The sequence below is a fragment of the Triticum aestivum genome, chromosome 5A (genome assembly GCF_018294505.1).
Source record: "Triticum aestivum cultivar Chinese Spring chromosome 5A, IWGSC CS RefSeq v2.1, whole genome shotgun sequence".
In the NCBI taxonomy this organism is placed as follows: domain Eukaryota; kingdom Viridiplantae; phylum Streptophyta; class Magnoliopsida; order Poales; family Poaceae; genus Triticum; species Triticum aestivum.
In genome coordinates, this window is record NC_057806.1 from 594,439,174 (window position 1) to 594,511,262 (window position 72,089).

The following is a 72,089-nucleotide window of genomic DNA, read 5'->3' on the forward strand; positions in this document are numbered from 1 at the left end:
TTTACTTCTGCGATCATATCATAGAAACTTTTATTTTTGTTACGATGATTCTCCACTTACCTCTGAAATTCTTTGAACTTCTCAAATGTTTCAGACTTGTGTTTCATCAAGTAGATATACTCATATCTGCTCAAATCATCTGTGAAGATCAGAAAATAATTATACCTGCCGCGAGCCTCAATATTCATCGGACCACATACATCAGTATGTATGATTTCCAACAAATATGTTGCTCGCTCCATTGTTCCGGAGAACGGAGTCTTAGTCATCTTGCCCATGAGGTATGGTTCGCAAGCATCAACTGATTCATAATCAAGTGATTCCAAAAGTCCATCGGCATGGATTTTCTTCATGCGCTTTGCACCAATATGACCTAACCGGCAGTGCCACAAATAAGTTGCACTATCATTATTAACTTTGAATCTTTTGGCTTCAATATTATAAAAATGTGTATCACCACGATCGAGATCCAACAAACCATTTTCATTGGGTGTATGACCATAGAAGGTTTTATTCATGTAAACAGAACAACAATTATTCTCTAACTTACATGAATAACAGTATTGCAATAAACATGACCCAGTCATATTCATGCTCAACGCAAACATTAAATAACATTTATTTTAGGTTTAACACTAATCCCGAAAGTATAGGGAGTGTGCGATGATGATCATATCAATCTTGGAACCATTTCCAATACACCTCGTCACTTCACCCTTAACTAATCTCTGTTCATTCTGCAACTCCCATTTCGAGTTACTATTCTTAGTAACTGAACTAGTATCAAATACTAAGGGGTTGCTATAAACATTAGTAAAGTACACATCAATAACATGTATATAAAATATACCTATGTTTACTTTGCCATCCTTCTTATTCGCCAATTACTTGGGGTAGTTCCGCTTCCAATGACCAGTCCCTTTGTAGTAGAAGCACTCAGTTTCAGGCTTAGGTCCAGACTTGGGTTTTTTTCACTTGAGCAGCAACTTGTTTGACGTTCTTCTTGAAGTTCCCCTTTCTTCCCTTTGTCCCTTTACTTGAAACTAGTGGTTTTACCATCAACACTTGATGTTTTTCTTGATTTCTACCTTCGTCGATTTCAGCATCACGAAGAGCTTGGGAATCGTTTCCGTTATCCCTTGCATATTATAGTTCATCACGAAGTTCTACTAACTTGGTGATGGTGACTAGAGAATTCTGTCAATCACTATTTTATCTGGAAGATTAACTCCCACTTAATTCAAGCGATTGTAGTACCCAAACAATCTGAGCACATGCTCACTGCTTGAGCTATTCTCCTCCATCTTTTAGCTATAGAACTTGTTGGAGACTTCATATCTCTCAACTCGGGTATTTACTTGAAATATTAACTTCAACTCCTGGAACATCTCATATGGTCCATGACGTTCAAAACGTCTTTGAAGTCCCGATTCTAAGCCGTTTAAGCATGGTGCACTAAACTATCAAGTAGTCATCATATTGAGCTAGCCAAACGTTCATAACATCTGCATCTGCTCCTGCAATAGGTTTGTCACCTAGCGGTGCATCAAGGACATAATTCTTCTCTGCAGCAATGAGGATAAACCTCAGATCACGGATCCAATCGCATAATTACTACTAACATCTTTCAACTGAGTTTTCTCTAGGAACATATCAAAAAATAGGGGATCTAAACGCGAGCTATTGATCTACAACATAGATATGCTAATACTACCAGGACTAAGTTCATGATAAATTTAAGTTCAATTAATCATATTACTTAAGAACTCCCACTTAGAAAGACATCCCTCTAATCTTCTAAGTGATCACGTGATCCAAATCAACTAAACCATAACCGATCATCACGTGAAATGGAGTAGTTTTCAATGGTGAACATCACTATGTTGATCATACCTACTATATGATTCACGCTCGACCTTTCGGTCTCAGTGTTCGAGGCCATATCTGCATATGCTAGGCTCGTCAAGTTTAACCTGAGTATTCTGCGTGTGCAAAACTGGCTTGCACCCGTTGTAGATGGACGTAGAGCTTATCACACCCGATCATCACGTGGTGTCTGGGCACGACGAACTTTGGCAACGGTGCATACTCAGGGAGAACACTTTTATCTTGAAATTTAGTGAGAGATCATCTTATAATGCTACCGTCATAACTAAGCAAAGTAAGATGTATAAAAGATAAACATCACATGCAATCATAATATGTGACATGATATGGCCATCATCATCTTGTGCCTTTGATCTCCATCTCCAAAGCATCGTCATGATCTCCATCGCCACCGGCATGACACCATGATCTCCATCATCTTGATCTATATCAATGTGTCGTCACATGGTCGTCTCACCAACTATTGCTCTTGCAACTATTGCTATCGCATAGCAATAAAGAAAGCAATTATTTGGTGCTTGCATCTTATGCAATAGAGAAAGACAACCATAAGGCTTTTGCCAGTTGCCGATATCTTTAAGAAAACATGATCATCTCATACAACAACTTATATCTCATCACGTCTTGACCATATCACATCACAACATGCTCTGCAAAAACAAGTTAGACATCCTCTACTTTGTTGTTGCAAGTTTTACGCGGCTGCTACGGGCTTAGCAAGAACCGTTCTTACCTACGCATCAAAACCACAACGATAGTTTGTCAAGTTGGTGTTGTTTTAACCTTCTCAAGGACCGGGCGTAGCCACACTCGGTTCAACTAAAGTTGGAGAAACTGACACCCGCTAGTCACCTGTGTGCATAGCACAGCGGTAAAACCAGTCTCGCGTAAGCGTACGCGTAAGCGTACGCGTAATGTCGGTCCGGGCCACTTCATCCAACAATACCACCGAACCAAAGTGTGACATGCTGGTAAGCAGTATGACTTATATCGCCCACAACTCACTTGTGTTCTACTCGTGCATATTACATCAACGCATAAAACCTGGCTTGGATGCCACTGTTGGGGAACGTAGTAATTTCAAAAAAAATCCTATGCACACGCAAGATCATGGTGATGCATAGCAACGAGAGGGGAGAGTGTTGTCCACGTACCCTCGAAGACCGAAAGCGGAAGCGTTAGCACAACGCGGTTGATGTAGTCGTACGTCTTCACGATCCGACCGATCCAAGTACTGAACGCACGGCACCTCCGAGTTCAGCACACGTTCAGCTCGATGACGTCCCGCAAACTCCAATCCAGTAGAGCTTCACGGGAGAGTTCCGTCAGCACGACGACGTGGTGATGATGATGATGTTCTATTGTCGCAGGGCTTCGCCTAAGCATCGCTACGATATGATCGAGGTGGATTATGGTGGAAGGGGGCACCGCACACGGCTAAGAGATCAAGAGATCAATTGTTGTGTCTATGGGGTGCCCCCTGGCCACGTATATAAAGGAGTGGAGGAGGAGGGGGCCGGCCAAGAGGAGGAAGTGCGCCAAAGGGGGGCAATCCTACTCCAAGTAGGTTTTGCCCCCCCCCCCCACCCCTTCCTATTCCAACTAGGAGAAGGGGGAAGGAGGAGGTGGAGAGAAGGAAGGAGAAGGGGGCCGCGCCCCCTTCCCTTTCCCAATTTGGATTGGGGCAAGGGGGGCTGCGCGCCACCTCCTGCTGCCTCTCCTCTTCCACTACTTTGGGCCCATGAGGCCCAATAACCCCCGGGGGGTTCGGGTAACCCCCCGGTACTCCGGTATATATCCGATAACCCCCGAAACCATTCTGGTGTCCGAATATAGTCGTCCAATATATCAATCTTCATGTCTCGACCATTTCGAGACTCCTCGTCATGTTTGTGATCACATCCGGGACTCCGAACAACCTTCGTTACATCAAAACTCATAAACTCATAATATAACCGGCATCGAAACGTTAAGCGTGCGGACCCTACGGGTTCGAGAACTATGTAGACATGACCGAGACATGTCTCCGGTCAATAACCAATAGAGGAACCTGGATGCTCATATTGGCTCCCACATATTCTACGAAGATCTTTATCGGTCAGACCGCATAACAACATACGTTGTTCCCTTTGTCATCGGTATGTTACTTGCCCGAGATGCGATCGTCGGTATCTCAATACCTAGTTCAATCTCGTTATCGGCAAGTCTCTTTACTCGTTCTGTAATACATCATTCCACAACTAACTCATTTAGTTGCAATGCTTGCAAGGCTTAAGTGATGTGCATTACCGAGAGGGCCCAGAGATACCTCTCCGACAATCTGAGTGACAAATCCTAATCTCGAAATACGCCAACCCAACAAGTACCTTTGGAAACACCTGTAGAGCACATTTATAATCACCCAGTTATGTTGTGACGTTTGGTAGCACATAAAGTGTTCCTCCGGTAAACGGGAGTTGCATAATCTCATAGTCATAGGAACATGTATAAGTTATGAAGAAAGCAATAGCAACAAACTAAACGATCAAGTGCTATGCTTACGGAATGGGTCAAGTCAATCACATCATTCTCTAATGATGTAACCCCGTTAATCAAATGACAACTCATGTCTATGGCTAGGAAACTTAACCATCTTTGATTCAACGAGCTAGTCAAGTAGAGGCATACTAGTGACATACTGTTTGTCTATGTATTCACACATGTATTATGTTTTCGGTTAATACAATTCTAGCATGAATAATAAACATTTATCATGATATAAGGAAATAAATAATAACTTTATTATTGCCTCTAGGGTATATTTCCTTCAATAACATCTACGCATAGACCTGGCTCGGATGCCATTGTTGGGGAACGTAGTAATTTCAAAAAATTCCTACACACACGCAAGATGTATCATGGTGATGCATAACAACGAGAGGGAAGAGTGTCGTCCACGTACCCTCCTAGATCGTAAGCGGAAGCGTTATGACAACGCGGTTGATGTAGTCGTACGTCTTCACGATCCGACCGATCCTAGTACCGAAAGTATGGCACCTCCGTGATCTGCACACGTTCGGCTCGGTGACGTCCCACAAACTCTCGATCCAGCTGAGTGTCGAGGGAGAGCTTCGTCAGCACGACGGCATGACGATGGTGATGATGAAGTTACCGTCGCAGGGCTTCGCCTAAGCACTACGATGATATGACTGTGGAGGGGGGCACCGCACACGGCTAAGGGATCAATGATCAACTTGGGTGTCCTAGGATGCCCCCCTGCCCCGTATATAAAGGAGCAAGGGGGAGGCCGGCCGGCCCTTGGGGCGCGCCAGGAGAGGAGGAATCCTCCTCCTAATAGGAGTAGGACTCCCCTTTCCTAGTCCTACTAGGAGGAGGAAGGGGGAGGAAGGAGAGGAGAAGGGAGAAGGAAAGGGGGCACCCCCCCCTTCCCTAGTCCAATTCGGACTAGAGGGGGAGGGGCGCGCGGCCCTGCCTTGGCCGGCCCTCTCTCTCTCTCCACTAAGGCCCATGTTGGCCCATTAGATCCCCCGGGGGTTCCGATAACCCTCCGGCACTCCGATAATTATCCGGTAACCCCCGGAACTCATCCGGTGTCCGAATATGGTCATCCAATATATCAATCTTTATGTCTCGACCATTTCGAGACTCCTCGTCATGTCCTTGATCATATCCGGGACTCTGAACAATCTTCGATACATCAAAACACATAAACTCATAATACCGATCGTCACCGAACGTTAAGCGTGCGGATCCTACGGGTTCGAGAACTATGTATACATGACCGAGATACGTCTCCGTCCAATAACCAATAGCGAAACCTGGATGCTCATATTGGCTCCTACATATTCTACGAAGATCTTTATCGGTCAAACCGCATAACAATATACGTTGTTCCCTTTGTCATCGGTGTGTTACTTGCCCGAGATTCGATCGTCGGTATCTCAATACTTAGTTCAATCTCGTTACCGGCAAGTCTCTTTACTCGTTCCGTAATGCAACATCCCGTAACTAACTCATTAGTCACATTGCTTGCAAGGCTTATAGTGATGTGCATTACCGAGAGGGCCCAGAGATACGTCTCCGGTACACGGAGTGACAAACCCTAATCTCGATCTATACCAACTCAACAAACACCATCGGAGACACCTGTAGAGCATCTTTATAGTCACCCAGTTACGTTGTGACGTTTGATAGCACACTAAGTGTTTCTCCAGTATTCGGGAGTTACATAATCTCATAGTCATAGGAACATGTATAAGTTATGAAAAAAGCAATAGCAATAAATTAAACGATCATCGTGCTAAGCTAACGGATGGGTCAAGTCAATCACATCATTCTCTAATGACGTGATCCCGTTAATCAAATGACAACTCTTTGTCCATGGCTAGGAAACTTAACCATCTTTGATTAACGAGCTAGTCAAGTAGAGGCATACTAGTGACACTCAGTTTGTCTATGTATTCACACATGTACTAATTTTTCGGTTAATACAATTCTAGCATGAATAATAAACATTTATCATGATATAAGGAAATATAAGTAACAATTTTATTATTGCCTCTAGGGCATATTTCCTTCACTTCAGCGCTCGCCGGTGCTTGCTAGGCTTGCCGAAGGCAACAGCCCTCCAGTGAACTTTACTGTCAACGGCCACAACTACGACAAAGGATACTACTTGGGTGACGGTATCTATCCTCAGTGGACCACTATTGTGAAGACAATACCCAACCCTGTTGGAGAGAATAGGAAAACATTTTCCCAAGAGCAAGAGAGTGCTAGGAAGGATGTCGAGCGTGCCCTTTGGTGTTTTGCAATTCGATGGGGCATCGTTCGGTATCCTGCTAAAACCTGGAGCACGCAGAAACTGTGGGAGGTGATGACTGCTTGTGTGATCATGCATAATATGATCGTAGAAGACGAGTGCCCGGAACGTCTGTACAATCAAGGGTTTCAGTTTCAGGGTGAGCATGGAGTAGCGGCAACATTTGAACAGTTCACCCAATTTCATGAAGACATGCGTGATTGGGAAACTCATGTGCAGTTGTAAAATGACTTGGTTGAGCATATGTGGGCTCATGTTGGCAACCAATAGATGTATCTTCTTTTATTCGTTTGCAAAACTATGTGAAACATTTTTATTTGTATCCGGCTTGTAAAACTATACTATTTTATTCGATAAACTATGTTATTTGACAATATGTTTGAATGCAAATTAATATAATATTGAGCGGCTAGCCGGCCACGCCGGCACATATGGGTCGGCGCGTTGGGCGCGCTGCCGATCCAAATCTAAAAGAGGGCGGACGGCCGACCCAAACGGATAAAATGCGGACGAAATTGGCGTCCGTTTGGGTCGGCCCGTTGGAGTTGCTCTTAGGTGCGTTAGGGCGTAGTGCGGCGGTGTACTTGGTTTCTCCTGTATTATTGTCCGGTAGTATTCGTGCTCCGGTTATCTTGGGGTCGGCATTAATTGTAGAGGAGCCGCCTCGCCATCTTCTATCGCCCGGCCGTGTACTTTGTTGAATGGTGCTTTATATATAAAACAGGACGGAAGCCTGTTTCGACGAGGAGTATGTAGAGAGAACCCCTCAAAAACAAAAACAAAACTTATCTAGAGAGGGAAAAAAATGCTGCACGCGGTTGTAGTCCATTGACTTTTCACTTCGAAGTTATGCATGCATGCATCCGTAGTTCTTCCATCGGCTTAGCTGGTTTACCTTTATGCTTACGTGCTTTGCTGATAAGAAAATCCAATTGTCCTACATCGTTGACCCTGCTGGCCGTGCTCTCCGGCGCGCCATCAGCTTGCCCAGCATGCTAGCCGCCTAGCCTACAAAAGGGCACCACCCACCGCCGGCGTAACATCAACTGAAACCAGCAACACCCAGACCCCTGCTTAACCAATTAGCTTCGAGATAAGCTCGCAGCCATGGCGCGGTGGCCAGCCGCCGTGGCGGCGTGTGCGCTCGGGGCGGCCCTCCTGGGCATGCTGATGGTCACCGCGGACGGGAGAGGCAGCAACACCAACAGCAAGTTCACGTGCACGGACACGGAGAAGAAGCGGCCGGGGTGCACGGGCACCTGCCCCGACAGGTGCCCCCAGAGCTGCATCTCGCTCTGCCCCTCGTGCCAGACATATTGCCGTACATACTCAGCCGCCATTACTTTCATGATGAACTGCTACTGTTCTTGGCCTAGCTTTTAAGGTGCCTCCTGTGCATGTAGCTGACCAGGTGCAGCCAGTGCGGCCAGCATTGTTTGTGTTCGGGGACGGGTTTACGGACGTCGGCAACAACAACTACCTAGAGAACAACGAAGTAGGGAACCCTGTCAGAGCCAATCACTCTTACTATGGCATAGATTTCCCCAATTCCGTGGCCACCGGAAGGTTTAGCAATGGATTCAACTTGGCTGACTTCATCGGTATGCTAAGTTGCTAACTTTGATCCCATCACGCTATGCCTATTTTTCATAATTTGCTTACCGTTCAAGACAACTGACATGGCCACTTGTGCACTGCACAATTATCTACTTGTTCTAACATTATTACTCAACCAACAACCATTGTTTGCCAACAGGTTTCCATTTAATATACTCTTATTTTCTCATGTAGTATAGCCTTAATTTGTTTTACTTTCCCGCAAAAGAAATTGTTTTACTTTACCGACATGGTGGCTAGCAGTTGAAAATCAGTACTCAAAGATATGGGTGTGGCTAGGTGCCTAGGTCTCAGTGAGTGAGATTAACCAAGTCTCAGTCAAGTGACATAATATCAAGAGAGAAAAAGAAAATATTGCACGAATCTTAATGTAAGATCTCACGGATATAGCATCGACTGAGACTTAACGAAGTCTCAGTCAACTGAGACTTAGCAAGACTGGAAAGATATATAGCAGAGTATATAACACCGAATTCTATGTGCTATCAGCTGCCAAGATGTAACTAAAATATGAAATTTAACCAAACAATTACATGGGCATAAAAATTCCATTCCGGTTTGACTACTACTGAATACCATCTTTATTTCAATTTATAAGGCATATAACTTTTCTTGTCTTATTTCATATGATAGGATGTGTGCATGTGAATTTATCGATGTTTCTCCTTGTTCACTAGAATCCTAGCAATCGCATATTCTGCGCTGTTCTATGTATATAAGCATGGCTAGTTTCTATTTTCTTTGTTTTGGTTTCATTAGCATTTTTAAGTTTTATGCCGGCTCAAAACATGCATTACAGTCTGAACTGGATGGAACAGTATATAATTCATGAAAAATCAGGAAGAATATCAATCCTTTTAGAACGAATGGATATATTATCTAAGCTGTTCTGTTTTTGAAAGAATATTGATCAACCGGTGGTGGGTATACCTTTGATTAATATGCAGCAAAGGCTATGGGGTTCGAGATGAGCCCTCCGGCTTATCTGTCTCTTGATAGTCCCATAAAAATGGAGGCTGGTTTTGCTGGAGTCAACTATGCTTCGGCGACCTCTGGGATTTGGAGAGACATCGTAAGTGGACACCTTCATGCATGGACGAGTATTTGAATTTGCATGCATATTATTTCAGGAATGCATGTGCGTTCATCGTCAACATACCTTCAGCTATCATACATCCATAGATATATCAGTACTATGTCCAGGAATATGTAAAAACAAAATAATTGGTATGGATATATTTAGTTCTTAGACATGAACTACAATTAGTCGCATTGATGCTAATACCATTTTGCAGGACACCGGACTGGACATCCCACTGATGGACCAAGTGAAGAACTTGGCGGACACGATAGGGCAGATGGGCGCCAACCGTAGCCAGCAAGACCTGAGCAAGATGTTGTCCAATTCCCTCTTCCTCATCAGCACCGGCACCACTGACCTCTACTCAATCTACAACATCAACAACAATGGGGGCTCAGACAGCAAAACCGATGTCCCACACCTCATCTCCTCCTACGGGGACAGCCTCACGGCCCTGTACAACTTGGGCGCGAGGAAGTTCGGGATCATCAACGTCCCGACCTTGTGCACGGCGATGGTGCGCCATGGCTGCGAGGGCCTCATTACCAGCCTCCGCGAGGAGTTCAACGACGGCATCAAGCCACTCATGGCCGGCCTCGCCTCCAACCTCAGTGGCCTCCGCTACTCCATCGCCGACTTCCACGCCTTCTCGGATGCAGTCAACACGAATCCGTCGGCCTAGGGTAAAATCTATCAATGTTTTCAGATATTCTTACATGGTCATGAACCTGTCGGTTATATTTATGTGGTTGTTCTGGTTGTTGTGGTTTGTTGATGGATGCACAGGGTTTGTGAACACCGGGGGCGCATGCTGCCAAGGCTCCTGCGCACCTGGTTCTGGGCTGCCGTGTGCCAACCGATCGCAGTACTGGTATTGGGACGAGGAGTACCCGACAGAGCAGGCCGCTAAGCTGGCCGCATCTGCGTTTTTCGACGGCACAACCCAATTCACAACACCGATGAGCTTCAAGACGTTGATCAGCCAAAAAGTGACATTTCTTTATGTTTTCGACTTGCCGTATCCAGAAATAAAGCAAGTCATCTGTGTGAGACTTACATTGCCATTTGCCTTTGAGTTCTTTTTTTTTCTAATGTGCCGCTTTGTGTTGCTCGTAGCATTCACTGGCACAGTGGCACGTTGTGTTTTATCACCGTCTATTGATATTTTCTTTTTTGACGAAAAAATAGCGGGAGGGTGGCTGAACGTTGGCGTAGATGGGATTGGGTTTGTGGAAACGGTTCAAGCATTCGCGTAAAGTGTGGGTGCATGTGTTTATTTATTTTCCGACAAAGGGGGTGCATGCGTTTATAAAGATGAGTCTATGTGAGCGTCTATAATATGTTTCTAGAGAAAAGGGGCGACAATTATAGCAGCTCTCTTTACATACGCCCAAGCTGAATTTTGTAGTATCATACTCCATCAGGGCAGATACATAGGGCACGCACATGTTCTTAGGTCATCAATTTGACTAACAAAATAGTATATGTTATATGCCACCAAAATTATATGTTTAGAAATGTTATTCGAATATGAATCCAATGATATACTTTTGGTTTTGTGGGAAGAAAATGATAAGCTGTCTGCTGGAGGGGGTACATGGACTACGCAAAAGTACGAGAAACAGCTCAAGTGTGTGCCGGAGCTAGTATAAAGGCACTCTTGGTGCCTGTGTCTATTTGTACCGTTAAGGCCTCACCTCCATACCTCTTTTTTTTGCGGGGGGGCCCACCTCCATACTGTACTGTCTAATGAATCTAACAATGCCATGTATCCACATTTTGTACTGTCTAATAATTCAAAAGATCACATGTAGTGAGATCATTCTAGCTGGTGGTGGTCTGGAGCCCCGGCAGCCATCAGGTTGATCTTGGCAATGGTGCCAGGATGGTGGAAACGCCAAACTGAAGGGAAGAAGAAGAAAAGGCAGGCAGAGGGGTGCGTGCTGGCTCGAGGAACTAACAGGAAACTCGCCGCGCGCATTGATCAGAGCAAAGAGAAAACTAACCAGAGTTGAAGAAGAAGGCCCGACTAGCGACTGCACTCCCAAGCCTCCGTCCACCCTCAGATGTAGCTAATGCGTCGCATACACTGCGGTGTGCCTTCCACCCAACTACCAGAGCATCCTCCGGTCTCATTTGAGGCCGGCACAGCTTCATGTCCATCGTGTCTCTGAATGATCGGCCTCAATGAAACATGGCTGAGGCGAGCGCAAATTGGACAATCTCTGCCTGTCTGAATATATTGTGTGCTCAGTTTTAGTGGATTTGCCAGTCACGAATGGGGCAGTGAACTCTGCATTCCAAGCCCTCACACCAGCCACAGGTGTGCCACGCTTAGATTCCACACCACACCACTTGCTATTCATACACAAACCGAGTCTGCAAGCATACGAGCTTAAAGCTGTTAAGATGTTCCAGATTGATACTGCCAGGGGTAAACTAACATTGTCCGCAGAGAGCTAAAGAACCCTAGAAGTCGAGCCAACTCGGGCCAACAAGACAAACCTACGCACCCTCAAGACCACCAGAAAGTAGAAACCATCTACACTAACTCGAGTGCTCCATGGAAGAGGCTTCACGGAGTCTTGACAAAGTGCAGGCTCAGAAGCTTGGCAATCTCCAGGAACCCAACACGCTCTCTGCCCGCAAACAGGGCTTTCAGCTTCTCGTCGCACACGATGACCTTCTTGTCCGCAGGGTCCTGGAAAATAGCAGGACAGAATGAGAAGTGCAACTGGAAAATAGCATGTTCCTATGTACATACTTAGTTAAGTCCTTGTATGTTGTTGCAAATCCTACATTTACTGCAAGATTTCACATTTGTGACATCACTTCACACCAAAGAATGAAAAGCTCATACACTTCACACTCAAATAGTTGTATGACGAGTAACTTAATGTGTCTGAAGTTTGAACATAAATACTTCATCAAATCAACCATGCACTCTTCATTCACTAGTCACTACATATATATTCTGCAAGCATACCGCCATTCAGTAATTGCACAATGCAAGCAATCCGGCCACATTGAATCTAGAAATTAACTCTGTTCAGCAAGGATTTCAACGTGTTTACAAATGCCACATGAGAAAAACCTCTGTTTCAGACTTATCATCAGTCAGTTTATCACATTGGAAGCATCACAGCTCCTTCTCATGGGACCATCTTTCGTAGACTCTGCTAAGTGCTAACCGATGTGCAACACATAACAGCAAAATGTGGCATCAAATCATATGTTCTTAACACAAGCAGATAGAAAAAACAAATCAATTTACACTGGGATCAGACAAGAGTGAGAACATTCCACATGCATCAGCAGAAGTACCCAACGCTGCATATCAGCAAGACAGAAACACGACGGGACGTTCTAAGAAGTAGAGTTACTAAAAATGCAAGCGACGTCCTCATTATACACCGGGCTTCTACATCTGGCGGGCATGGACAGTGAGGCGCCTCCAGAGCAAAACGCCAACAACAGTTTACACCTGTCCTGAACGCAAAATCTCAGATTTGCTCCTGCTCGACACTAGCAAAACGCCAAGCGATTCCATCTCATCTTACGCATCCATCCCGACTTCATCTTTCACATCCAAATCAACTAGTACTAGGCCAAACGAACAACCTGGCAACGGGACGCCTAGGGTTTGGGGGGGCTCGCGTGGGGCGTACCTGGAGGTTGTTCTGCTTGATGTAGGCCCAGATGCGCTTCATGGCCTCGGTGCGGGGGACCTCGGCGGCGCCCATGAACGCCTGCAGCGCCGGGGAGACGGGCCGGGGCATCGTGATGCCGGTCGGCGCCGCCCTCTTCTTCTTGGGGGCCGCCGCGGCCGCGGCCGTGGACTTGGCCGCGGCGCGCACGACGACGGCGGCGGCGGGAGCCGCGCGGCGCAGGCGCGCGAAGGAGGCCGTCGGGCGGAGGAGGGCGAGAGGGGAGAAGACGGTGGTGAGCATGGATGCGGCCAACATTTGGGGTTTCCTCTCTTCGGTCGCTTCGGCGTCGGGGTCTCTTTGGATAATGGCTGTGGGGAACAAGGGTTTGGGCTTTTGAGGGTTTAGGGCATCTCCACTTTTATTTTATATTTTAGAGGGGGGTTTAGGGCATCTCCAACGAGCGCCTCTATATCTCGCCAGCTTCCGACTCGCTGAAGGGGCGAGCGAGATGGACCGACCCATGCGTGCGGCAGGTCACAGCCTATTTTGTTTTTTTTCCTGTTTACTCTTTTCGTCTCATATTTATTTTGAACCTTTTTATATTTTAAAAATATTATATATACATATATATAATATTTTTTAAATGTTAATCAAGCATTTAATAAATATTGAAAAAGTGTTTGACAAGTGTTATTTGAGCGCTTGAAAAAATTTAAATGTTTATAAAAAGTTTTTTGACAATGTATTGGAAAATTCTTAATTATTTTATTCAAAAATTCTTAATTGTTTTATTTGAAAAATGTCGACCAAGCATTTATTAAAATGTATAAAAAATATTGGTAATGCATTAAAATGTTAATTTTGTATAATGTTAATCCAGAATTTGAAAAATATTTAAAATGTGTATATGAAAAAGGTTGACCATGCATTACAAAAAATGTTTGATTTGTATTGAAAAAATGTTAGATGTGCACTCGGGAAATGTTGTTGACATATACAAAAATATGTAGAATAATAACCAAAATAACAAAGAAAACCAAAAAAATAAACAAAAGAAAAATGAAGAAAAAATGAGAAAAAAGACCGAAAAGGCAGGGATAAAAAAGAGACGAAAGAAAAAAAACTGCTCGACAAAGAGCAGCCACGCCGACCGCCAGGAGGAACGAAGAACTCACCTGATGTGGAGATCCACGAGAACAAACAAACGCAACCTCCCCAAAAAAGATCTAAGACCCGGGGTTCCCCCACCCTCCCATCGCCGGAGCGACCGGCGGAGGGGGAGAGAACCCACGGGCACGCCGACGGCCGCAGTAGGGGAGAAGAGGATCGCCCGGATGCGGCAAAATTGTTTCGCCTCGCACTAGGCTACCCATTTTGGACGCTTGGGCTTGCGTGGAGCGGCAACCTGGCTTGTTAATGACATGGTTTGAAAAGCGAGGTGTCAGGGAAGAAATTAAATTGCTACTCCTTCTGAAAAGTAATATAAGATCTTTAGATCACTACTTTAATAATCTTTTAGAGGGAGTGTGTCAGATGTAAGTGAGGCTTCTTAGCACTAGTCAGCCCAGGCTGTGAACCAAACAAGGCTTTTCCTATGGTAGCTTGACCATGCAATTTCTTCAGGTTAAATTTCCGGGCGTCGTGTCTAGGACACCAACCAAACTGGCCCTAAGAGCATCTCCAGCCGTTGAGCCCCCCAGGAGGCATTTTTTCGCCTCTTGGGGGGCTGCCGGCGAAAATTTAGGCTTGGGGGTGATAAACTTTCCAGCCGTGTCCACCCCCAAGCCGTGCTCAGGCCTGTTGGGGAACGCAGTAATTTCAGAAAATTTCCTACGCACACGCAAGATCATGGTGATGCATAGCAACGAGAGGGGAGAGTGTTGTCTATGTACCCACGCAGACCGACTGCGGAAGCGTTGACGCAACGTAGAGGAAGTAGTCGTACATCTTCCCGATCCGACCGATCCAAGCACCGTTACTCCGGCACCTCCGAGTTCTTAGCACACGTACAGCTCGATGACGATCCCCGGGCTCCGATCCAGCAAAGCGTCGGGGAGGAGTTCCGTCAGCACGACGCGCGTGGTGACGATCTTGATGTTCTACTGTCGCAGGGCTTCGCCTAAGCACCGCTACAATATGATCGAGGTGGAATATGGTGGCAGGGGGCACCGCACACGGCTAAGGAACGATCTCAAGGATCAACTTCTGTGTCTAGGGGTGTCCCCTGCCTCCGTATATAAAGGATCCAAGGGGAGGGGCTGGCCGGCCAAGGGGGGCGCGCCAGGAGAGTCCTACTCCCTCTGGGAGTAGGATTCCCCCCCCCCCAATCCTAGTTGGAATAGGACTCCTTGAGGGGGGAAAGAGAGAGAGGGGGGCCGGCCACCTCTCCTAGTCCTAATAGGACTAGGGAAGGGGGGAGGCGCGCGGCCACCTTGGGCTGCCCCTTTATCCTTTCCATTAAAGCCCACTAAGGCCCATATAGCTCCCGGGGGGTTCCGGTAACCTCCCGGTACTCCGGTAAAATACCGATTTCATCCGAAACACTTCCGTTATCCAAACATAGGCTTCCAATATATCAATCTTTATGTCTCGATCATTTCGAGACTCCTCGTCATGTCCGTGATCATATCCGGGACTTCGAACTAACTTTGGTACATCAAAATGCATAAACTCATAATAACTATCATCGTAACGTTAAGCGTGCGGACCCTACGGTTCGAGAATAATGCAGACATGACTGAGACACATCTCCGGTCAATAACCAATAGCGGGACCTGGATGCCCATATTGGCTCCTACATATTCTACGAAGATCTTTATCGGTCAGACCGCATAACAACATACGTTGTTCCCTTTGTCATCGGTATGTTACTTGCCCGAGATTCGATCGTCGGTATCCAATACCTAGTTCAATCTCGTTACCGGCAAGTCTCTTTACTCGTTCTGTAATACATCATCTCACAACTAACATATTAGTTGTAATGCTTGCAAGGCTTATGTGATGTGCATTACCGAGAGGGCCCAGAGATACCTCTCCGACAATCGGAGTGACAAATCCTAATCTCGAAATACGCCAACCCAACATCCACCTTTGGAGACACCTGTAGAGCTCCTTTATAATCACCCAGTTACGTTGTGACGTTTGGTAGCACACAAAGCGTTCCTCCGGTAAACGGGAGTTGCATAATCTCATAGTCATAGGAACATGTATAAGTCATGAAGAAAGCAATAGCAACATACTAAACGATCGGGTGCTAAGCTAATGAAATGGGTCATGTCAATCAGATCATTCAACTAATGATGTGACCTCGTTAATCAAATAACAACACCTTGTTCATGATTAGGAACACATAACCATCTTTGATTAACGAGCTAGTCAAGTAGAGGCATACTAGTGACACTAAGTTTGTCTATGTATTCACATATGTATTATGTTTCCGGTTAATACAATTCTAGCATGAATAATAAACATTTATCATGATATAAGGAAATAAATAATAACTTTATTATTGCCTCTAGGGCATATTTCCTTCAGTCTCCCACTTGCACTAGAGTCAATAATCTAGATTACACAGTAATGATTCTAACACCCATGGAGCCTTGGTGCTGATCATGTTTTGCTCGTGGAAGAGGCTTAGTCAACGGGTCTGCAACATTCAGATCCGTATGTATCTTGCAAATCTCTATGTCTCCCACCTGGACTAGATCCCGGATAGAATTGAAGCGTCTCTTGATGTGCTTGGTCCTCTTGTGAAATCTGGATTCCTTTGCCAAGGCAATTGCACCAGTATTGTCACAAAAGATTTTCATTGGACCCGATGCACTAGGTATGACACCTAGATCGGATATGAACTCCTTCATCCAGACTCCTTCGTTCGCTGCTTCCGAAGCAGCTATGTACTCCGCTTCACATGTAGATCCCGCTACGACGCTTTGTTTAGAACTGCACCAACTGACAGCTCCACCGTTTAATGTAAACACGTATCTGGTTTGCGATTTAGAATCGTCTGGATCAGTGTCAAAGCTTGCATCAACGTAACCTTTTATGGTGAGCTCTTTGTCACCTCCATATACGAGAAACATATCCTTAGTCCTTTTCAGGTATTTCAGGATATTCTTGACCGCTGTCCAGTGATCCACTCCTGGATTACTTTGGTACCTCCCTGCTAAACTTATAGCAAGGCACACATCAGGTCTGGTACACAGCATTGCATACATGATAGAGCCTATGGCTGAAGCATAGGGAACATCTTTCATTTTCTCTCTATCTTCTGCAGTGGTCGGGCATTGAGTCTTACTCAACTTCACACCTTGTAACACAGGCAAGAACCCTTTCTTTGCTTGATCCATTTTGAACTTCTTCAAAACTTTGTCAAGGTATGTGCTTTGTGAAAGTCCAATTAAGCGTCTTGATTTATCTCTATAGATCTTAATGCCTAATATGTAAGCAGCTTCACCGAGGTCTTTCATTGAAAAACTTTTATTCAAGTATCCCTTTATGCTATCCAGAAATTCTATATCATTTCCAATTAGTAATATGTCATCCACATATAATATCAGAAATGCTACAGAGCTCCCACTCACTTTCTTGTAAATACATGCTTCTCCAAAAATCTGTATAAAACCAAATGCTTTGATCACACTATCAAAGCGTTTATTCCAACTCCGAGAGGCTTGCACCAGTCCATAAATGGATCGCTGGAGCTTGCACACTTTGTTAGCTCCCTTTGGATCGACAAAACCTTCTGGTTGCATCATATACAACTCTTCTTCCAGAAATCCATTCAGGAATGCAGTTTTGACATCCATCTGCCAAATTTCATAATCATAAAATGCGGCAATTGCTAACATGATTCGGACAGACTTAAGCATCGCTACGGATGAGAAGGTCTCATCGTAGTCAATCCCTTGAACTTGTCGAAAACCTTTTGTGACAAGTCGAGCTTTGTAGACAGTAACATTACCATCAGCGTCAGTCTTCTTCTTGAAGATCCGTTTATTCTCAATTGCTTGCCGATCATCGGGCAAGTTAACCAAAGTCCATACTTTGTTCTCATGCATGGATCCCATCTCAGATTTCATGGCTTCAAGCCACTTTGCGGAATCTGGGCTCACCATCGCTTCTTCATAGTTCATAGGTTCATCATGATCTAGTAGCATGATTTCCAGAACAGGATTACCGTACCACTCTGGTGCGGATCTCGCTCTGGTTGATCTACGAGGTTCAGTAGTATCTTGTCCTGAAGGTTCATGATCATCATCATTAGCTTCCTCACTAATTGGTATAGGTGTCGCAGAAACAGTTTTCTGTGATGTACTACTTTCCAATAAGGGAGCAGGTACAGTTACCTCGTCAAGTTCTACTTTCCTCCCATTCACTTCTTTCGAGAGAAACTCCTTCTCTAGAAATGATCCATTCTTAGCAACGAATGTCTTGCCTTCGGATCTGTGATAGAAGGTGTACCCAACAGTCTCCTTTGGGTATCCTATGAAGACACATTTCTCCGATTTGGGTTCGAGCTTATCAGGTTGAAGCTTTTTCACATAAGCATCGCAGCCCCAAACTTTAAGAAACGACAACTTTGGTTTCTTGCCAAACCACAGTTCATAAGGCATCGTCTCAACGGATTTTGATGGTGCCCTATTTAACGTGAATGCGGTCGTCTCTAAAGCATAACCCCAAAACGATAGCGGTAAATCAGTAAGAGACATCATAGATCGCACCATATCTAGTAAAGTACGATTACGACGTTCAGAAACACCATTACGCTGTGGTGTTCTGGGTGGCGTGAGTTGCGAAACTATTCCACAATTTTTCAAATGTACACCAAACTCGTAACTCAAATATTCTCCTCCACGATCAGATCGTAGAAACTTTATTTTCTTGTTACGACGATTTCCAACTTCACTCTGAAATTCTTTGAACTTTTCAAATGTTTCAGACTTATGTTTCATTAAGTAGATATACCCGTATCTGCTTAAATCATCTGTGAAGGTGAGAAAATAACGATATCCGCCATGAGCTTCAATATTCATCGGACCACATACATCTATATGTATGATTTCCAACAAATCTGTTGCTCTCTCCATAGTACCGGAGAACGGTGTTTTAGTCATCTTGCCCATGAGGCACAGTTCGCAAGTACCAAGTGATTCATAATCAAGTGGTTCCAAAAGCCCATCAGTATGGAGTTTCTTCATGCGCTTTACACCGATATGACCTAAACGGCAGTGCCACAAATAAGTTGCACTATCATTATCAACTCTGCATCTTTTGACTTCAACATTATGAATATGTGTATTACTACTATCGAGATTCAATAAGAATAGACCACTCTTCAAGGGTGCATGACCATAAAAGATATTACTCATATAAATAGAACAACCATTATTCTCTAATTTAAATGAATAACCGTCTTGCATCAAACAAGATCCAGATATAATGTTCATGCTCAACGCTGGCACCAAATAATAATTATTTAGGTCTAATACTAATCCCGAAGGTAGATGTAGAGGTAGCGTGCCGACCGCGATCACATCGACTTTGGAACCGTTTCCCACGCGCATCGTCACCTCATCCTTCGCCAGTGTTCGCTTAATCCGTAGTCCCTGTTTCGAGTTACAAATATTAGCAACAGAACCAGTATTAAATACCCAGGTGCTACTGTGAGCTCTAGTAAGGTACACATCAATAACATGTATATCACATATACCTTTGTTCACCTTGCCATCCTTCTTATCCGCCAAATACTTGGGGCAGTTCCGCTTCCAGTGACCAGTCTGCTTGCAGTAGAAGCACTCAGTTTCAGGCTTAGGTCCAGACTTGGGTTTCTTCTCCTGAGCAGCAACTAGCTTGTTGTTCTTTTTGAAGTTCCCCTTCTTCTTCCCTTTGCCCTTTTTCTTGAAACTAGTGGTCTTGTTAACCATCAACACTTGATGCTCCTTCTTGATTTCTACCTCCGCAGCTTTCAGCATTGCGAAGAGCTCGGGAATAGTCTTGTTCATCCCTTGCATATTATAGTTCATCACGAAGCTCTTGTAGCTTGATGGCAGTGATTGGAGAATTCTGTCAATGACGCAATCATCTGGAAGATTAACTCCCATCTGAATCAAGTGATTATTATACCCAGACATTTTGAGTATATGCTCACTGACAGAACTGTTCTCCTCCATCTTGCAGCTATAGAACTTATTGGAGACTTCATATCTATCAATCCGGGCATTTGCTTGAAATATTAACTTCAACTCCTGGAACATCTCATATGCTCCATGACGTTCAAAACGTCGTTGAAGTCCCGATTCTAAGCCGTAAAGCATGGCACACTGAACTATTGAGTAGTCATCAGCTTTGCTCTGCCAGACGTTCATAACATCTGGTGTTGCTCCAGCAGCAGGCCTGGCACCCAACGGTGCTTTCAGGACGTAATTCTTCTGAGCAGCAATGAGGATAATCCTCAAGTTACGGACCCAGTCCGTGTAATTGCTACCATCATCTTTCAACTTTGCTTTCTCAAGGAACGCATTAAAATTCAACGGAACAACAGCACGAGCCATCTATCTACAATGAACATAAACAAGCAAGATACTATCAGGTACTAAGTTCATGATAAGTTTAAGTTCAATTAATCAAATTACTTAAGAACTCCCACTTAGATAGACATCCCTCTAATCCTCTAAGTGATCACGTGATCCAAATCAACTAAACCATAACCGATCATCACGTGAGATGGAGTAGTTTTCAATGGTGAACATCGTTATGTTGATCATATCTACTATATGATTCACGCTCGACCTTTCGGTCTCTGTGTTCCTAGGCCATATCTGCATATGCTAGGCTCGTCAAGTTTAACCTGAGTATTCTGCGTGTGCAAAACTGGCTTGCACCCGTTGTAGATGGACGTAGAGCTTATCACACCCGATCATCACGTGGTGTCTGGGCACGGCGAACTTTGGCAACGGTGCATACTCAGGGAGAGCGCTTCTTGATAATTTAGTGAGAGATCATCTTATAATGCTACCGTCAATCAAAGCAAGATAAGATGCATAAAAAGATAAACATCACATGCAATCAATATAAGTGATATGATATGGCCATCATCATCTTGTGCTTGTGATCTCCATTTCCTGAGCACCGTCATGATCACCATCGTCACCGGCGCGACACCTTGATCTCCATCGTAGCATCGTTGTCGTCTCGCCAATCTTATGCTTCCACGACTATCGCTACCGTTTAGTGATAAAGTAAAGCATTACATCGCGATTGCATTGCATACATTAAAGCGACAACCATATGGCTCCTGCCAGTTGCCGATAACTCGGTTACAAAACATGATCATCTCATACAATAAAATTCAGTATCATGCCTTGACCATATCACATCACAACATGCCCTTCAAAAACAAGTTAGACGTCCTCTACTTTGTTGTTGCAAGTTTTACGTGGCTGCTACGGGCTTAAGCAAGAACCAATCTCACCTACGCATCAAAACCACAACGATAGTTTGTCAAATAGACTCCGTTTTAACCTTCGCAAGGACCGGGCATAGCCATACTCGGTTCAACTAAAGTTGGACAGACAGTCGCCCGCAAGCCACCTATGTGCAAAGCACGTCGGGAGAACCGGTCTCGCATAAGCATACGCATAATGTCTGTCCGGGTCGTCTCGTCCAACAATACCGCCGAACCAAAGTATGACATGCTGGTAGGCAGTATGACTTATATCACCCACAACTCACTTGTGTTCTACTCGTGCATATAACATCATAACCATAAAACCTAGGCTCGGATGCCACTGTTGGGGAACACAGTAATTTCAAAAAAATTCCTACGCACACTCAAGATCATGGTGATGCATAGCAACGAGAGGGGAGAGTGTTGTCTACGTACCCACGCAGACCGACTGCGGAAGCGTTGACGCAACGTAGAGGAAGTAGTCGTACGTCTTCCCGATCCGACCGATCCAAGCACCGTTACTCCGGCACCTCTGAGTTCTTAGCACACGTACAGCTCGATGACGATCCCCGGGCTCCGATCCAGCAAAGCGTCGGGGAGGAGTTCCGTCAGCACGACGGCGTGGTGACGATCTTGATGTTATACTGTCGCAGGGCTTCGCCTAAGCACCGCTACAATATGATCGAGGTGGAATATGGTGGCAGGGGGCACCGCACACGGCTAAGGAACGATCTCAAGGATCAACTTCTGTGTCTAGGGGTGTCCCCTGCCTCCGTATATAAAGGATCCAAGGGAAGGGGCTGGCCGGCCAGGGGGGGGGGGGCGCCAGGAGAGTCCTACTCCCTCTGGGAGTAGGATTCCCCCCAATCCTAGTTGGAATAGGACTCCTTGAGGGGGGAAAGAGAGAGAGGGGGGCCGGCCACCTCTCCTAGTCCTAATAGGACTAGGGAAGGGGGAGGCGCGCGGCCACCTTGGGCTGCCCCTTTCTCCTTTCCACTAAAGCCCATTAAGGCCCATATAGCTCCCGGGGGGTTTCGGTAACCTCCCGGTACTCCGGTAAAATACCGATTTCACCCGGAACACTTCCGTTATCCAAACATAGGCTTCCAATATATCAATCTTTATGTCTCGACCATTTCGACACTCCTCGTCATGTCCGTGATCACATCCGGGACTCCGAACTAACTTTGGTACATCAAAATGCATAAACTCATAATAACTGTCATCGTAACGTTAAGCGTGCGGACCCTACGGTTCGAGAATAATGCAGACATGACTGAGACACATCTCCGGTCAATAACCAATAGCGGGACCTAGATGCCCATATTGGCTCCTACATATTCTACGAAGATCTTTATCGGTCAGACCGCATAACAACATACGTTGTTCCCTTTGTCATCGGTATGTTACTTGCCCGAGATTCGATCGTCGGTATCCAATACCTAGTTCAATCTCGTTACCGGCAAGTCTCTTTACTCGTTCTATAATACATCATCTCACAACTAACATATTAGTTGTAATGCTTGCAAGGCTTATGTGATGTGCATTACCGAGAGGGCCCAGAGATACCTCTCCGACAATCGGAATGACAAATCCTAATCTCGAAATACGCCAACCCAACATCCACCTTTGGAGACACCTGTAGAGCTCCTTTATAATCACCCAGTTACGTTGTGACGTTTGGTAGCACACAAAGCGTTCCTCCGGTAAACGGGGGTTGCATAATCTCATAGTCATAGGAACATGTATAAGTCATGAAGAAAGCAATAGCAACATACTAAACGATCGGGTGCTAAGCTAATGAAATGGGTCATGTCAATCAGATCATTCAACTAATGATGTGACCTCGTTAATCAAATAACAACACCTTGTTCATGATTAGGAAACATAACCATCTTTGATTAACGAGCTAGTCAAGTAGAGGCATACTAGTGACACTAAGTTTGTCTATGTATTCACACATGTATTATGTTTCCGGTTAATATAATTCTAGCATGAATAATAAACATTTATCATGATATAAGGAAATAAATAATAACTTTATTATTGCCTCTAGGGCATATTTCCTTCAAGGCCGCGCCCGGCCCAGGCCACGGCCGGCCCGGCCTCGCCGCCGAGCTCGAGCAGAGCAGCATGAGCCCCGAGCTCCACCGGCGCCGTCCTCGACCGGTGCTTCCGCCGCCTGCTGGTGCAGCGCGCCGCTGCCACCTCCGGCTATGACCCATCCCTGCTCCACGGAGGAAGTAGGCCTTCATGAGGCTCCCGTACACGATGCCATCGAGGACCGCCTCGCCACCAAGCTTGTCCTGCAGTTCTTGGTGCAGCTCCACTGTTTTCGCCCCATCCCCGGCTTCCACAAACCTGGCCATGAGGAGGCTGTAGACATGGGGATCCGGCCCGACGAACCCGGAGGCTAGCATCTCATCCTTGAGCGCGACGGCGTCGGCGAGGCGGCCGTGATCCGCGATGAGGCACCTGACGACGACCCGGTAGGCGGTCGGGGGGGGGGGCACGGGGGATCCGGGGCGGGCCATGAGGCGGAGGTGGAGGAGCGTGGCGTCGGGGAGGCGGCGGGCGGCGAGGGAGGAGAGGTAGAGCGCATGGGTGGCGGCAGTGGGCGGGACGACGGCCTGGAGGGCGAAGCAGTGGAGCGCGAAGAAGTCGTCGAGGGGGCGCGCGCGGAGGAGCGCGGCGAGGACGGCGACGCAGGTGAAGGAGGAGGGGCGACAGTTGGAGTGGAGCACGTGGCTGGTGAGCAGCGCGGACTCGTCGAGGTCGGGGCCCTGGGTGGTAGGGGAGAGGAGGGCGAGCGAAGGGAGCGGCTCCGTGAGGCGCACGGAGCTCGGGGAGGGCGGCGGGGCCGGGGGCGTCGCGACGAAGGCGCCCCGGCGGCGGGCGCGGCGGGAGGCCGCGGCCGAGGCGGCGTCGGCGTGGGCGAGCGGGAAGAGAGGAGAGAGGTTGTGTGAGGCCGACGGTGGGCCAAGCACAAGAAAAAGGCATCGCCGGCACGCCCAGCTGTTCCCCGGGGGGCTGGGTTTGGGGTGGAACCGGCGGCGTCAATTTTCTCTAAATCAAGCGAAAACTGAAGCTTTGGGGCGCGAGTGGGAGCATATTTTATTGCCGGCGCCGAAAAAGTGGCCGTAGGGGGCGTCTTGGGGGGAGGGGGGGCGGCTGGAGATGCTCTAACTGTCGAGAGGGTCTCCATTTCTTAGGCTAGAACAACAGCTCTCAAAGGTGCTGCCAATGGCGGGCAACACCCCCGGGATACCAATCGAAGCAAGGACATAACTCCATAGAACGCACGAAACTGAACAGCTCACAAGAGTCAAGATGATGATATACATCCTCCGGCGAAGAACCGCAAAGCACGCAGTTCTCGTTAAGTGAAAGGCTTCGTCTGGCGAGGCGATCAGCGGTCCAGGTCCTTTTCCGGATCACCAACCAGATGGCCATTTTGCAACGAATCATTCGGATATTGCGTATTTGCGTTCGCCCAGGTACAAATGGGGAATCCCTTGAAACGAGGCCTTGCACGCCGATTTGGATGGGAATCGACTAGGAGTAGAAGATTCCGAATTCCACTTACAACCATCCTCCTGGGCTGGAACGAATTGGACATCACTGATCCTCACAAAGTCTGTCGCATGGGACGCACCACTAGTCACCTCCTCGTTACAAAGACATTTGGTAGCTTTTGGAACGTGTTCTCGTTACAAAGACATTTGGTAGCTGATGGTGGCACTGTCACGGTGTCACTAGTGTGCACGGATAACTCATAACTTGGTGCTGGAATTAGGTCATGGTAAGCACTCAGACTTCTCAATAAAGAAACAACTTACTTTACCAGTGAGTGGATCACCACGAGAGAAAGCGAGACGACACTAGTTCAGAATTTCCCCTTTTCCCCCCGAGAGCTCCGACAAGAGGGTCGACAACCGGATAAAGAGCCACACCACGACCGATGATGCAAGTGCAACTAGCAGGCCGTTTGCCTTTCATCTACTAAAGCCAAGTGATTCCTGATAAGCAAGTGGAACCACGATTCAGCGAACACGAGAACGATCGGTCGAAAGTAGAAAGATAACCCGATTTCGGATTTCCCACCAGCACGGATGAATTCACATGCTGAAATTCGGGGTGCCTTTTCTAAATTTCAGTATCATATATATACTGCCACCGTTCTAGTTCACGGGTTAACTGCTGGCTAAGCAGAGATAAACGAAAAAAGAGAGTCAAATTCTGCAATTACATACGAAAAAATCATCTCTTCAGACAAAAGTTCCACGCGCCCGCACTACTTATGTACATTCCGCGCATCTCTTTCGGACGCTGCCACTGCAGCTTGCGGGTTGCAGTCTGCGTTGCTGATCTGCAACCCTACCACCGTTTACCACCATGATCATATAGTCTGAGCTTCTGCTGCCCGTCTTATCTGGTCTACTAACCGGAGTCCCGTCTTATCTGGTCTATTAACCGGAGTCACGGTAAGCCTGACGTGGCTGCACCGACTGGATGGAGCTGGAGGAGGAGTAGATGTCGACGGGGGCGCTGGTGCAGTTGCTGCTGGAGTCCACCACCCTGGTCTGACGGCGACCGCGGTGCCGGTCGAGGTACACCACGACGACGCTGATGTCGTCGTGGAAATGGCGCCGCACGCCCCGCTCTATCGTCCTCAGGTCATGCACACTGATCTCTCTCTTCTTCGTGGCCTCCTTCAAGGCGGACCGCACTAATCGGTTTGCTATACCCTGCAAAAGTGATTTCACACAAGTCATTTCATTTGTTCTAGCAGATCATTCATACGTGGAGGAAAACCTCCCCACATGAGATCATCAACTGGTATTGATATATCAGAACCTACCGTTCTTGGGTTCTTGAAGACAATTTGCACAGCATCATCATCGCTGAGATGCTCCCAAAGACCGTCCGAGGCAAATATTATAAACTGATCGTTTGGTTTGAGCTTGCGAACATGGATTTGTGGTTCAGCGCTAAGAGCAGGCCTCTTCAATGCAATAACAGGGCCGATCTGCCGAAATAATGGGTCCAAGCTATACTCCGGTTTCTTCAAGTATACATCACCAATGGATCTTGACACCTGATAGTACAACAATCAATTGTTAGCTCATGTTATCTATCTATCTTTTGCTCTGCTTTGCATTGAACTTCATATCATAGGTTCTCCTAACTCCTAAGAGGAAAAACTAACTGATGAGTGATGACAAAAAGGCAAGCGTAGGCTAATCACCAAACAATAACAAGTTTATTAGCTTCCCAACGATAAATGGAGCATCTTATCACCAAAAGAGAGAAACTGTATATGGACTATGATCCCAGGAATCCAGGATACGTTATGATCCCAGCAATCCTGGATAGTTTATGAACCCGGGAACCCAGGATACTTTGTGATCCCAGCAATCCTGGATGGATAGGTTATGAACCCAGGAATCCAGGACTGAGGATACTATGCAAAGTTGCAACCACCAGGATTGCTGCAATAGAGTGCAATTTCAGTGTTCGCTTTAAAGTGGAAAGAGGAAAATTCCTCAGTATGGTCAGCAAGTTTCCAAAAACACAGTGAATATCATCTTAAATTGGGATAGTTACCATTTCTGACATATGGCCTACTTCATCTAACCCCTTACACAAAGCTAACTAAGCTGAAGATTGAACAAAAGGGGTCAATTTCTTTCGAATTGTTACCTGGAAACCCACTCAAGGTCAATGACATTAGTTAAGCATATGGGATCTAATGGCTCTGCACTAGTACTACAAATTAGGGAGCTCTGAATCTGTGATGCAATTTCGTTGCAGTTTATCCCATATTTCAGTGTGCAAGCAAGCTACCAAAAAATCTAAATCAGGCAAACTGGCAGAGGAACCAAAAGCCGCAGATGTTATCTACAATCAGCTATATTTTGCCTCTAATCTCTGATGATTGGGAGGCATGAAATTAGTAAGATAAATTGGCATCCTCATCATCGGTCTCTCACCTGAATTATCCCCTTGATCCTCCAGGCCCCCCTGGTGTGCACCACGATCTGCGCGTCGTCCGGGTTGTGCGAGGAGACCTCCATCCGGACCTCCTCGGAGGCGACGTTGTGGTCGGTGGAGAGGCGCTCGGCGACGGCCACCCCGCCGCCGACGACGCGGCGGCCGAGGACGGCGCGGGAGTCGCCGAGGTTGGCGACGTAGAGCGTGTCCCCCGCGATGGCCCCGAGCAGGCAGCAGGAGCCGACGGCGGCCATCCGCGGGCGCTTGGGCCAGGCCTGGCGGACCTCGTGCAGGAAGTCCTCCTCCGCCGCGCCGAACGCCCTCCGGATCGCCTCCGCGGTCACGCCCCCCTGCTCCCTGGCGAAGCCTGCCGAGACAAGACAAGACGCGCAGGAAAATCAGCACCGCGCGCACGAGCATACAGAGAAACCGGGAGAAACTCAAATCGACGGAAGGGGAAGGGGAAGGAAGAGAGAAGAGCGTACGTACGTTGGACGTGGGGGAAGAGGGCGGAGCGGAGGAAGCGGGAGGCGTCGGGGCCGCCGTGGCCGTCGTAGACGCCGACGAGCGTGGCGGAGGGGGAGGCGAGCACCTGCGCCTGGTCCTCCATGACGAGGTTGGCCTGCGCGGCGGCCATGGAGAACTCCCCCGCCGCGTGCGGCCGCAGCTCCGTCTGCCAGAGCATGCCGTCCGCCGCCGCCGCGCCCGGCGGCCAGTGCCCGCAGCACCTCGCCACAGCCCTCAGCATCCTCCTTCACCACCAACTAGACAAAAATCTCCGGAATAGAGATCCGAACTCTGCCCCTCGCTCCCCGTAGTCGTCGTCTCGTCTCTCTGGTAACGAATGAATGAATGGGGACGGGACGAAATGGAAATGGAAGTGGAATGGGAATGGGAATGGGAATGGGGGGCTTGGGTGGGCGAGGGGTGGGTTAAGTAATAACGCCGGGCGGGCGAGGGGGACGGGGAAAGCGCGTGGGTGTGTGGGGCGAGGGGGTCTACGGTGGTTATCCCGTGCGCTGTCGCGTCGTAGGATTGGATGGATGGATGGATGGATGGATGGTTTGACTTGTCTCCTCCCGCCTTTCCTTTCCCCGGTGCGTCTTCTGGAATCTGTTGGTTTCCGACAGGTGGGCTCCCGCGTGCATCACTAATCGACTGACTATCGGCGGTGATAGGTCGTCGCCGCTATCTATCACATCTCAGCCTAATTATAACGGGGTGTCATAAACAATCCCTGCTGCAAGCAGCGGCGCGTCACGGCTTGCCCGTTGATGCTCTCCGAGTTTGCAGAGGTGGGCCCGGAGACCTGGCACGGCACGCAACGGGGGCGTGAGCGTGAGCGTGACCGTGGGTGACGAGGTGGCGACCACGACGACAAGAATGACTGGATCGAGGTAGATAAGTACGTACCGGTATAACAGGAATACGGGGAGATCCGGTCAAAAAAATAACAGGAAAACGGGAGGCGGTGCGGCATTGAGGAGGGAGCGGCCGGCCAGCTGCCTACGTACGCACGTAAAGAGATGATGGAAAGCAACCAACTCCGTTGAAAAGAAGTGAGCGGCGGCGAGTGTGCAGCAGGCGCCGCACGGGAATCATAACTTTGTTTGTTTCTAGTGGCCGTTTCTGGAACAAGAAAGGGCACGCTACTCTACTTGGAAAAAACCTTGTCGCGTGGAGGTGCACCCTACTTTTTTACCTCGGCTAAAGAGAGCACAAGTTGGCCTTGGCGAAGCCGGTCCGTGCACGCTCGGTGTCAGTGGTTCGGTCTTCCTCTCACCGAACGCAGGAGGTGCGTGGGAACGGAGCGGGTCCAACAGTGTGTGTGCGTGTGTCGTGCGCCCGCGGGATCGGAGGAACGACGTGCGCCCGGTCCGTCGCTACGTTCGCCGTCCCGGGCAAAGTTTCAGAATATCAGGGAATGAAAACGACGCTTCCGGAAAGTCCTCGAGGTCGACCATGCTTTTGCTATTGCTTCGCTTTGCTGCCGGCGCCCGTGCCACGCCCGTTCGACCGGGAGGGCGCTGTCCGGTCCGGTGGCCGTGCCCCCGCCGACCGCCGCGCCGCTTCACACGGGAGAGGCTCGCGCACGAGTCTGAACGTGGCTCAGTGGACACCGGTGACAAAAGCGGCGCTTTGGAGTACTCCTTTGTTATCTCCAGCTAGCCGGGCAAAGCAGGTGCTAAAAATAGTCAGGTTTATCGATCTGGGTTCAAACCGTAACGTACTCTCCTGTACAGGAAATCATCTGAGTACATCACACTCGGATGCGTCTGGATGCCCTCAAGGTTTTCATTTTTCTAGTGGTACTGACTTGGAGTTGAGGCAGCGCACGCGACAGGGACGCCGCGAGGTGGAGACGGACGAACGGTGCCACGTGGTTATCCTATCTCTACTATTAAAGAACAATCTGCCGTCGTCGTGATGGTTCGACCAACATCCCTCTCCCTGCTATCGTCAGAAAAAATAGCCACGATCAAAACCACCCACGATGGAAAAAACAGAGCACGCACAAAAAGATCGCAGAAGCAGTCCACGTTCCCTCGAAGCAAGCCTTGCTTCGCACAATTGAAAAAAAAAAGAAACAACCACGACCCACTACCGTCCCACGTCCCACATATCCTCTCCCAGTTTCCCCTACCTCTCGCTCCTGATCCATCCTCTCTCTCGATCTCGTGAGAAAAATCGCCGCCGCCGTCCCCCACACTCGTGTGCAAGTGCAACTGCCCATCTGCATCGCCGTCCGACGCCCTTGTACGACCTGCTTGCCTCTGCCACCGCAACAGCCGTCGGTTCCATGGACTACGCCGCCGACAACTTAGGAGGTTGACCCCTGTGGGGAAGCTGGCGGGAGGCCAACGCCGTCGAGGCGCTCGCCGCCGTGTCCGCCGCCACGAGGCGCGGGAATTCGGCAGCTTGCTGGCAGGGCCAGGGCTATCGGGTAGGAGAGCGACGCTTTCCAGAGCCTCACCGGTGAGCCCGTGTATTGCACCAGCGCCGCTGTATTGGGCGCGTTGGGAAGATCTTGGCGGCCCTTACCGTGTTCTTCCCGGTCGACGAGGAGGCCCGGCGCTACACTGCCTCCCCGACATCTCTCAAGACCCTCGTCTCGGTGCTCTCCCACGGTGACCTTGCCGCATGGGCCAGCGCCGCCATCGTCCTCCACAAGCTCGCCTCGTCCCCCGACTGGCACACCGTCGACGTCATCTCGAGGACGCCCGGCGTGTGCAGCGCACTCGTCGGCCTCGTCAGGAAACCCATGTCCCCGCAGGCCAACAAGGCCGCGCTCGTCACGGCCTACTACCTCGTCTTCGGCAGCAACCGCGCGGCCGCCCGCTTCGCCGAGCTAGGGCAGTGCTCGTCGTTGTGGAGCTCGTCCTGGACGTTGACAAGAGGACGAGCGAGAAGGCACTGGCCGTGCTGGACGGCGTCCTGTGCTGACACCGGCCTTGAGTCCGTGCGTGCGCACGCGCTGGTCGTGCCGTGCTGGTCAAGAAGATGTTGCGTCTCTGCGCTCTGGCGCCTCTGCCGTGCCGCGGACACTGGCGCCGGCGCGTGCTGCGATGAGGCGCTGCGTGTGGGCACCTTCAAGAAGCTGCTCCAGGTGGGCTGCGGCGGCGTGACCAAAGATCGGGCCAACGAGCTGCTCAATGGTTTCAGGGGCAGCGTAGAGTGCATCAAGACGGTGGACTTCAGGGGGCTCAAGAGGCCATTTTGATCGGTGTGAGTGATGAAGTTTTAGCTTCTGCTTTCACCCTTGTTTCGATTGTATTGGGAGCTAGATTGGATGTGTGGATAAAACATACACCAGGATGACTAGATTTTTTTTACCCCATAACTGAATACTCGTACACAGAATGATCAGCACAAAAGAGAACTGAACATTGTCATGTTTATTTATCTTCATAGTTTGAAAGTTATTTCGGGTTATTTACGATTTTGAAGTGATCCACACATTACAGAATTCCATCAAGAGTTGAGAAACATAAGTCTATTTTTGTGGTCATCATGATGTTGATAAACTCCTATATTCCTCTTTCTCTGAGTAGTATGCTCCAATTTTGGGGTCATCATGCGTATTGCAGCTTGAATCATGTTCAGTTCCTCTCTCTACACGTTTGGAAGTCAATCATGCATAGCAAGATAGAAAATCTATTTTTAATTAAGATGTCCATAAAAAACATTTACTTGTGAATATTTGAATAACGGAGCAAGATATGTAACCTTGCCTTCTCCCTGAAGAAATGATTCCCGTTGTGAATTAGGTCAATCTCGAACACCATATTTACTATTTAGTAGACCAACAACATGCTCTTATCATATTTGTGTATCCTTACTATTTTTCTTATTAAAGAAAGGATACAAGTATGATGGTGGAGAGCTTAGAATCTATTATGTGTGCACGTATTCCTCCAGTGTTGCGCTCACTCTTTTTCCATAGAGGCTCAACCAGGAGAAGCACCTGGGCCTATCACTCATGGACATACTTGTTCATGCATCTCAGAGGTAACACTCACCCTGCTTCAACAAAGTGATCATACTAGGGCGTTGGAGCATTCATAATCATGAAAATGTCTTCATATTTGATGGAGACATATTAGTTCAATGTTCGAAGTTACATTGGTTATACACGTGGCTACCCCATTCGAGATATACAAGGGGAGTTGATGATTGTATGTCCCTTTGTTGGTATGTCGTCGTCGCAACTCACTATTTCTCTAGACACATGTGCACCATTTCATATATCTTCTAATGTTTTGAAGAAGTGACCAAGCGATAGTTAGGGCAAAATGACTAACATTTGAATTGACGACAATGATAAAGCAAAGATGGATGAATTCTATGGATGTGGAGAGGAGGAACGACCGGGAGAAAGCCGCTTTTTCTAGATGCAAGGAAGGTCGTGGAAGAGATGATGGCATAGGAAGCTAAGGACACACTTCTAATTTGTAAAATATACATCAGGGGTCTCTCTTACTCACGTTAAAAAGAGACGTGATAGAGAAAGCAACGGGAGAAAGAATTGCTAGTCGCTATTATATCGATCAATATCCGTCATGTTTGACATGCACTTCTGAATTAGAACAATGATCGATGTATACATTTTTTTAAGTCTCGTGGCAACGCACGGGCATTCAACTAGTACTACGTACTGCGAGGATGATGGGACATGGCTCGATACGGCGTACGTACAGCGACGAGATACGTACTCACTACTAGAAGGCGGATCGGGCATTGAATGCGCCAGCTGAAAAGAGCGGCGGGCGAGAAGAACAGGCCGCTTGCCCTCTTGTTTGACGGACGCGACACGTACGGGAAGAAGGCGGGAATAATTTCTAACCGTTTGTTTTGCTCAGCTGCTTGCACGGTCGAGGCAGCGCAGCAAAGGCTGGCCGTATACCCTGCTCTGCCTTCGTGGTCTGCCTGGCACCGATCTTCAGAGTCGTGGTAAGAAAATTCTCTGCTCACTCAAGATTCTTGGTTGTAAGTACTTCTCGCAAAAAAAAAAGATTATTGGTTGTACTATATGCTACTCCCTCCCCGCAAAAAAAAGTACTAGAACTATACTAGTAGTACTCCAGGTAATCAACGGTGTAAAAAATGTTATTGCTCCAGATAATTAAGGAGTAGTGGTGGCTTTCACTGCGGTACAGCTGTGATGATAAGTGGACTTTGAGGCCGCCGGGGCATGATAGGCAGGTAGTGGCGGCAGATATTTACGTGGCGGAGCCCGAGGCGAGACGTGTCGACCGCTCCAGAAAAAGCGAGCGGGGACGGCAACGTGAGGGCGGTGGCCATGACCGGTCGGTCGGCGGGTCCAGCCCAGCTCCTCCTCGGCGGTGGATTGGACGATTCACACCGGTTCTTTCCTCCCTCGACGCACGGGCAGCAACGAGAGCGCAACTTGGCCTCCTCCCGGCGAAATGCCGGAGAAAAGCGCCGGCCCCGCAGTTCTTCTTCGCTCGGCGAAACACACGAGTGTCTCTGTGATGTGCCGCTACGTGCAACGAACGAACGAGCCCTTTCAAACCAAACCACTTGGAAAACGACGCGGCCAGAAAGTGGCCGAGGTCGACGGCTCGCTTGCTAAATGCTACTCCCTCCGTTCCGAATTATTTGTCTTAGATTTGTTTAGATACAGAGGTATCTAGCACTAAAATATGTCTAGATACACCGGTATTTAGACAAATCCAAGACAAATAATTCAGAACGAAGGGAGTAGTATACTACTATAGTCAGCTGCTGGTGTCACGGGAGGTGCACCACGCCGCCCACAGGAAAAGACCAAGGAGCAGAGCAGAGGAACCGCGTCCGCCGCTCCTGGCGAGTCCGAGGAATGTAGGTGGATCCGTAGATGGTGGCAACCAGTGTAGCGCTACTGCTACTTGAGGGACTGACTAGTGCTCGGCTCGCCGGGCAAGCAGGTGCAGGTCGTCACTTTCTCTACGCGGGAAACTCGCGTCCAGAACGTACTAGTATTTGGATTGGAGAAAGCCCAACGGCGTCCCAAGCTTTGGATCACGGAAAAACGGCCGGCCACGCGTGATTCGTCTCCGTGTTCCAACTTCCAAGTACTCCCTCTGGTCCTTTTTACTCCGCAGATTAGCTTTGACTCAAGTCAAAGTTTGCTAAGTTTGACCAAATTTATATTAGAAAATATTAACATCTATAACATCTAATAAATATAATATGAAAATATATTCCGAGATGGATCTATTAATAAATGTGTTGTTAATAATTTTTTGTATAAACTTGGTCAAAGTTGGATGAGGTTGACTTCAGACAAACCTAATGTGCAGAGTAAAAAGGACCGGAGGGAGTAATTTCAGTGTAGCGTGCCCGCTGGGCTGACCCGACGACACGCACGCTCCGTATAATAATTACTGTTTGCAAGCGTCACCGCAGGACAGAACTACACAATGCCCTCAGATTCAAGCCTGGTCGTACCAACCAATCTTATCTGATGCCTCCAGTACTGGATCTGTGGATGTACCTGAAAAACGACGAGAAAAATCCCAGCCACTTGAGAGCATCAAATGCATAGCAAAGCGTGGGTGGATGATAAAACAAGAGTGCAACAAGTTTTGTGTTACCCCTTGAGAGCATCAAGGCACGCCGTGTGAGCCTGCATCGACATGCAACATATGGTATACATGCGGCCCTCTTCGTTTCTATTCCCGTTTGAAAGTGCAACTATCCTTTGGTGTTTTTGATGATTCTTAATAATATGTAGCTCATTGAACTAATGCTCTTTCAAGATGCTCATTTCAGAAAGTTCAATGATTGGCATGGCATGGATTAGGAATGTGGACCCCTCAAAATGCTAAGGACACACATTGCCTCAAACTCAAGACTCTACATTTTCATTTTAGTGATCCAAGATCACATTGAGTTCATAGGAAAAGCCAATACTATCAAAAGGGGATGAGGTGTTGCTTAATGGCTTGCTTGCTCAAAATTCTTAGTGATATGCTCCAAAACCCCTCAACCACTTTCTCATATCCACATATGTCCCAAACCAAAAGTCAATCTCGGCCCCACCGATTTGATCTATCATGCGCCACCGAGTTCACTTGACATAGCCATAGCCAAAAACCCTAATCAGTTCGACCTCACCGATAGGGATCTCGGTCTCACCGAGATGGGATTGCAAACTCTCTGTTTTCCTTTGTAACGTTTCGGCCTAACCGAGATGAGCGATCGGTCCCACCAAGTTCGCAATGCAAACTCTCTGTTTTCCTTTCATAACGTTTCGGTCTCACCGAAATGAGCGATTCGGTCCCATCGAGTTTGCCTGACCAACTCTTTGTTTGCCTATTACAGAAATCGGTCTCACCGAGTTTATGTGATCGGTTTCACCAAGATTATGTTATGCCCTAACCCTAATGAAATCGGCCCCACCGAGTTGACATGTCGGTCCCACCGAAAAGACTAACATTCACATTTTGAATTGAATCGGTCAGATCGAGTTTCATGATTCGGTCCCATCGAGTTTGGTAAATTATGTGTAATGATTAGATTTTGTGTGAAGGCTATATATACCCCTCCACTCACTCTTCATTCTTGGAGAGAGCCATCAGAACGTGCCTACACTTCCAACATACATTTTCTGAGAGAGCCACCTACTCATGTGTTGAGACCAACATATTCCATTCCAACCACAAGAATCTTGATTTCTAGCCTTCCCCAAGTTGCTTTCCACTCAAATCATCTTTTCACCAAATCCAAATCTGTGAGAGAGAGTTGAGTGTTGGGGAGACTATCATTTGAAGCACAAGAGCAAGGAGTTTATCATCAACACACCATCTATTACCTTTTGGAGAGTGGTGTATCCTAAATTGGTTAGGTGTCACTTGGGAGCCCCCGACAAGATTGTGGAGTTGAACCAAGGAGTTTGTACAGGCAAGGAGATCGCCTGCTTTGTGAAGATCTACCCTAGTGAGGCAAGTCCTTCGTGGGTGATGGCCATGGTGGGATAGAAAAGGTTGCTTCTTCGTGGATCCTTCATGGGTGGAGCCTTCCGTGGACTTGCGCGGCTGTTACCATTCGTGGGTTGAATTCTCCATCAACGTGGATGTACGATAGCACAACCTATCGGAACCACGCCAAAAATCTCCGTGTCTACATTGCATTTGTTCCCTCCAAACTCCTCCCTTTAGTGCAATATTTTTATATTCCGCTGCTATACTCTTAGACTTGCATGTGTAGATTGATTGCTTGACTTGTGCTAAGTTGCTAAAATCTGCGAAGACATAAAATTAGGAAAATGCTAGATTTTTATTTGGTCGAGTAGTCTAATCACCCCCCATCTAGACATACTTTCGATCCTACACCATTATGCTTGCACGTCCATTTGCATATCCATTTGCCCATATGCTTGCATCCTATTCATTTGTAGGCATTCCAAACTTTGGAGGCATTCAAGGTGAAGGAAATATGCCCTAGAGGCAATAATAAAGTTATTATTTATTTCCTTATATCATGATAAATGTTTATTATTCATGCTAGAATTGTATTAACCGGAAACATAATACATGTGTGAATACATAGACAAACAATATGTCACTAGTATGCCTCTACTTGACTAGCTCGTTGAATCAAAGATGGTTAAGTTTCCTAGCCATAGACATGAGTTGTTATTTGATTAACGGGATCACATCATTAGGAGAATGATGTGATTGACTTGACCCATTCCATTAGCTTAGCACTTGATCGTTTAGTTTGTTGCTATTGCTTTCTTCATAACTTATATATGTTCCTATGACTATGAGATTATGCAACTCCCGTTTACCGGAGGAACACTTTGTGTGCTACCAAACATCACAACGTAACCGGGTGATTATAAAGGTGCTCTACAGGTGTCTCCGAAGGTATTTGTTGGGTTGGCGTATTTCGAGATTAGCATTTGTCACTCCGATTGTCGGAGAGGTATCTTTGGGCCCTCTCGATAATGCACATCACTCAAGCCTTGCAAGCATTGCAACTAATAAGTTAGTTGCGGGATGATGTATTACGGAACGAGTAAAGAGACTTGCCGGTAATGATATTGAACTAGGTATTGAGATACCGACGATCAAATCTCGGGCAAGTAACATACCGATGACAAAGGGAACAATGTATATTGTTATGCGGTCTGACCGATAAAGATCTTCGTAGAATATGTAGGAGCCAATATGAGCATCCAGATTCCGCTATTGATTATTGACCGGAGACGTGTCTCGGTCATGTCTACATAGTTCTCGAACCCGTAGGGTCCGCACGCTTAAAGTTCGGTGACGATCGTAATTAGGGTTTTTGTGTTTTGATGTACCGAAGGTTGTTTGGTGTCCCGGATGTGATCACGGACATGACGAGGAGTCTCGAAATGGTCGAGACATAAATATTGATATATTGGAAGCCTATATTTGGATATCGGAAATGTTCCGGGTGAAATCGAGATTTTACCGGAGTACCGGAGGGTTACCGGAACCCCTCGGGGGTTATTGGGCCTACATGGGCCCTAAGGGAGAAGAGGAGGACCGGCCAGGGCAGGCCGCGCGCCCCCTCCCCCCTAGTCCGAATAGGACAAGGAAGGGGGGCGGCGCCCCCCTTTCCTCTTTCTCCCTTCCCCCTTCCTTTTCCAACAAGGCAAGAGGGGGGAGTCCTACTCCCGGTGGGATTAGGACTCCTCCAGGCGCACCCCTTGGGCCGGCCGCACCTCCCCCTCTCCCTCCTTTATATACGAGGGCAAGGGGGCACCCCATGACACACAAGTTGATCCTCGTGATCGTTCCTTAGCCGTGTGCGGTGCCCCCTTCCACCATATTCCACCTCGGTCATATCGTAGCGGTGCTTAGGCGAAGCCCTGCATCGGTAGAACATCATCACCATCATCACGCCATCGTGTTGACGAAACTCTCACTCAACACTTTGCTGGATCGGAGCTCGAGGGACATCACCGAGTTGAACATGTGCAGAACTCGGAGGTGTCGTACGTTCGGTACTTGGATCGGTCGGATCGGGAAGACGTACGACTACTTCCTCTACGTTGTGTCAACGCTTCTGTTGCTGGTCTACGAGGGTACGTAGACAACACTCTCCCCTCTCGTTGCTATGCATCACCATGATCTTGCGTGTGCGTAGGAATTTTTTTGAAATTACTACGTTAACCAACAGTGGCATCCGAGCCTAGGTTTTATGCGTTGATGATGTGCACGAGTAGAACACAAGTGAGTTGTGGGCGATATAAGTCATACTTCTTACTAGCATGTTATACTTTGGTTCGGCGGTATTGTTGGATGAAGCGGCCCGGACCGACATTACGCGTACGCTTACGCGAGACTGGTTCTACCGACGTGCTTTGCACACAGGTGGCTGGCGGGTGTCAGTTTCTCCAATTTTAGTTGAACCGAGTGTGGCTACGCCCGGTCCTTGCGAACGTTAAAGTAGCACCAACTTGACAAACTATCGTTGTGATTTTGTTGCGTAGGTAAGAACGATTCTTGCTCAGCCCATAGCAGCCACGTAAAACTTGCAACAACAAAGTAGAGGACGTCTAACTTGTTTTTGCAGGGCATGTTGTGATGTGATATGGTCAAGACGTGATGAGATATAAGTTGTTGTATGAGATGATCATGTTTTGTTGAAGTTATCGGCAACTGGCAAAATCCTTATGGTTATCTCTCTATTGCATTATGAGAACCCGGAATTAACTTCCAGACCCTCTTGTGTATATTTGTCAACCCCAGGATTATTGTTGACAACATAGCGAAATGATATCATTGCAGAATACGTAAAATAATTACAAGTAGTATATTTGTCACAAGACATACCTAGTGAGATGTCTCATGACATTTACAATCAGAAAACAGCGGAAAGTAAAATGCGTAGTGACTCCATCTCAGCCACAGGCAGTCGATGTAGTCCACGTGACCTCACTCCTATAGATCGCCATAGTAGTCGTAGTCATCACCTTCGTCTTCATGGAACTCTGTTGTCAACAAAATTATTGCCATGAGTACATTACGTACTCAACATGCCTCCCTCGGGGAAAGACCTAATAGCTACAAGTGACTTCAAAGGAAGGCTATATGGCTCATTTGCATAAAGCTAATTTTATTTGACAAATAAAGCAGTTGGATAAAAGCAGTTTTTGATGAGAATGTGTTTTATCTCCAGAATAGCTTTCATCAAAGTGAGGATCCTCGATCAACTCACACTCTTCATAGGTTCCAAGAATAGGGGTAAAGAGGGAATAAGCAAGACAGGTCCTGTATGTCGAGAAAGATTCATGTGCTGTCCTTGACCGTGGACACGGCTATTCGAATAGTTTTACACTCTGCAGAGGTTGTACACTTTACCCACATGACACAATCCCGACTTGTTGCCACTAGCCGTCGCTAGCGTAGTACACCATCTGGTATACCGGCAGGGAGATTGTGACGAGGCCTTTGGACTAGATCCCCTAAAGATGTGACATGCCCACCGGGTCTGGCGCACGGAACTGACAGTACGTCCTCAAACCGGTCCCCCCATCTATGCCGAGGATACTCCTCGCAAGGCAGATATCCCATCTGCGGTACGGTGACATCGACACCTAAGGCTGACTAGCTTACTTAACCAAGCCAGTGCCCATATAGCATGTGGTTGTACTGTTATCACAATCTTCAAATCCAAGACTTATTAGGCCTCATGCGGCACGGACGACTGATTGCCCCTTTCAACTCGTGAAGGGAGGCCAATCGCTCCTTCAATCCTTGATTTAGCTGTCGCCCGCGCTAGTATTCAGATGGTAAGTTTCACCCAGAGTAGAAGAGGATAGAGAAGGTTAACAAGGGCCAACGGGCCTAGCTCGGCATTAAGTTTCAACTGTCAATGACTCAGAGATCATTCAACAAGGCACCTATAGGGTGATAAGCATGGCTAAGCATTTCTACTCTACGGGAACCTTATACTTCTACTCAAGTGTCAAGTAAATAGGCGACAAGCGGATCAAGGTAATGTGTCAATCGACACGCTAGCTACGAGAATTAAAATAGCATGCACAATAGTAATAATAAAACTCAATGCAATTTTGTAAACCATAGGATAAGTATGATCAAAGAAGGAGGCATGCCTTCGTGTTGAGTCCTTCTTCGGTAACCTGTTTCTGTCCATGTCCAACATCGTCGTCACTCCCTACTCGTCGTAACGATAGCAAAGACAAACCATAAATACCAAAGCAAAAGTAAATCCAAATAACATCCAAAACAATTAAGACTGGATGGATAGCAAGATATTGATCAGATGGAGATTCCAAAAGAGATAACATGATTGGAAGGTAAGTAGAGGACTCAATGAATTGACAGGCTTTAGGTTGACGATGGATAATCAGGGCTTGTCAACAAGACTAACGTCTCGGTACAAACTATGCTATTGACCACATGTAGTGCCCACTACACATCACGACTAACTATATAAGAAACTACTATATAACCAACACAATGGCATCCACACACATGAAGTGGAAGCACCCTATGCATTTAACTAAATGATCACAACATGGAATGAAAAGGTAAGAGTTAACCACAAATAAATATTTAGATAGAATCTAAATACTTAAAATGGTCAACAATAGCCAAACATATACACCAACTATATAAAAATTCAAAAGCAAGTGTTCCATAAGACAAACAAACACACATTACAAACCATACTAGTTAAGCAATCATACATCACTCAACAACATGAATCGAATTAACCTAGGTCTAACCCTATAACATTATTAATATAAAATAGGATCAACTCTATTATAACAAACCAAGTCATTTGTCAAACAATTAACAAGAAACTATACAAGACATGGAACAAAAGAGTGAACTACTATCCAGGCATGATATGATTAAGATTAATAATCAACCACAAGTAAATATTTGGATGTATCCAAATATTCTATAATGGTTAACAATAAGCAAAGACTAAACGCAAATCATAACAACTATTAGCAAGCATTTCTATGACAAAAGACAAACCAATGCTATCACAAAAAAATGGAAAATTAAATAACCAGACACATCATACAAGGCATGTGAGTATAGAATCGTGAAGAGGTCTTATCTAATAACAAAAGCATTAAACATATGAGTGACCATGAGAAGATACTAAACTAGGACACTCTTTATAATAAAGGAAACAACTAATATCCAAATGACCTCTAGCAAAAATATTACCACAACATGATTAACAACAAAGCAACAATATGCACCAAGCATACGAGAAGGACACAACTCAACTATTGAAAGGTGAACTATCCTAATCATGTGATGAGCTAATGCAACATGTGCCAAACACTCATAACACTAACATGAGACAAGTCAAGCATATATGAGCACCACAAGTATAACTATAACACATGGAATATAATAACACATGAAAGATAACTAGCATGACTTGATGTCTAGACTTAGGCATACCACAAATGCAACAGTAAGCTAAACCAGATATGATGCTAAGCATGGATGATCATGACACGAGATACCAAAATATGCTATTAATAAAATGCAATGTGTAACTATGAGATAACCTAGTTGATAACAACTGACCTAAAGATCAAGCACGGCGTTAGCATACAACAATACCATGCTAGTTATGATATATGAGAACATGGAAGCATACTAAGCACGTAGGAAAGTATAGAACTAGATCATCTCATCAACCAAATCAACATGTGTTATAGAAGCATGAATAACAAGATGACATGCATTTCTATGTAGTCATCATACACTTGCAAATATATAAAAGGTACACAACTAAGCATCATACAACACACAGATTGGTACACACACGCGTTATGCAATGAAGTTGTATAATCGATCATCATGACATGGTATTGATAAGGCAAGAAATTCCTAAATAAAAGAATGTATGGTATCAACAAATCACTATGATATATCTACCAAGTAAACATTAACCAAATGTATGAACATAAGGTACAAACTACCAATGATATAACACATGGTAGGCATACAACCAAATATGCCTTCTACTTGAGTAAATATTAATATGACATGTCAATCAACTAAGCATGCATAGCTACTATCCTAGGTAAATATAACACGGTTGCTAATTACCAAGAAACAATAAACTGAACTCTATGTCACAATGAATAAATTATATATAAAATGCAAATATAACAATGACATAAAGCAACTATCCATGCAACACTAAACAATAAACATCTACAAAATCGCGTTAACAATTACTCAAAAGTTGCTACTAAAATAACACATAAAACATGACATGTCACACAACTTAGGAAAGTGAGAAAGTGATCTTGAACCACGCATGATGCGATAGATAATTAAAATGCTAATAGAGTGCCTACAACAAGTAATTCATCACAACCATGGCTATGTTCTAAGTTAACATGCCAATTCAAGACAACTACTATAAAGAAACTAAACAACAAAATAATAGATTGACGGATCACTATCATAGGCATGACATGATTTTGAATATGTAAAACACACATGCTACATGGATGTAAATGAATATAGAAAATATACCTAAGATATATTCATGCTAAACAAAAGAAATAATCGAAACATGAAATATTCCATTATTCGATACATAAAGCAAAGTTTAGAATAATTCCACATAAATATAACCATGTCGAGCGTTCACCAATTATTGTACGTTCGCAAACAATAAGTATCAAACATAACCAAAATAATGATAATAAGATTACACTAATAATGCTCCAAATCTAATTAAAATAATAACACGCGCCAATCATGTATGAGGGATGATAACTAATGCACCAATCAACTCCTACACAAGGTAATAACTCGAAGGAACTAATAGAAAGGCATATCATACTTTTAGATGATGCACAAAGTTATCTACACGAAATGCTACAAAAAAATAAAACGCACCTTCAAATCAATCGAGTAAACCATTTGATACTCCTAGGCATAACGAGAGACATAGAAATAACATACCAATAGAAAAGTTTTACCAACACAAAACCTATTTGGATTCCATAAATAAAAAAACGACTAAGATTATATCTCTTCTACCGATCACAAGATAGAACCCACAATCTAACCCCATCACTGGATTTCTACGGTCATATGGAGAATTTTATCTATTGGGCTCAAAGTCATATGATGAACAAAACTAAAGAATTATGCCTATGCCATCGAATCGAATTCGGTTTTGGACACACGCGGCCAACGACAGAGATAGGTTGAATCATGATGTCTACGGGATACACTAGGTGATGACAAGTAAGCATGCAAAAGGAATTTCATAGAGGCTCACCGAGTTTGATGGAACAATGCGACGAACTTGATGAACAGTGTACGCGGACATGCATAATTCTTCGTGTGTGCTTGACGGATCGCGTTCCTTCTTCCCTGAATGGAATCATGGTGTCGAGGGGAACCTTCTGGCGCAAGGGCACGGATGGGGAGGGCCTGCATCAACCGGATGGAGAATTGGTATCCATGGTGCATCATTCGTTGGACAGAGTTTCTGGAGACAGAGAGGAAGGGAGAAGGCTGGGTGTCACGAGAATTGGAAAAGGAGGTGGAGGCGCATAGCATGGTGCCTGCAGTTTTGGAAAGGAATGAGATTTAAGGTAAGTTAGAGGAGGGGCTGTTTCTCTTATGTACGTTAAGTTTCTAGTCTCTGCAGATTGTGAACGTACAGAGGAAGAAAAGAAGAGGAGGCGTGAGAGGAATAGGAAGGGAGGAAGCATTAAAGGAAGGTGCAGAGTTTCTATGTGTGTACGTAGGTGGCAGTTGAGATTTCATCTTCTGTGAGTTGTGAACCTACAAGGAGGAGAGGGGTTCCTTGGTTGGGAGAGATGGGCCACTTCGGCCAGGCCCATGGGGAAGAAAAAAATAAAGAAGGAGTGGTTGGGTAGGAAATAGAGAAAAACAAAATAAAAACAAAAGAAAGATATGGGTTTGGTCCAATTCGGTTGGGAGGAAAAATGTAGGATGCGCACACACGGAAGAGAGAAGATGCTGGGTAGGAATTCTGTACAGAGTATGACAACAAGAAAAAGAAAATCTAGAAAGAAATTAAAAGCTCGAATACATATCAAATGAACTGAGATGTCCAAGAAAGTGTAGACTCGCATATTTAAATATGCCGAAGACAAATTTAAAAACCAGTTAAAACAAAAGATCAAAACACAAATTTAATTTAAGTTGACATTAGTTCAAATTAAATCCACTAACTTTATGAAAACTTAATTTAAGCTTTTATTAACAAATAAAACAAACGAAACTTTCTCGTCCTGATTTTTGGAAAACTTTTTCTTAAACATTCCGAGAATCGGGATGTTACATGCATAAGATGCAAGCGCCAAATAATTGCTTTACTTTATCGCTATGCGATAGCAATAGTTGCAAGAGCAATTGTTGGCGAGACAACCATGTGACGACACATTGATATAGATCAAGATGATGGAGATCATGGTGTCATGTCGGTGACGATGAAGATCATGACGATGCTTTGGAGATGGAGATCAAAGGCATAAGATGATGATGGCCATATCATGTCACATATTATGATTGCATGTGATGTTTATCTTTTATACATCTTATTTTGCTTAGTTCTACGGTAGCTTTATAAGATAATCTCTCACTAAATTATCAAGGTATAAGTGTTCTCCCTGAGTATGCACCGTTGCGAAAGTTCTTCGTGCTGAGACACCACGTGATGATCGGATGTGATAGGCTCTACGTTCAAATACAACGGGTGCAAAACAGTTGCACACGCGGAATACTCAGGTTAAACTTGACGAGCCTAGCATATAACAGATATGGCCTCGGAACACGGAGACCGAAAGGTCGAGCGTGAATCATATAGTAGATATGATCAACATAGTGATGTTCACCATTGAAACTACTCCATCTCACGTGATGATCGGACATGGTTTAGTTGATATGGATCACGTGATCACTTAGAAGATTAGAGGGATGTCTGTCTAAGTGGGAGTTCTTAATTAATATGATTAATTGAACTTTAATTTATCATGAACTTAGTCCTGGTAGTATTAGCATATCTATGTTGTAGATCAATAGCTCGCGAGGTTGCTCCCAGTTTATTGTGTTCCTAGAGAAAACTAAGTTGAAAGACGATAGTAGAAATGATGCGGACTGGGTCCGAGATCTGAGGTTTATCCTCATTGCTGCACAAAAGAATTATGTCCTTGATGCACCGCTAGGTGACTGACCTATTGCAGGAGCAGATGCAGACGTTATGAACGTTTGGCTAGCTCAATATAATGACTACTTGATAGTTTAGTGCACCATGCTTAACAGCTTAGAATCGGGACTTCAAAGACGTTTTGAACGTCATGGACCATATGAGATGTTCCAGGAGTTGAAGTTAATATTTTAAGCAAATACCCGAGTTGAGAGATATGAAGTCTCCAACAAGTTCTATAGCTAAAAGATGGAGGAGAATAGCTCGAGCAGTGAGCATGTGCTCAGATTGTCTGGGTACTACAATCGCTTGAATCAAGCGGGAGTTAATCTTTCAGATAAAATAATGATTGACAGAATTCTCTAGTCACCATCACCAAGTTAGTAGAACTTCGTGATGAACTATGATATGCAAGGGATAACGGAAACGATTCCCAAGCTCTTCGTAATGCTGAAATCAACGAAGGTAGAAATCAAGAAAAATATCAAGTGTTGATGGTATACAAGACCACTAGTTTCAAGAAAAGGGCAAAGGGAAGAAGGGGAACTTCAAGAAGAATGGCAAGCAAGTTGCTGCTCAAGTGAAGAAGCCCAAGTCTGGTCCTAAGCCTGAGACTAAGTGCTTCTACTGCAAAGGGACTGGTCACTGGAAGCGGAACTGTCCCAAGTATTTGGCGGATAAGAAGGATGGCAAAGTGAACAAAGGTATATTTGATATACAGATTATTGATGCTAGTGTTCGTAGCAACCCCTCGGTATTTGATACTGGTTCAGTTGCTAAGAGTAGTAACTCGGAACGGGAGTTGCAGAATGAACAGATACTAGTTAAGGGTGAAGTGACGATGTGTGTTGGAAGTGGTTCCAAGATTGGTATGATCATCATCGCACACTCCCTATACTTTCGGGATTAGTGTTGAACCTAAATAAGTGTTATTTGGTGTTTGCATTGAGCATCAATATGATTTGATCATGTTTATTGCAATACGGTTATTCATTTGAGTAAGAGAATAAATTGTTGTTCTGTTTACATGAATAAAACCTCATATGGTTACACACCCAATGAAAATGGTTCGTTGGATCTCGATCGTAGTGATACACATATTCATAATATTGGAACCAAAAGATGCAAAGTTAATAATGATAGTGCAACTTATTTGTGGCACTGCCGTTTAGGTCATATTGGTGTAAAGCACATGAAGAAACTCCATGCTGATGGACTTTTGGAATCACTTGATTATGAATCACTTGATGCTTGCGAACCATGCCTCATGGGCAAGATGACTAAGACTCCGTTCTCCGGAACAATGGAGCGAGCAACTGACTTATTGAAAATAATACATACTGATGTATGCGGTCCGATGAGTGTTAAGGCTCACGACAAGTATCGTTATTTTCTGACCTTCACAGATGATTTGAGCAGATATGGGTATATCTACTTAATGAAACACAAGTCTGAAACATTTGAAAAGTTCAAAGAATTTCAGAGTGAAGTGTAGAATCATCGTAACAAGAAAATAAAAGTTTCTACGATATGATCGCAGAGGTAAAATATTTGAGTTAAGTTTGGCCTTCAGTTCAAACAATGTGAAATAGTTTCACAACTCACGCCACCTGGAACACCACAGTGTAATGGTGTGTCCGAACGTCATAACCATACTTTATTAGATATGGTGCGATCTATGATGTCTCTTACCGATCTACCACTATCGTTTTGGGGTTATGCATTAGAGACAACTGCATTCACGTTAAATAGGGCACCTTCTAAATCCGTTGAGACGACACCGTATGAACTATGGTTTGGCAAGAAACCTAAGCTGTCGTTTCTTAAAGTTTGAGGTTGCAATGCTTATGTGAAAAAGTTTCAGCCTGATAAGCTCAAACCCAAATCGGAGAAGTGCGTCTTCATAGGATACCCAAAAAGATGTTGGGTACACCTTCTATCACAGATCCGAAGGCAAGATATTCGTTGCCGAGAATGGATCCTTTCTAGAGAAGGAGTTTCTCTCGAAAGAAGTGAGTGGGAGGAAAGTAGAACTTGATGAGGTAACTGTACCTGCACACTTATTGCAAAGTAGTTCATCACAGAAATATGTTCCTGTGACTACTACACCAATTAGTGAGGAAGCTAATGATGATGATCATGTAACTTCAGATCAAGTTGCTATCGAACCTCGTAGGTAAACCAGAATGAGATCCGCACCAGAGTGGTACGATAATCCTATTCTGGAGGTCATGTTACTTGACCATGACGAGCCTACGAACTATGAGGAAGCGATGATGAGCCCAGATTCCGTGAAATGGCTTGAGGCCATGAAATCTGAGATGAGATCCATGTATGAGAACAAAGTATGGACTTTGATTGACTTGCCCATTGATCGACGAGCCATTGAGATTAAATGGATCTTCAAGAGGAAGACGGATGCTGACGGTAATGTTACTGTCTACAAAGCTCGACTTGTTGCGAAAGGTTTTCGACAAGTTCAAGGGATTGACTACGATGAGACCTTCTCACCCCTAGCGATGCTTCAGTATATCCGAATCATGTTAGCAATTGCCGCATTTTATGATTATGAAATTTGGCAAATGGATGTCAAAACTGCATTCCTGAATGGATTTCTGGAAGAAGAGTTGTATATGATGCAACCAGAAGGTTTTGTCAATCCTAAAGGTGCAAAGGAAATATGCAAGCTCCAGCGATCCATCTATGGACTGGTGCAAGCATCTCGGAGTTGGAATATACGCTTTGATAAGTTGATCAAAGCATATAGTTTTATACAGACTTGCGGTGAAGCCTGTATTTACAAGAAAGTGAGTGGGAGCACCATAGCATTTCTGATAAGTATATATGAATGACATATTGTTGACCAGAGATAATGTAGAATTATTTTGCAAAGCATAAAGGAATGTTTGAAAGGAGTTTTTCAAAGAAAGACCTCTGTGAAGCTGCTTACATATGAGCATCAAGATCTATAGAGATAGATCAAGACGCTTGATAAGTTTTTCAATGAGTACATACCTTGACAAGATTTTGAAGTAGTTCAAAATGGAACAATCAAAGAAGGAGTTCTTGCCTGTGTTACAAGGTGTGAAGTTGAGTAAGACTCAAAACCCGACCACGGCAGAAGATAGAGAGAGAATGAAAGTCATTCCCTATGCCTCAACCATAGGTTCTATAAAGTATGCCATGCTGTGTACCAGACCTATTATATACCCTGCCCTGAGTTTGGCAAAGGAGTACAATAGTGATCTAGGAGTAGATCACTGGACATTGGTCAAAATTATCCTTAGTGGAATAAGGATATGTTTCTCGATTATGGAAGTGACAAAAGGTTCGTCGTAAAGGGTTACGTCGATGCAAATTTTGACACTGATCCAGATGACTCTAAGTCTCAATATGGATACATATTGAAAGTGGGAGCAATTAACTAGAGTAGCTTAGTTCAGAGCATTGTTGACATAGAAATTTGCAAAATACTTACGGATCTGTATGTGGCAGACCCGTTGACTAAACTTCTCTCACAAGCAAAACATGATCACACCTTAGTACTCTTTGGGTGTTAATCACATAGTGGTGTGAACTAGATTATTTACTCTAGTAAACCCTTTGAGTGTTGGACACATGTCGATGTGAACTTTGGGTGTTAATCACATGGTGATGTGAACTATTGATATTAAATCACATGGTGATGTGAACTAGATTATTGACTCTAGTGCAAGTGGGAGACTGAAGGAAATATGCCCTAGAGGCAATAATAAAGTTATTATTTATTTTCTTATATCATGATAAATGTTTATTATTCATGCTAGAGTTGTATTAACCGGAAACATAATACATGTGTGAATACATAGACAAACAGTATGTCACTAGTATGCCTCTACTTGACTAGCTCGTTGAATCAAAGATGGTTAAGTTTCCTAGCCATAGACATGAGTTGTCATTTGATTAACGGGATCACATCATTAGGAGAATGATGTGATTGACTTGACCCATTCCATTAGCTTAGCACTTGATCGTTTAGTTTGTTGCTATTGCTTTCTTCATAACTTATATATGTTCCTATGACTATGAGATTATGCAACTCCCGTTTACCGGAGGAACACTTTGTGTGCTACCAAACGTCAAAACATAACTGGGTTATCATAAAGGTGCTCTACAGGTGTTTCCGAAGGTATTTGTTGGGTTGGCGTATTTCAAGATTAGGATTTGTCACTCCGATTGTCGGAGAGGTATCTCTGGGCCCTCTCGGTAATGCACATCACTCAAGCCTTGCAAGCATTGTGAGGGAGTCCTTTATTAGGGGGGTGTCCGGATAGCCGGACTATACCTTCGGCCGGACTCCTGGACTATGAAGATACAAGATTGAAGACTTCGTCCCGTGTCTGGAAGGGACTTTCCTTGGCGTGGAAGGCAAGCTTGGCGATACGGATATGTAGATCTCCTACCATTGTAACCGACTCTGTGTAACCCTAGCCCTCTCTGGTGTCTATATAAACCGGAGAGTTTTAGTCCGTAGGACGAACAAAAATTATACCATAGGCTAGCTTTTAGGGTTTAGCCTCTCTGATCTCGTGGTAGATCTACTCTTGTACTACCCATATCATCAATATTAATCAAGCAGGACGTAGGGTTTTACCTCCATCAAGAGGGCCCGAACCTGGGTAAAACATCGTGTCCCCTGCCTCTTGTTACCATCTGACCTAGACGCACAGTTTGGGACCCCCTACCCGAGATCCGCCGGTTTTGACACCGACATTGGTGCTCTCGTTGAGAGTTCCTCTGTGTCGTCGCTTTTAGGCCCGATAGCTTCTCCGATCATCAACAGCGATGCGATCCAGGGTGAGACTTTTCTCCCTGGACAGATCTTCGTATTCGACGGCTTTGCACTGCGGGCCAATTCGCTTGGTCATCTGGAGCAGATCAAAAGCTATGCCCCTGGCCATCAGGTCAGATTTGGAAGTTTGAACTACACGGCCGACATCCTCGAAGACTTGATCTTCGACGGATTCGAGCCACAGCCGAGCACGCCGCACTGTCACGATGGGCATGATTTAGCTCTGCCGCCGAACAGTGCCCTGGAGGCCGCACCTGTGTCCGCTCCGACCCCTAGCTCGGAGCCAATCACACCAACCGAGGATGGGTGGTTAGACACCACCTCGGGGGCTGCAATCTCTACGGTGATCGAGCCGAACACCATCCCTATTCTCTGCGAAGCCCGTGACTCCAAGGAGTCGGACTCCTCTCCGGACTCCGAGCCCTCTGCGCCCCGACCGATCGAACCCGATTGGGCGTCGATCATGGAGTTCACCATCGTGGACATCTTTCAGCACTCGCCCTTCGGCAATATTCTGAATTCACTAAAGTCTCTCTCTTTGTCAGGAGAGCCCTGGCCGGACTATGGTCGGCAAGGTTGGGATGCGGATGATGAAGAAATTCAAAGCCCACCCACCACCCACTTCGTAGCCACTGTCGATGATATAACCAACATGCTCGACTTCGACTCCGAAGACATCGACGGTATGGACGCCGATGCAGGAGACGATCAAGAGCTAGCACCTATAGGGCACTGGAAAGCCACCTCGTCATATGATATATACATGGTGGACACCCCAAAAGAAGGCAATGGCGATGGAACAGCGGAGGATGACCCCTACAAGAAGCAGCCTAAGCGTCGGCGTCAGCGGCGCCGCTCTAAATCCCGCCAAAACAAAAACGGTGATTCCGGCACGGGGGATAATAACACCCCGGACAGTGTCGAAGACAACCACCTCCAGCAAGATTCAGCACAGGAGGATAGAGAAGCCAGCCCTCACGAGAGAGCGGCAGACAGAGAGGTCGAGGACGATAATTATATGCCTCCCTCCGAAGACGAGGCAAGCCTCGACGACGACGAATTTGTCGTGCCGGAGGATCCATCGAACAAGAGCGTTTCAAACGCAGGCTTATGGCCACGGCGAGCAGCCTCAAGAAAAAACAGCAACAGCTTAGAGCTGATCAAGATTTGCTAGCCAACAGATGGACTGAAGTCCTTGCGGCCGAAGAGTAAGAACTCGAATGCCCCTCCAAGAGCTACCCAAAGCGCAGGTTGCTACCCCAATTAGAGGAGGAAGCACCTAAATCACCAGCGCATGATGCGGCCGACCGGCCACCCCGTGGCCGCGACAAAGAGGCCTCTCGGCCCTCCACTCAAGCCGCACCCCGATGCCGCTCAAAAAATACCAAGGCATGGGAAAATGCGCCAGACCTGTGAGACATATTGGAGTACAAGGCAAGGCAAATAAGATCGATCTACGGATCACGTGGGCGCCCCACGGCACGAGACAGTACTCGTCACGCCATATATAGTAAATCCGGCCGGGCCGAACACAGTAGACAAAGCTCGTTTGAGCTGCGTCGTGATATAGCCCAATACAGAGGCGCCGCACACCCACTATGCTTCACAGATGAAGTAATGGATCATCAAATCCCCGAGGGTTTCAAACCCGTGAACATCGAATCATATGATGGCACAATAGATCCTGCGGTATGGATCGAGGATTATCTCCTTCATATCCATATGGCCCGCGGCGATGATTTCCACGCCATCAAATACCTCCCACTCAAGCTAAAAGGACCAGCTCGGCATTGGCTTAACAGCTTGCCAGCAGAATCAATTGGTTGTTGGGAGGACCTGGAAGCCGCATTCCTCAACAATTTCCAGGGCACTTATGTGCGACCACCAGACGCCGATGACCTAAGACACATAATTCAGCAGCCAGAGGAATCGGCCAGACAATTCTGGACACGGTTCCTAACCAAGAAAAATCAAATCATCGACTGTCCGGACGCAGAGGCCCTAGCAGTCTTCAAGCATAACATCTGCGACGAGTGGCTTGCACGGCACCTAGGATAGGAAAAGCCGAAATCTATGGCAGCCCTCACGACACTTATGACCCGCTTTTGCGCGGGAGAAGACAACTGGCTAGCTCGCAGCATTAACATGACCAAGAGCCCTGGTAATTCGGATACCAAGGACAGCAGTGGCAGGTCGCGTCGCAACAAGCAAAAGCGCCGCATTAACGGCGACAATGCTGAGGATACGGTAGTTAATGCCGGATTCAGAGGCTCTAAACCCTGTCAGCGGAAAAAGCCATTCAAAAGAAATACTCCGGGCCCGTCCAGTTTGGACCGAATACTCGACCGCTCATGCCAGATACATGGCACCCCCGAAAAACCAGCCAATCACACCAACAGGGATTGTTGGGTGTTCAAGCAGGCAGGCAAGTTAAATGCCGAAAGCAGAGACAAGGGGCTGCATAGCGATGACGAGGAGGAGCCCCGGCCGCCGAACAACAGTGGACAGAAAGGTTTTCCCCCACAAGTGCGGACGGTGAACATGATATACGCAACCCACGTCCCCAAGAGGGAGGGGAAGCGTGTGCTAAGGGACGTATACGCGATGGAGCCAGTCGCCCCAAAGTTCAACCCATGGTCTTCCTGCCCGATCACTTTTGATCGAAGGGACCACCCCACTAGCATCCGTCATGGCGGATTCGCCGCATTGGTTCTAGACCCAATTATTGACGGATTTCACCTCACTAGAGTCCTTATGGACGGCGGCAGCAGCCTGAACCTGCTTTATCAGGATACAGTGCGGAAAATGGGCATCGATCCCTCGAGGATTAAACCCACCAGAACGACCTTTAAAGGCGTCATACCAGGTGTAGAAGCCAACTGTACAGGCTCAGTTACACTTGAAGTGGTCTTCGGATCTCCGGATAATTTCTGAAGCGAAGAGTTAATCTTCGACATAGTCCCGTTCCGCAGTGGCTATCACGCACTGCTCGGGCGAACCGCATTTGCCAAGTTCAATGCGGTGCCGCACTACGCATACCTCAAGCTCAAGATGCCAGGCCCTCGAGGCGTCATCACGGTCAATGGAAACACCGAACGATCTCTCCAAACGGAGGAGCGTACGGCGGCTATCACAGCGGAAGTACAAAGCAGCCTCTCAAGGCAATTCTCCAGTCCGGCCATTAAACGTCTGGACACCGTCAAGCACGCCCAGAGTAACCTACAACAAGACCGCCTGGCACGTTCTGAGCAAGCGTAGTAATGCGGCCCCAACCCCAGCCCTCACGAACTTGCGAAGCCAGTGCCACGCGTACATAACTATGCTATGGAAATACCATGGGCACAGGGGGAGGGGCACCATCACGGCACGCCCGAAACGCGGCTTAAACCGCACTAGGGGCTGCCGATTTCTTAAAATTTCTCCTATTTTCAGGACTCCATTCTTCTGAAGGCTTGTCCGGCAGTACAATTGCCGCACAAACGATACAACCAGGGAAGCAGAAAGCTACGCGCACTATGGAACTCTAAGGTGGTCTCTATAACGAGCAGTATACCTGTTTCGTATAACATTCCACGGCTCGTCCCTGGAAAGGACATATTTGATAGTCCCATCTTTTGCTTATCCCACTATTTGTATCGTTCTGCTTTGATCGCAGCTTTTTTAAGTAAACAATGCATAAGTTCCGTCTATTATCGCATTACCTCTTTTTTTACGAATATATGTTCATTAATGACATGTTGCACCCGTACACTTTGGTACGGCCAATACGCCAGGGGCTTAAGTACCCCACAACATGGTGTGAGAAGTCCGAACACTTTCACAAGTGCGGCACCCCGAACTTATAGCATTATATGCATCGGCTCCGAATCATGTCTTGGGTCAATAGTTGGGTTTGCCCGGCTCCTATGTTTTGGTACCTTACGTTCCGTCATATCGGCTAAGGTAGTACTAGGAGAACTACTGCGATTGTGCCCCAGTTGAGCTGGGCTAAGCACCTCAGTAGAGAAAGCTAAAACTGACCGTCATGATGAGGCGAGAGTTGGTCGCTGTTCGAGAGGTTTTCGAGTCCCTAAAGACTTATGCCGCTTAGAGCGAGGAGTCGGCTTTGTCCGGCCTAGGCGTGGATAGCGCCCCGAACTCGGTCTTCCGAACACTAGGGGCTTCGCCGAAATTTAAAATTATAGAATTCTATGGCTAAGTGAGAGTGTTCAAGCATTATAGTCCGATTGCCTTGTTCGTTGTGTTGAGCGCCTCCCTCGAAGGACCCAAGAATGGGAAAAAGAGCGCTCATGTTTATCCCGAACACCCCAGCACTCGTGCCATGGGGGCAGAAGCCGACGACTCGCCATCTCTCAAATTTGATAAACGGCCGCACAGAAGGTAATATTTTAAATTCAAAAAGCATTGCTTAGCGCACATGAACAAGTTTTCAGCGCACAGGACAAAACGAGCGAGTTCACTGAAAAATTACATTCATAGAACATTCATCCGCCACAAGGCGGGCACCCTTCAGAACGCCCTCATAATACATCTCAGGCTTGCGATGCTCCTTGTCCGGCGGTGGCCCGTCCTTCACAAGCTTCTCAGCATCCAGCTTGCCCCAGTGCACCTTCGCACGGGCAAGCGCCCTACGGGCACCCTCGATGCATACGGAGCGCTTGATGATTTCGAGCCTTGGACAGGCCTCCACCAGCCGCCTCACCAGCCCGAAGTAGCTCCCAGGCATGGCCTCTCCAGGCCACAACTGGACTATGAGGCCCTTCATGGCCTGTTCGGCCACCTTATGGAGCTCGACCAGCTGTTTCAGCTGGTCGCTTAAGGGCACCGGGTGTTCGGCCTCAGCATACGGAGACCAGAACACCTTCTCCGTCGAGCTTCCCTCCTCGGCTCGGTAGAAGGCGGTGGCATCCGACACGCTTTAGGGCAAGTCTGCGAATGCTCCTGGAGAGCTCCGGATTCGGGTAAGTGACAAGTAATTCACCTTTCACGTGCTTGCTTTGCATAAAGAATGCCTTACCCGCCGCTATCTTTTTTATTGCCTCAACCTCCTGGAGGGCCTTTTAGGCTTCGGCCTTGGTAGACTTGGCATCTTCACTGGCCGCCGCGAGCTCAGACTCTCGCGTCTTCGAGTCAAGCTCCAAACTCTCATGTTTTTTCATGAGAGCCCGGAGCTCTTACCGCACCTCGCCAACCCGCGTCTCATGCTTCTCCCGCTCGGTGAGCTCTGTGGCCGCCCACTTTTCGGCCTCGAACATCGCTTGCTTAAGGGTCGCCACCTCAGTTGTGGCCCCTACAATAGCCGCGTTAATCCTGTCACTTTTTGCAATTGCACCTTTGACATATTTCAATAAGGTATTTCTTACCTTCCTTCTCCTCGAGCTGCTGCTTGGCTAGGCCGAGCTCTTGCTCGGACCGCTCGAGGTTCTGCTTCAGCGTATCCACCTCCGCAGTCAGTGCGGCGGAGGCCAGCAGCGAAGCCTGCATACACATATTGACTCGATTATGTTAGACTCCTACGATTATTAGATCCTCTATTCGGCTTTTCTTTCCGAACGCCGAACAGAGCATCAGGGGCTACTGTCTCTGCGGTAATATTTTTACATATTCTTTACTTACCTCAAAGCCTGTTAGAAGGCTGGCACAGGCTTCAGTCAGTCCACTCTTGGCGGACCGAACCTTCTGGATCACCACACTCATAATAGTGCGGTGCTCCTCGTCGATGGAGGCGCCGTTAAGCGTCTCCAGCAAATTGTCCGATGCCTCCGGTTGGACGGAGGTCACTGCCTCGGTAGGCTTGCTCCTCTTGGAAGGAGGCTGCCTACCGGAGTCCAGAACCGTTGAAGGTTCCGGCGCGGTGTACGGCTCAAGGCCGGACTTGGAGCCCTTGGGGGTTCTATCCCCTTTACGCCTGGAGTCCGGGAGGTTGCCTTGCGGCGCCTCCAAGACCACCTCCTCCTGGCTTGGAACCTGTTGGGACGCCACCTCAGCGCCGTCCGTAGGGTGGGGGGAGAAAGCCGTCGGAAGCGAATTCACATCCGACGAGTCCAGGGAGCCGCTCGACGACTCGTCGAGCCCGGCCTTGGGCGGACTGCACAATCATGTTCGACGTAAGGAAAAGCTGTGCAATGGGGGAATACTATGAATCACTCTGGTATCCGGATACTTATGATTTCGCCAGGGGCTTGGCCCTGTGCGGCCACTCCTCTTCACCGTCGTCGGCGTTGGTGGAGTAGTCCGGAAGAGGGGTCTTCCCCCTTTTGGACCCTTCGGCCTCCCCGGTTGGGGCGGCCTTCCTTTTCTTCCCTCCCCCCGCTGGGGGGGGGGGAGGTCTCTTCTTCCTCCTCCCCGTCTTCATGGGAGGAGTGCGCCTTGGAGTCGTCGGATGGTTAATCCGACACCTCCTGGCGCCGGGCACTCTTTCAAGTCCCCGTGGCCTTCTTCTTGGCCTTCTTCTCCGGCACCACGTAGGGTGCCGGAACTAGCAGCTTCGCCAAGCGAGCGTCCGCTGGGCCTTCGGGCAAAGGAGCCGGACAGTTGATCTGTCCGAACATCTCCTGCCAATCCTGTCAAAGGTAAGGGAACTTAGATCCCGCATGGAGTCAAACTATGAAAAACTAATACCCTGTAAAAGGTGAAAACAGCTTACCGCACGAGCGTGACGCTGCATGCTGAATCCGCGATCCTCGCTAGCGGATGCGGGGGCCTCGGCGCCCTTGAAAAGCACCTTCCAGGCATCTTCGTACGTCGTGTCGAAGAGCCTGCTCAGAGTTCGGTGTCGCGCCGGGTCGAACTCCCACAGGTTGAAAGCCCGTTGTTGACACGGGAGGATCCGACAGATGAGCATAACCTGGACTACATTGGCAAGTTTGAGATCCCTGTCCACCAGGGTTTGGACGCATGTTTGGAGTCCGGTCAGCTCTCCTTTTTTACCCCACGACAGGCCCATCTCTTTCCAGGAGGCGAGCCGCGTAGGGGGTCCGGATCGGAACTCGGGGGCTGCGACCCATTCAGGGTCGCGCAGCTCGGTGATGTAAAACCACCCGACTGCCACCCCTTTAGGGATTCCACGAAGGAGCCCTTGAACCATAGGACGTTGTGCATCTTGCCCACCATGGCGCCTCCGCACTCCGCTTGGGTGCCGTGCACCACCTTCGGCTTGACATTGAAAGTCTTGAGCCATAGGCTGAAATGGGGGCGGATGCGGAAGAAAGCCTCGCACACGACGATAAACGCCGAGATGTTGAGGACAAAATTCAGGGCCAGATCGTGGAAATCCAGGCCATAGTAGAACATGAGCCCCTGGACAAATGGGTGGAGAGGGAAGCCCAGTCCGCGGAGGAAATGAGGGAGGAACACCACCCTCTCATGGGGCCTAGGGGTGGGGATGAGCTGCCCCTCTTCGGGAAGCCGGTGCGCAATGTCGTTAGACAAGTATCCGGCCTTCCTCGGTCTTTTGATGTGTCCCTCCGTGGCGAAGGAGACCATCCACTTACCTCCCGCTTCGGACATGGCTGGAGAAGGTTGAGGTGGGGTGTGCGGACTTGGGCGCTGGAGCTCGAGTGCGCGGAAATGGATAGGCAAAGGAGGAAGAAGGCGTGGATGAAAAGGTGGATCCTTATCCCCTTATATGGGCGGACGCGACTATGCGCCCCCACCAGCCTGGTAAAACTCGCTTATCTCCCAAGCGCCATAGTCAATGGCGCGGTTGGGTTACCCACACCCGTATTTATGAGAATCCCGGAATAAAGGTACACGATCTTTGCTTTAACAAGATGTGCCAAAGAAACCGCCTCGCTAAACGCGCTGAGGTGGGACAGTAAAATGATTCGAATAAAGACTTGGCCGTGGTGTGATGTCATGCTACGGAATACGTCAGCAGATTAGATTTGTGTAAATGTTATTCTCTCTATGGCAATATGTGGAAACTTATTTTGCAGAGCCGGACACTACCTTTGTGTTCAAAATCTTCTATGAAGTACTTGAAGGAGGAACCCGCCTTGCAATGCCGAAGACAATCTGCGCGCCGGGCTCGTCGTCATTGAAGCCTGGTTCAGGGGCTACTAAGGGAGTCCTGGATTAGGGGGTGTCCGGATAGCCGGACTATACCTTCGGCCGGACTCCTGGACTATGAAGATACAAGATTGAAGACTTCGTCCCATGTCCGGAAGGGACTTTCCTTGGCGTGGAAGGCAAGCTTGGCGATACAGATATGTAGATCTCCTACCATTGTAACCGACTCTGTGTAACTCTAGCCCTCTCCGGTGTCTATATAAACCGGAGAGTTTTAGTCCGTAGGACGAACAACAATCATACCATAGGCTAGCTTTTAGGGTATAGCCTCTCTGATCTCGTGGTAGATCTACTCTTGTACTACCCATATCATCAATATTAATCAAGCAGGACGTAGGGTTTTACCTCCATCAAGAGGGCCCGAACCTGGGTAAAACATCGTGTCCCCTGCCTCCTGTTACCATCCGACCTAGACGCACAGTTCGGGACCCCCTACCCGAGATCCGCCGGTTTTGACACTGACACATTGCAACTAATAAGTTAGTTGCGGGATGATGTATTACGGAACGAGTAAAGAGACTTCCCGGTAACGAGATTGAACTAGGTATTGAGATACTGACGATCGAATCTCGGGCAAGTAACATACCGATGACAAAGGGAACAACGTATACTGTTATGTGGTCTGATCGATAAAGATCTTCGTAGAATATGTAGGAGCCAATATGAGCATCTAGGTTCCGCTATTGGTTATTGACCGGAGACGTGTCTCGGTCATGTCTACATAGTTCTCGAACCCGTAGGGTCCGCATGCTTAAAGTTCAGTGACAATCGTAATTAGGGTTTTTGTGTTTTGATGTACCGAAGGTTGTTCGGTGTCCCGGATGTGATCACGGACATGACGAGGAGTCTCGAAATGGTCGATACATAAAGATTGATATATTGGAAGCCTATATTTGGATATCGGAAACGTTCCGGGTGAAATCGGGATTTTACCGGAGTACCGGGGGGTTACCGGAACCCCCCCGGGGGTTATTGGGCCTACATGGACCCTAAGGGAGAAGAGGAGGACCGGCCAGGGTAGGCCGCGCGCACCCTCCCCCCTAGTCCGAATAGGACAAGGAAGGGGGGGGGGCGGCGCCCCCCTTTCCTCTTTCTCCCTTCCCCCTTCCTTTTCCAACAAGGCAAGAGGGGGGAGTCCTACTCCCGGTGGGAGTAGGACTCCTCCAGGCGCACCCCTTGGGCCGGCCGCACCTCCCCCTCTCCCTCCTTTATATACGGGGGCAAGGGGGCACCCCATGACACACAAGTTGATCTTCGTGATCGTTCCTTAGCCGTGTGCGATGCCGCCTTCCACCATATTCCACCTCGGTCATATCGTAGCGGTGCTTAGGCGAAGCCCTGCATCGGTAGAACATCATCATGGTCATCACGCCGTCGTGCTGACGAAACTCTCCCTCAACACTTTGCTGGATCGGAGCTCGAGGGACGTCACCGAGTTGAACGTGTACAGAACTCGGAGGTGTCGTACGTTCGGTACTTGGATCGGTCGGATCGGGAAGACGTACGACTACTTCCTCTACATTGTGTCAACGCTTCCGTTGCTGGTCTACGAGGGTACGTAGACAACACTCTCCCCTCTCGTTGCTATGCATCACCATGATTTTGCGTGTGCGTAGGAATTTTTTTGAAATTACTACGTTACCCAACACAAGGTGCAACATGACGTCAAGTCCTTCAACCTCTCCCATTGTCGGATGGTCATCAACGCGGAGGAGAAGTTCAAGGCGTAATATGCCGCCCTCATGGCGCGTGGGGGGAAGGCAGTTGTGGAGAAGGTTGGGTAGGGCGAAAAGCCACAGTCACTGGGGAAGACCCGAAGGAAATATGCCCTAGAGGCAATAATAAAGTTGTTATTTTATATTTCCTTATATCATGATAAATATTTATTATTCATGCTAGAATTGTATTAACCGAAAACTTGATACATGTGTGGATACATAGACAAAAACACAATGTCCCTAGTAAGCCTCTACTAGACTAGCTCGAAGATGGTTAAGTTTCCTAACCATAGGCATGTGTTGTCATTTGATGAATGGGATCACATCATTAAAAGAATGATGTGATGGACAAGACCCATCCGTTAGCTTAGCATGTTGATCATTCAGTTTTATTGCTTTCGATTTCTTCATGTCATATACATATTCCTTCGACTATGAGATTATGCAACTCCCTGATACCGGAGGAATACCTTGTGTGCTATCAAGCGTCACAACGTAACTGGGTGATTATGAAGATGCTCTACAGTTATCTTCGAAGATGTTTGTTGGGTTGGCATAGATCGAGATTAGGATTTGTCACTCAGAGTATCGGAGAGGTATCTCTGGGCCCTCTCGGTAATGCACATCAAAATAAGCCTTGCAAGCAATATGACTAATGAGTTAGTTGCGGGATGATGTATTACGGAACGAGTAAAGAGACTTGCCGGTAATGAGATTGAACTAGGTATGAAGATACCGATGATTCGGCCTCTCTCTTCCTTCCCTCCTCCTTCCTCCCCCTCCGGATGGATATGGAAGGGGGGGTGGCCGAATTGGGAGGCGCCCGAATTGAGAGGCGCCCAAGTAGGATTCCTCCTACTTGGGGCGTCCCCGTGGCTGCCTCTCCCCCCTCCAACCTATATATATGAGGGGGCATCGCTAGAACACACAACAACGATTTATAGCCGTGTGAGGCGCCCCCCTCCACAGTTTACGCCTTCGGTCATATTGTCGTGGTGCTTAGGCGAAGCCCTGCGTGGATCACTTCACCATCACCGTCATCACGCCGTCGTGCTGACGAAACTCTCTCTCGACACTTTGCTGGATCAAGAGTTTAAGGGACGTCACCGAGCTGAACGTGTGCAAAACTCGGAGGTGTCATACGTTCGGTGCTTGATCGGTCGGAATGAGAAGAAGTTCGACTACATCAACCGCGTTGTCAATCGCTTCCGCTTTCGGTCTATGAGGGTACATGGACACACTCTCCCCCTCTCGTTGCTATGCATCTCCTAGATAGATCTTGCTTGAGCGTAGGAAATTTTTTAAAATTGCATGCTACGTTCCCAACAAGATCAACTCCAAGAAGGAGGACAAGCGGGATGCGGCGTCGATCGCCTTGCTTGCAACCGTGGAGGGCATGATGAGTAAAAATGACTCAAGGGAGGAAAAGCGTTGGCAGGACAACGAAGAACAAATGAACGCCTTCATGGAGATCCAAAGGAGGAGGCTTGAGATGAAGGCAGAGAAGCAAGACAGGATGCCTGAGATGGAGGCGAAGAAACAAGCCAAGATGCTCGAGATCGAGGCCGCCAATGCCAAGACCAAAGCGAAAGAAGTGGCGCTCGCTAGCATGATGGTAGGGATGGAGATCATGAAGATGGACCTGAACACCGTGTCGCCGACGAAGAGACCATGGTTCGAGAAGATGCAGGCAGACATGCTCAAATTCGACGACGAGTGATCTATGGCGAAGAGCGCCATCCCTTTTTTTATGCCGGCAAAGTGCGCTGGCATAACCATGGCCGAGATGGCGTGGTCGAATTGCTGCCATTTTTTGTGTGCCGGCATGTGTGCCGACCGCTGGCAAATGCGTTCGCATGAAATGTGTTGTGTTTTTTTAGAGGCTGCCGCTGGCATGATCTATGACAACGGCCTTTTAAATTTATGCGCGGACATGAGATAGATCATACGGTTTAGACGCACAATTGATCCAAAACAAAAACAAGACGAGCGCTCAGCAGACAGTCAATTCAAATAAACATAAAATAAATAAAACACACGTCTATTTAAATCGACGCGTTGGAGTTGCTATAACGTACTCTACTCGTACTAGAAATTATTTGAGCGCGCATCACCCTTGGCTGCATCTAGACGCTTTCCAAGTTTTTTATACTCGTATGTATACTTGCTTGGAGACGATCAGACGAGGCAGCGCAACCGACAGCGACATGGACATCTCGAATGTGAGGTGGCGACAAAACGGTGCAACGTGGTCATACAATACGGAGTACCACTAGGAAGACGATAGGATATGGGCTCCAAGCTAAAGATGTCGCGGTACGGCGTATAGGCGAGGAGCTACTGGAAGGCGGATAAGGCATTGAAGGCGCCGGCTGCAAAGAGCGGCGAGGGAGAAATAAGGGAGCTTGCTTGTTCGACGGACGCAACACGTACGGGAAGAAGGCGGGAATAATTTCTATCCGTTTGTTTTGCTCAGCTGCTTGCACGGTCGAGGCAGCGCAGCAAAGGCTGGCCGTACGCTGAGTTCGTGGTCTGTCTGTCACGGATCTCCAGAGTCGTGGTAAGAAAAATTCTCTGGTCTCTCAAGATGCTCGTTGTAGTATTTCGTCCCGCAAAAGAAAAGAGAAGATGCTCGGTAATCAACGGTCTACGATTCATCCCAGTAAAAAAATGTTATCACTCCCGGTAATCAACGGTCTACGAAGCACACGAGCGTCTCTGTGATGTGCCGCTACGTCTACGTGCACCGAACCGGCGGGCCACCGGCCGGAGCGGCACGGGTGCTCCTAGCAGGCCATTAACCAACCAACAAACGGGCCCTTTCGGAGCAGTTGGAAAACGACGTGGCCAGAAAGTCGCCGAGGTCGACGGCTCGCTTGCCAGTGCTAGCAGTACAATAGTCGCCTGCCGGTGTCACGAGAGAGGTGTTGAAAATATGAGTAATTACTACGAGATTTAATCCGAATAAACAGAAGATAAATCATGACCATAGCAGCAGAGATTAAACTAATCATGCGAACTAGCATAGCAGATGAACATATCACATCTAGGGCACATACTACAAGGATGAATTCTACCACGATCTCGAACAAGAAGGGTAGAATCACATACGGTGCAGCGGGTGCAGCACCGCCGGCGTTAACGTTGTCGCCCATGTCGTCGAGGACGAGGTTGTCGAGGTCGGGGAAGAAGTCGTCGTTCGCGAAGTCGTCGCTGCCAGCAGTCGCGCGAGTGCGTTCCCCAAAAACCTGATCGCCCCTCTCGCGTACAGGATCATGAGAGGCGGGATTCCGGAGGCCTACTGTCCCTTCTCGCGGTGCACGCCGGAAGGAGGGATGGAGAAGACTTGCTTGGCGGCGCAATGATCTGGAACGGTGGTGAGAAACCATACGAAGCGGCAACGGTTAGGGTAGACGTCTGCCTGACTATATAGTGCGGGTCGGGTAGGTCGTGGGAGTAAACCCCACGTCCGAGTCGTCACGATCCAAAAGAATCAGAAACGGTTCAGTAATTAACGCGTCCGTAAAAAATATAGACAACGTGCATAGCTCTGTCCTCGGCTCGGCTCAATCCCGCAATCCGCGGCGCGGCGCGGCGCGGCGCGGCGCGACGCGTCGTGACGAGGCGAGCGAGGAGGAGCGCGCGTGTAGGTCTCCTCTTCTCATGCTTATACAAGTGGTAGAAGAGCTCACCTTATAAAGAGGTGCAACTCTCTCTCAACTTCCGGGATGGGACTAAACTTTAGCCTCACTCACTCCACTCACATGTGTGCATGAATGGGCCAAGAGAATTTCAGAATTTTAGTTGGGCTTTGGGCCAAAGGCCTACTAGCAAAATTCCAACAATCCCCCACAAAGTCTTATTGGCACATCTCATCATTTAGTTCTAAAACATTGTTTTATATATCGGTGCTTAGTGGAGACTGTGAAGTTGAACTTCCACTTAGAAATTTATACTACATTAGATCACAACTTGAATAGTGGACTATGCTTTGAACTACAAGTTTTTTGTGAAACTAGTTTCACACAAATTCTTGACCGATACTGGGCTGTCGCAAGGCTCCCCACGGGTGGAGCGTATACGTCATACTCCAGGGCCTTTCATGAATTTATTAGAGAACACCCAATTCTCACAGACTGCGACGTTAACAGTCAAATTCATATAGGTGTGTTCCTGAGAAGATGTTCTGCAGGACAACATCTCTGCTTACCCGAATAAGCCACTTGGAACACATTAAGATAAGTATCAACCTGCCATGCAGAGCAGGAGAGTATTGCATCTCCACAGAGTGGGATAATTAATATAGGGATACTCTCTTCCCAGCTGACCAACAGCTTGTCTCCCACTTCTACTTCACGTGATCTCCGATCACATAGAGTGGGTTACCACTATGGACAACTCATGCGGTGGGTCTCAAACTCATCTCTATCGATGCATTATCTATCACATTACGTGATAGACCCTTTGTGAAGGGATCTGCCAAGTTTTTCGACGTTTGGATATAATCCAACGTAATAACTCCGGAGTTCCTCAGTTTTCTGACATATTTTAGTCTCCTCTTCACATGCCTTGAGGACTTCATATTGTCCTTAGAACTGTTTATCTTGACGATCACAATTTGATTATCACAGTTCATCAGGATAGGGGTATTGGTTTTTCAACCATAGGTAAGTCCATCAAGAGTTCACGAAGCCACTCTGCTTCAACAGTGGCAGTGTCTAATGCTGTGAGTTTTGCTTTCATAGTTGACCTCGTTAAGATGGTCTGCTTGCAAGACTTTCAGGAAACAGCGCCACCACCAAGTGTAAAAACATAACCACTTGTGGCCTTAATCTCATCAGCATCAGATATTCAATTTGAGTCACTATAATCCTCCAGTACCTTTGGATACCCGGTGTAGTGAATCCCATAGCTCGCGGTGCCTTTCAAATAGCGCATAACTCTCTCAAGCGCATGCCAATGATCATCTCCCGGTTTTGACACAAACCGACTCAGCTTGCTCACAGCAAAAGAGATGTCAGGCCTCGTGGCACTCGCCAAATACATACGCGAGCCAATAATCTGAGAATACCTCAGTTGATCTCTAGCAATCCGTTGATTCTTTCGAAGCAACACACTAGCATCATTTTGAGTTGGAGAAGGCGTGCAGTCGCTATACCCAAAACGATTCAAGACCTTTTCCACATAATGAGACTGAAGCAGTGTGATCCCACCATTCTCATCTCTCAACAGCTTGATGTTTAAGATAACATCAGCTATTCCTAGATCCTTCATCTTAAAACAACGAGATAAGAAATCCTTAACCTCCTTGATTAAATCAAGTTTGGTTCCAAAGATCAATATGTCATCGACATACAGACAAAGAATAACTCCTTCGCCCCCACCATAGCGATAGTACACGCACTTGTCACCATCGTTTACTACAAAGCCGACAACAGTTAATGTTCTTTCGAACTTCTCATGCCACTCCTTAGGAGCTTGTTTAAAGCCATATAAAGACTTTAATAAGTTGCACACCTTTCCTTCCTGACCAGGTACTATAAAACCATCTGGCTGATCCATGTAAATTTCCTCCTTCAACTCTCCATTGAGGAAAGCCGTCTTAACGTCCATTTGATGAACGAGAAGACCATGTGAGGCAGCCAGTGATAGTAGCACCCGAATTGTGGTCAGTCTAGCCACGGGTGAGTAAGTATCAAAGAAGTCTTCACCTTCTTTCTGGGTATAACCCTTGGCCACAAGCCGTGGCTTGTACTTTTTAATCATACCATCAGGTCTAAGCTTCTTCTTGAACACCCACTTACATCCTACAGGTTTGCACCCATAAGGACGGTCAGTGATCTCCCAGATACCGTTAGCTAAGATGGAATCCATCTCGCTACGTACAGCTTCCTTCCAGTAGTCAGCATCAGGAGATGCATAGGCTTCTGAAATAGTCCTGGATGTGTCATCCATGAGGTACACAATGAAATCATCACCAAAAGACTTTGCTGTCCTCTGTCTCTTACTCCTCACAGGAGTTCCATTGTTACCCTCAATAGGATTCTCAACGGGTTCCATCGCAATGGTGGGTTCAGGAATTACAGTGAATTCCTCACTAGATGGAGTAGGTATCTCCTGATTTGATGAACTCGACATATCCTTCATAGGAAATATGTCCTCAAAGAAAGTTGCATCATTTGATTCCATAATCGTACCAACATGCATGTCGGATACCTCAGATTTTATTATCAAAAATCTATAGCCTATGCTATGAAAAGCATAGCCCAGAAGAACACAATCCACGGTTTTTGGTCCAAGATTGCGCTTCTTGGGAATTGGTATATTGACTTTCGCCAAACAACCCCAAGTACGTAGGTAAGAGAGTTTCAACCTTTTCCTTTCCCATTCCTCAAATGGAGTCATGGTCTTATGCTTTGTGGGAACTCGGTTTAGGACATGACACGCAGTCATTAGCGCCTCCCCCCACCATTCCTTGGATAGACCCGAAGTGTCTAACATAGTGTTAACCATATCAGTTAGAGTTTGGTTCTTTCTTTTGGCTACCCCATTTGACTGGCGTGAGTAGGGAGGCGTCCTCTCATGGATTATACCATGTTCCGCACAAAACAGATCAAATTCATTGGAAAAATACTCTCCACCATGATCGGACCTAAGCCGTTTAATTTTTTGATCAAGTTGGTTCTCTGCCTCAGCTTTATAGTTTTTAAAGAAAGTCAAAGCCTCATCTTCTGATTTCAGAAGATACACATAACAATATCTAGTGGAGTCATCAATCAACGTCATGAAGTATCTCTTTCCATTTTTTGTCAACACGCCATTCATCTCACAAAGATCAGAATGTATAAGCTCTAGTGGCGTCAAGTCTCTTGCATCTGCAGTCTTATGTGACTTGCGAGGTTGCTTAGCTTGCACACATACTTGCACTTGGAGCCTTTGACAGTAGAGATTTTCGAAATTAAATTCATATTGGCTAACCGCGTCATGCAACCAAAGTTAATATGACAGAGTCGTGAATGCCAAATATCAGACTCATTATTGTGGCAAACATTATTAATAACTTTAGTGCAAATATCTGACAAAGATAGGCAGAACAAGCCTCCGCACTCATAGCCTTTTCCAACAAATTGTCCACACTTAGAAATTACAACTTTATTGGATTCGAAAACCAACTTAAAACCATCTCGACATAAACGGGAACCGCTAACGAGATTTTTATTGATGGACGACATATGATGAACGTTCTTCAGACGCACAGTCTTCTCCGAAGTAAACTTCAGATCGACCGTACCAACACCTCGAATGATGGCATGTGACCCGTTTCCCATCAACACGGGTGAAGTCCCTGTTGCCTGGTAAGAAGAAAACATGGAGGCGTCAGCACAAACATGTACATTGGTACCGGTGTCAATTAACCAATCAGGGGATTGAAATACTGAAAGGATGGTAGGAAAAATACCGTACCCTGATTTCTTCATATCAGTATCATCGATGACAACATTAGCGGACTTGCCGCTCTTCTCATGTTCACGCTCCTCAAAGCGGTTAGGACACTTCGGAGCCCAGTGATTAGGATCACCGCAGACATGGCAAAGTCCCTTCCCCTTCTTATGAGAATTCTTCTTGAAGTTGGTAGAATATGATGGCTTGTTCTTTGTATCAAACTTGCCTTTGCCCTGAGTTTTGTTCCTATTGTTTTTGAACTTGTTGGGCTGGGAGTTCTTCTTCTGTACCATGTGGGCACTAGAACCTCCCTCAGCAACTCGAGCATATGTGTCCTTTGCTCTCGCCTTCTCTTCAACATCAAGAGTATCAATGAGATCCGTAACGGAAAACTCCTGTCTCTTGTGTTTCAGGGAAGTAGCAAAATTGTTCCACGAAGGTGGAAGCTTGGCAATGATGCCTCCGGCAACAAATTTGTCCGGCAACACACACTTGAAGTACTCAAGTTCTTTTGCGAGCGACTGTATCTCATGAGCCTGCTGTACAACAGGGCGCTCATCAGTCATCTTGTAGTCATAGAATTGCTCCATGACGTACAACTCGCTGCCGGCGTCCGAGGCACCAAACTTGGCCTCGAGCGCAACCCACATGTCCTTGCCGTTGTCAAACGACATATACGAATCCACAATGAAGTCATCAAGAACACTCAGAAGAGCGCCTTTAAAGAGGGTATCGATCTTCTCAAAAGCTTCCAGCTGTGCTGGATTAAGATCGCCCTCAGGCTTGCCCTTGGTGGCATCATAGCAGCCCATGGTCTGAAACCAGTAGACTGCTCTCGTGCGCCACCTCTTATATTGCGCCCCCTTAAAGGCAGGCGGCTTCAGATGCGCAGCAAAACCACTCGGAGTAAATTGCCTATAATCAGGTTTTTGGATTGTTGGAAATATGAGCAAATTACTACGAGATTTAATCCGAATAAACAGAAGATAAATCATGACCACAACAGCAGAGATTAAACTAATCATGCGAACTAGCATAGCAGATGAACATATCACATCTAGGGCACATACTAGAAGCATGAATTCTATCACGATCTCGAACAAGAAGGGTAGAATCACATACGGTGCAGCGGGTGCAGCACCGCCGGCGTTGACGTTGTCGCCCATGTCGTCGAGGACGAGGTTGCCGAGGTCGGGGAAGAAGTCGTCGTTCGCGAAGTCGTCGCTGCCAGCAGTCGCGCGAGTGCACTCCCCAAAAACCTGATCGCCCCTCTCCCGTACAGGATCACGAGAGGCGGGGTTCCGGAGGCCTGCTGTCCCTTCTCGCGGTGCACGCCGGAAGGAGGGATGGAGAAGACTTGCTTGGCGGCGCAATGATCTGGAACGGTGGTGAGAAACCATACGAAGCGGCAGCGGCCAGGGTAGACGTCTGCTTGACTATATAGTGCGGGCCGGGTAGGTCGTGGGAGTTCAGTAATTAACGCGTCCGTCAAAAATATAGACAACGTGCATAGCTCTGTCCTCGGCTCGGCTTAATCCCGCAACCTGCGTCGCGTCGCGTTGCGTCGGACGAGGCGAGGCGAGGAGGAGGAGCGCGCGTGTAGATCTCCTCTTCTCATGCTCATACAAGTGGTAGAAGAGCTCACCTTATAAAGAGATGCAACTCTCTCTCAACTTCTGGGAGGGGGGGACTAAACTTTAGCCTCACTCACTCCACTCACATGTGTGCATGAATGAGCCAAGAGAATTTCAGAATTTTAGTTGGGTTTTGGGCCAAAGGCCTACTAGCAAAATTCCAACAAGAGGTGCCATCCGGTGCGCGCCATGCGCCATGCCGCCCCGCCCACAGGAAAAGACGAGACCAACCGCGTCCGCCGCTCACGAGTCCAAGGAATGTAGGTGGATGGATGGTGGCAACGACTGTGGCGCTAGCTACTTGAGTGACTGACTGTCTAGTATGCTCGTTACCTTTCTACGCAGGAAACTCGCGTGCGGAGCGTACGGAGAAAGCCCACCGGGGGGCGTTCCAAGCTTTGGATCACGGAAAAACATTCGTCTCCATGTTCCAACTTGCAAGTAGTTTCAGTATAGCGTGCCCGCTGCGCTGACCCGACGACATGCTTGGCCGTTAAAGGGCCTCTTTGATTCACAGGATTGTCAAAATGAAGGAATAGAAAAAATGCAGGAATAAGGTGACATGTCTCATAGTATCCTACAGGATTTGAAAGAATGTTTGATAGCACGAGAAAAACAAAGAAATTCTACAAAGAGGTTTGAGTGGATGGAAATTTTTCTTCAAAATGTAGTACAAATGGATCCTATGAAAAATTCCTAAAAATGCCAATCCTACAAATCAAACGAACATCACAGGAAAATTTCCTAAGGATTTAAATTCTCAAAAAATCCTATGCAATTCCTTTGAATCAAAGGAGCCCTAAGCGTGCGTGCCAAACTATCTGATGCTACAAGTATCCCAGCCAGAAAACCAGGATTTCCGCGGGAGTTCCTTGTCGACCACAACCCACGCGCACGCGTATGCGGACAAGCTTGACCTGATCCTGAACAAATGTGCGTACGTACGTACTACAATAGCGAACGGTTAACACAAATTCTACTCTGATCCAGATTCTGCCTTCGTTTCACATTGGCCAGTGCCTCCGTTTTTTTTAAACACTCTTTCCTCGCTGGCCGCACGGTGAAATGCGGGGAAAAGTGAGTGCTGTTCTTCGCTCGGCGAAACGCATGAATATCTCTGCATACTTGCCGCTTCCACGGGAGCCACGGTGGGTCTGCCGCCGCTACGTGCAGCGAACCCGGCGGGCCACCGACCGGAGTAGTGGCTGGGCGGCACGGGTGCTCCTGGCCATTAACGAACGAACGAGCGAACGAGCCCTTTCGGACCAGATGGAAAACGACGTGGCCAGAAAGTCGTCGAGGTCGACCGATCGCTGGCCCGCGTCACGGCCGGTGCGCGGCTTGCCAGCGCCCAAATCTCCCCGCCCACGGCGAAAGACCGTCCAGGAGGAGGCGTGCCGAGTCCAAGGAATGTAGCCATGTAGGTGGGTGGGTGGGTGGTGCTACTAATAGTAGTGCCAGCTGACTGGCTGACCGGCTCTGACCAGTATACTTGGCAAAGCAGGTCGTTTTTGGTCCCGGGATCTGCCTAACCAGTAACCACATCCTCACCGAGTTTCAAAAAAACAAAAAAGAACACATCCTCAGCGTGTGGCTGGCGAGGAACCCGCGTCCAGAGCACAGAGGGAGATAGCCCGCGGCTCCACGGCTCAGGGTCACGGATAAACGGCCGGTGCGTCACGTTTTCGCCGCCCAAAACTGAATGTCGCGTGCCGTAACTGTCCGCGAGCATCACCGCGCGTCAGGGTCGCGGAATGTTCCGAGACGATGATGAGAGAGACCCCAGGCTAGCTTGGCCGTCAAGCGTCCTCGCAGAGCTGATGCTTCTGGCAGCACTGAAGGTATCACCGGTCAGCAGCAGATATACCTCGAAAATGGCAAGAAGAATCCATGCCACGAACCAAAGTTTCCACGGCAGTTCTTTCTTTCATCGATCATAGTCCACAAGGAGGCAAGCTTGGCTTAATCCTGAACAAACGCACAACAGCGAACCAGCTAGCAGTACAATCTTAATCACCATTCACCAGTGACACAGATTCAGCACCGGCAGGGCCAAATTCTACTACTCTGATTCAGATTCTGCCTGGCAGACCGGGAGGTGGTAGGTGTCCAGCTGCCAGTACTTCTGCTTCACCCCCTCCCACACCTCCGCCTTGAGGCAGTCCTTGACGGGGAGAGGGACGAACTGCGTCGAGTACCCGAGGCTCGCCAGCTCCATCGCCACCAGCTGGCAGTACACCACGTGGAAGAAGGCGTTGTCGCCGCACAGCCCGTTGAAGTAGGAGTAGACCCCTCCGGGCCTCAGCAGCTTGGGGAGGTGCTCGTGGAACTCCCTCATGTCCTCGTAGTACTCCCCGTAGGTGTCGAAGAATATACCTGCGCACGCCAAGAAGATTCAGCAGTTAGAACATGCAAGGATTCGGCAACGACGATTCTCTGGACTTTTTCAGGTTTACAGTGAGTAGCCAATCAAGTCAAGAAATTTTAAAATACGACCACTAAAGTGGTTGTTTCCGAAGTCCATTAGCTTGCCAGACAAGGAATGAACTGCTTGGGTTGTGTAAATCAGGAAGTCTCTGATTGGAATATCCCCTTCTTTGCGCGGACTCATCCTTGTCAGTGACAATGAGATGCTAAGAGGCTCTTGTTGGACAAACCACAAAGAGGTTGCTATCTAGTTAGTTTGTTGAATAATAGCTGCACCCCTCATACCAAACACGAATTTTCAGCTGCTTACAGGTTCCTTTCTCACTGTTCCTTTGATTATATGTCGAAAGATAAAGGAAGGAAACCTCAGCTTGTGTCGGTCAAAGGACAAGCAGCACATGGTTTGATTTATTCAACACTTGCTCTTAAGGAGATAAAGTTGTTACTTCTAGTGCTCAAAATTCAGCAAGTTGTCCACAAAATACAGACGACCACGGTTACTTCTAGTGCTCAAAATTCAGCAAGTTATCCATAAAATGCAGCGACCATGGTTTAAAGAGATAAAGTTGTTGCTTTGGCCACAATTCAGTAAGTTATCCACAAAATACAGCGACAATGGGTTCAATTATCTCAGACTAATATTTGATTTATTTCCATTTCGTTTTCAACACTCAAACCAATGAACAGACTACTGGGAAGTAAGATTTCCAACCTTCACAAATCACAATATACCTGCATACGCCAAAAAGATGTAGCAGTTATAAGGGTTTGGCAACGACCATTT

General features: G+C 47.1%; 3 protein-coding genes, 1 long non-coding RNA gene and 2 pseudogenes across 4 annotated transcripts in view; 2 read left to right on the top strand and 4 right to left on the bottom strand.

The window, feature by feature from the left end:
- The first annotated feature begins 7,816 nt into the window (after positions 1 to 7,816).
- Positions 7,817 to 11,870, top strand: LOC123101609 (GDSL esterase/lipase At5g22810-like; annotated as a pseudogene).
- Positions 11,767 to 13,455, bottom strand: LOC123105109 (protein TRI1). Its single transcript, XM_044527101.1, has 2 exons — positions 13,076 to 13,455; positions 11,767 to 12,108 (listed from the first exon to the last, which is right to left on the bottom strand). The coding sequence occupies exons 1-2, from the start codon at positions 13,370 to 13,372 to the stop codon at positions 11,983 to 11,985; spliced, it is 423 nt and encodes a 140-aa protein (XP_044383036.1). The 5' UTR covers positions 13,373 to 13,455; the 3' UTR covers positions 11,767 to 11,982.
- A 12,193-nt stretch (positions 13,456 to 25,648) lies between these two features.
- On the bottom strand, positions 25,649 to 28,403 carry LOC123105110 (probable protein phosphatase 2C 34). Its single transcript, XM_044527102.1, has 4 exons — positions 27,990 to 28,403; positions 27,500 to 27,867; positions 26,368 to 26,604; positions 25,649 to 26,254 (listed from the first exon to the last, which is right to left on the bottom strand). Exons 1-4 carry the CDS (start codon positions 28,246 to 28,248, stop codon positions 25,976 to 25,978), a joined length of 1,143 nt encoding a protein of 380 aa, XP_044383037.1. The 5' UTR covers positions 28,249 to 28,403; the 3' UTR covers positions 25,649 to 25,975.
- Positions 28,404 to 29,780: 1,377 nt separating this feature from the next.
- Positions 29,781 to 31,370, top strand: LOC123101610 (U-box domain-containing protein 21-like; annotated as a pseudogene).
- Positions 31,371 to 38,736: 7,366 nt separating this feature from the next.
- LOC123107865 (uncharacterized) lies at positions 38,737 to 43,572 on the bottom strand. The gene is made up of 2 exons (XR_006451777.1): positions 43,284 to 43,572; positions 38,737 to 38,973 (listed from the first exon to the last, which is right to left on the bottom strand). It is a non-coding gene; the product is annotated as an uncharacterized lncRNA (long non-coding RNA).
- A 27,203-nt stretch (positions 43,573 to 70,775) lies between these two features.
- The window catches only part of LOC123105111 (protein arginine N-methyltransferase 2), a 5,976-nt gene continuing 4,662 nt past the window's right edge, over positions 70,776 to 72,089 (bottom strand). Inside the window, exon 2 of the mRNA XM_044527104.1 lies at positions 70,776 to 71,254. Within this exon, the coding sequence (XP_044383039.1) occupies positions 70,941 to 71,254 (314 nt within the window). The 3' untranslated portion in view covers positions 70,776 to 70,940. The remainder of the gene's footprint in view (positions 71,255 to 72,089) is intronic.

Coding starts and splice junctions, on each gene's coding strand:
- LOC123105109 (XM_044527101.1), bottom strand. CDS start 13,372: ATGTTGGCCGCATCCATGCTCACCACCGTCTTCTCCCCTCTCGCCCTC. Junction 12,109..13,075: donor TCAAGCAGAACAACCTCCAG/GTACGCCCCACG, acceptor GCTATTTTCCAG/GACCCTGCGGACAAGAAGGT.
- LOC123105110 (XM_044527102.1), bottom strand. CDS start 28,248: ATGCTGAGGGCTGTGGCGAGGTGCTGCGGGCACTGGCCGCCGGGCGCG. Junction 26,605..27,499: donor GGATCAAGGGGATAATTCAG/GTGAGAGACCGA, acceptor TTGTACTATCAG/GTGTCAAGATCCATTGGTGA. Junction 26,255..26,367: donor TCTTCAAGAACCCAAGAACG/GTAGGTTCTGAT, acceptor TCACTTTTGCAG/GGTATAGCAAACCGATTAGT.